Here is a 70,721-nt window from a genome sequence, read left to right as displayed (position 1 = left end):
AAATCTGTGAAAACCTCTCCTTTATTTCCAGAGTCTGATGATCCATGTCCTGATGCTCAAGAGGAAACAATTAGCAGCAACAGCTCCAGCACATCTGGTCTTGGCAGCAGCAAAGGTATTTTTTTTCGCTAACGAAATAATGGAATAGCAAACTCATAGCATCTCTATGGCTGACCATCAGTAAGGGTTTGTTCACCAAATTTTCAACTTAATTTCTGCAGAGAAAGCAAAATTAAAATGAGTGACGCGATATATAATCCTGACAGCAGTGTCATTTTGACATCATTGTGTGTGTGTGGTTTTTTTTGGTGGGGGGGGGGTTCTCCCCTTACAATCATTTTTGGGTTTGAGGCGAAAGGGGGATCACCCTAATTTCTTGCCTGTAAATTGCGAACAAATGATCAGCACCCACACATTAGCTTTCCATTGATTGAATCCTTGGGTGACAGCAGGCAAATAATGTCACATTTCCTGGTTTTTTTCCCCCCAGGGCATAGATTTAAAAACCATATCTCTGAAACATGGCAAGGAATGTGGATTCTTGGCAGTAGACAAATTTTTTTTTTTTTGAAGCAGGGGACCGCACATGAGATTCTGTTGATTGATCATTCAAGGGACAATAACTGTGTAGACAAGTCAATGTTATGCTCTGGATAATGTTTGTTTTTTGATGTTTTTTTGGATTTTTATCAATTCACAGAATCACCTTTGAAATCGGTGGCGGAGCTATCACCTGGCACACGCCTATCAGCCATTAGAACCAGGAAAAGAAGAAATGCTGGCCTGTTTGCTGTGGCGGACAAGATGATGAGTCAGTCGGGGGAAGAGCACAAGGCACAGATCAATGAGTGGCGCATTGACCGCGAGGATAGCAATAGATGGCATGAAGAGGAAAGGAGGTTGCAAATTGAATTCCTAGAGGAGACCAGGAAGGATAGAAATGATTTTAGGGAGGTGTGGATGCAGAATCTGCATGTAATGGAATCTGCAGTGACCACTCTGCAAACACTGGGAGAAATGTTGGTGAGTCAGCACCGTGGAAGGTCAGCAAATGCTTGTGAAAAGGGTGACAGCAACTCACAAAACATCCCACCTAAGTCTGCCACGGCAAAACGTGCATGTGTTGGAAGGGCTCGTGAAAGGCTGACTCTCTAGCATTCCAGGACTATGATGTTTTCCTGTTTGAATCAATGGTCCCCTTTCCCTATTTTCACTGGTACACTGTGGTTTGTATTTCATAGGTGTGTTTTTCAATTACAATACTTGTTTTACTCATGACTGCTGTTACATCAATAAACATGGAGACAAATGGTAACGTTAACAGTTCTTGGTTTATTGAAACTAAAGAGAAACTCAAGGGGGGAAAAGATTGATGCCTCATGCCAGGGCTACAATTACTGATTTTGTTGGCCATGAGTTTCCCTAGCTGACAAGCTGGATTCTTCTATCTCCCGTTGTCTCCTTTCGATGTTGTCCAGCCTCCGCCCAAAGCGCATCATACGACCCTCGTATGTGGCCATACGTCTCTGGATGCTGTTGACTAAACAGAACAAGAATTTGTTAGACGGTTGCACTGTTTCCTGTGGCTGCTTTCCAGAGCACATTTATAGAGATGAACCCACGTGATGCAGAGGTGCGCCCATCCATGCTCTCCACCAAGGCAAAGAGGTCATCAAGAGTTCTTCCTTGGCGGGGTGGGGCGGCCTCAGGCGCTGTACTGGTGGATGGAGCCGTTTGAGCAGAATCTGATGTAACCGGACGATCCCCAACCTCCTCTGTAACTATAGGAAAACATTACATTTTTAGAGGTGTTATCCAACCATCATCTAAACGCCCAATCAGAACTGCAACAATTTTTTCCAAATATGAAAAAAAATAATGTGGTAAAGTTTGAGTATATCAAGATTTGAGAACACAGTTTGAGACATGCACTCCAGTGTTGCTATGCATGTTTCCAACGCTGAGGGTCAGAAATTGGTTTAACATTTTGAGATAATCCCTATCTGGATAGGTGACCACATAGGTCTGGAGAGGCTTCCTTGAGGTGGGAGAAAAAAACTTAAACAAGAGGGATTAATTTGAAGGTGATCCACATTGAGAAAGATCTCAGCAGTGTATGTGTGGGAGCAACAAACGATAATTCTAGTAGCACCCTTTGGTCCAAGTAATAAAATTTGTGGCTTGCTCATTCAAGAATCACATTTCTCTTAGTTTGTTGCATGGTGGTAAAAAGAGAAAACACTTTGATATTGAGGTGGAGAGGTGATGGCAGAGTAGATGTACTCCCCTCTAATGTTCTGTATCATGCCCTTATCTTTTTGGCCCACCATGTATCCAACTAACAGAAGTGCGATTTGAGAAAACTTAGTACACAATGAAATTTCTCGGTCTTGAGGTTGCAGTAAAGTGTGGTCAAACAAATTTTTGCTGTAAGAAAAAGTTTTTTGAATCTATGAATGGTGGACGGTAAGCACTCATTGTTTGGACCACGGTGCTGTGATGCTTTGGATGAGGTTGCTTCTCAGACTACTAAGATGTCACCTTTTCCATGACTCATGTATTCTTGGGACTTTTTTTTCAATTGGAAAATGGTAACGTTGCAGTTGATGTTGGTCTGTGTTGAATTCAAAATTTAAAGAATCTGCCACCTGACATTATGCCAGGGCAGCCTTTGGCGCACAATGTGCTTAAAACTTGGATGACATCACCAAAGGGGGGGGGAAGGGAATGGCTATTTTCATGCTGCATAATGCAATAACACTCCTCATGACACCCACCTGTATGTGCCAACTCCTGGATCACCTGTTACCAGAACTGCTCTTTATTATAATGGGGAATTAGCTATAGCAGTCTGTAACTTAAAATTAAGCGCGGATCATAACCTATGTATACGGAGGTCCCGATCCCAGACACTCTAGTGAAAAAGAGGCAGACAACAAATAAGTTCCAAACACGTGTATTTAGTGTGGCGTAAGCCTAAACTTGCACAAGCATACAAGAGAACATACAAGGTCTAAGAAATACAGAGTAGGAAATACAGAGACGTTCGCATTAGCTGGTTCCCAACGATGATAGGGGGAATACTCACTTATCCTGGAGCGAAGCAGAGACACAGCAGCGAGGGTGGTGGTCCAATGCCAGCACTGGAACCACAGACGGACAGCAAGGAAGTCTGGATAGGATGGCACGCGCACCATGCGGTCTGAGAGGCCGGCTTAAATACCCCAAAACGTACCCTGGGGCTGGTGCTGTACTTGGTGGTTCTCACAGATTAAAACAAAGGGTCTAATGGGCTACTGAATGGCTTGGATGGGCCACTTTAGTAATCAGATTGTGATAAGTGACACCTCAGGAAGAGGGGACAAAAGAGGGAGGGGGGAAATCCAAGTGGGCTGAAAGGATGTTCCAGCGGACAGGGCTTGTCCTGATGTCATCAGCTCTGGAATGCGGAGGTTTCTTTGAGATGCATTCTCTAAGTGCTTGGGATGGTCAGCACTTAGTTCTTCTCCGGGGCGGCTCCTAAGATATGCAGAGCGGGGCGAGGGGCTCTCGCTGCGGACATGGTGTGCCCGCTTCGCCGAAATGGCTTCCCAAAGCAGTCTTCCTCTCAGGGTCTTCCGGCTGCCTAAGAACATGGATGCCGGCTGGGCATAGCTGGGGCTGGATAGCAGGCTGCCCGGTAGCGAGGGCAAGCTTGGGGACCGACCCGCGGGAGGCTCCAGGCGGGAACTGACCAGGGAGCGCCTAGCCAGGCTCGCTGGAGGTTTCCCCGGCAGGCGCCCGGCTGCTAGCAGCGGCTTGGGCCCATATGAGGCAGGCTTCCATGGAGGCAGGGGGAACAATACTTTAAAACACAGTCCAAGGCAAGGAACAGGCACGGTCCATGGCAGATGGCAATGCAGGCACGGGGCACACTTGTAACAGAGTCCAAACACACACTGGGAATTCCAGATACAGGTCAGGGCAGGGCTGCCCAGAAAGAGAGTCCTTTGTGCAGTTATCCAAACATGGAGTCAGTAAACTACACAGTCTATTACAGCAGCAGGGTAATTGACACGCAGGCAGGAAACTGACACGTGTATCAGAGCACACACGTGCAAAGCAATCTTTGTGCAGCAGTGAAACAGTAACGCAGGAAACTTTAACACAGTTCATGGCAGGCCTTAAAGCAGGGGAGGGGGCCTGCTTGGCAACAATTCCCCCCCTCGGAGACCCCGTGACGTCAGGCGCGCGGGTCTCCGAACTTGACTTCAAAGGCGAGGTGGTCGGCAATGTCCGGTGGTCGAGCTTCGAGCGGAAAAGGAGTGGGAAGGGAAGGGAGAGGAGGCGTCACTCAAAAATTTAGTTTGGAGAACCACCTAACCGAATAAGTGCAATTTAGATCAGCCAATGGGCTGCAGGTCTCTGGGTTCACACCAGGGGGTGTGCTAAGTGCAATCGTCAAAATAAATAGTGATACAGGCAGCAATGAGCAATTCATGCATATAAATAGCAATAATTCATATTTGTGTACATTGATTAATTCATGGATGAAGGTAGTTCATACGTAATTCATGGTGGATTAAAAGCACTAAAAACCAGGAGCAATTCATATACATGGATTAATTCATAGACATAGGATTAAAAGCAAAGGCAATTCATGGATACAATTCATGAATGCAAAAATAACTCATAGGTGAGGGAATAATTCATATAAGGTGAGAAAGTGCAAGTCAGGCATACATCAATTCATAGAGGGTGGAACAATTCATAGGCGATTAAAACCATAAATACGTATATAGGATTAAAACCATAATTCAGGAAGTTAAAACCAATTTCATAGATAAAAGCAGCAATAGTAAAAGCAAGTGCGGGGAAACAATTCATGAGGGGTAAGCGGCGGAGGGGCTCATAGGGGGCAGAAAAATAAACTTTGCAATTAAAAGACCAATGCATACAGTCAGATTAAAACCAAATTCATAAAATGATAAATAGGCTAGAATTCCCTCGGCGGAGGGAGTCAGGTTAAAAAGGCAATTCATAAGGTTAAAATCAAATTCATAGGGATAAAGTTAATAGGGGGTGATAAAAGGGTCCCAGTTCATGGGAAGATCATGGGCGCACTTGCAGCAAATAGAGGGAGGGACTAGTTCGGGGCTAAATTCATGGGAGTAAAATTCATAAAAAGCAATGGGAAGAAATTCATAAAACAATAGAGCTACAAAGATCACAGACGGCTCAGTCTGCAGTACAGCTGCTAGACTGGGTTGCATATTTACAGAAACAAGCAAACTTAGTCCATGTGTTCCAAAACACACTTCCACCCCCCCTTTCTGTCTGCGTCAATCCGCAGAGCAGGGTCGGTGGGTGGCGAGAAGGATTTCAGGTACACAGTTCTAGTCCTCATGGAAGAAGCGCTGCTGGCGTTTGTTCGTAGGCGGGCCGTGTGCTGGGAGGCAGAGAAACAGGTCCCCCCCCTAATCCACACGAGGGCCTTGGAGCGGGGTCCAGCAGCAAAGCGTCCATGGGGCTGGTGCAGGATCCGTACACATAGTAAAACATAATCATAGTTCATAACAACATAAGCAAATGAACAAGGGTTAAAGGAGGGCGCCAAGAACAACCCTTAAGGCAGAAGAAGGTCGGGGTTATAGTGATCCAAGCGGTAAGACAGCTGGAGTTGCTGGAGCTGTCGGCGGCTCCAACAGCCCAAATAAAGTAGTGAGGCACATAACAAAACTTGAAAGGCCAAAATAACAACGATCGGGTGCAAAGCCAAATTGTAAATTCCAGTGGCAGTGGGGCTCCAGCCAAAGAGGGTCTCCCACCACGAATGCTCGCCGGTGGTCTTAATCTGCTGGGCAAGATCCAAAATCTCCTTTCCGTTGTGGGACACAACCAAAGCAGTGGTGTCCCCGTCCCTCTGGATGCTCTGGAGGGTGCGGTGGAGCTGCGGGTGGGCCAGGAGCTCGTGGATTAGCTCCAGACCGATGCCAAGGGAGATGGGCTTCACATGTCGATAGATGGAGGGTGCCACCAGGATCTCTTCTTGGGTCCAGACCGGTACCGTGTAGGTGAAGTCGCAGGCTGCCACCGAAGACAGGTTGCAGAAGCAGCGGTTGACTCCCGGGATCACGGGCTTAAGCTGGAACGAGTTCAGGATCACAAAATCGCAGGCCGTTCGCACGCAGGAACATCCTTTCCCAAGGTAGACCACAGCGGAGCTGTTCTCCCGGATGACCTCGAAAGAGCATTCATTGAGGGCGTCGACTTGCGGGGCTACACAGGGGTGATGAGGTGCAAAGGCTTGGTCCTGGCAAATGAAGCCGGTCTGGTCTCGATGCTGGCACCCTTGGAGGCTGACGAGCTGCCATCCGGTCGGGGTGAAGCGGGCCCAATGGTCAGGGTGGCGGGCGTAGAGGACTTCGGTGTCGCTGACTTGGAGTCCCAGAGGCACGACTGGATACACATGGAATGACTCGTGCGCACTGGCCGTTAATAAAAATAATTTAAGCTCCTGGGTGGTCGGTGAGAAGGAGGAATTTACAAGAGACCACCAGGATTCAAGCTCCAGTTCTATGGGTGACAATTTGGGCATAATCAATCTTTTAATTTCCAGGGGCAAGTGCCCGTCTGTGGCTTGCCGAATTAGCCCCATGGCCACAGCCTGATTTAATTGTTGGGCTTGCATACATGCCATGGCTATTGACACGTTGCGTTCCAAAGACTGTGTTCCCTTGAGCAGCAGAGAAAAATCTCTTTCAATTTGACTCTCCCAGTTAACTAAAATGGAGCTGATCTCGTGTTGCCCATTCAAAATGGAATTTAGGGACTGCACCACCGGTTTACCTAAGTCGGAGATGCTAGTCGTGACATGGGCAAACTTATTAGCGAGAGTCTCAATATTGACCGAATCCATGATTGCTAAGCCTCCGGCTGCAGGAGCAGTCCAGTCGGCAATGCTTCGTCTGGCACGCGAGAGAGAGGGGGAGGGATCGATCCACAGTTGTAGCCATGCATTCCAACCCTTGCTACCGGCCTCCAGATAGGGAGCGCACTGCGGCAGCCTCTGGGTTACATTTAGCTCAGCTAAGTCTATGCGGATCTCTTTTAAAGACATTTGCGGGCGGACTAGAACTCTCTCTCGAATGTCATTTTTCAAAACATGGGAGCCCACTATATGCGTGCCGCCTTGGCTTAATTGTTCATTGCTAGCAATCAAAGGGTCAATTTGGATGGTGTGGGTCTCCTGGGTCCGGATCAGCAGGGAATAATTGCCTGGTTCATGAGTCAAATTTACAAAGAGCAGCCCAAGCCGGTGAAATTTCTCTACTAGGGGCTTGGTTTGGCATTCGGGCGTCTGTTGAACCAGTATCCAATCGGGTGGGCCATGTTTGGCTAGGTCTTCCTCCTTAACAATCCAGGTCAGGTTCTCCCAGCGTTCTATAGCAAAGGAGAGAACTGCACCTGAAGGGGGCGTGATAGTGACTGATGCAGATTCAGTGGTATTAGTGCCTAGTAGGATGGTCATTCTAAAGGGGTCCCCTGCCTTCCATACTGCGGCCGACACTAAAATAACTTCGCAGTATGGTCCGAAAGCCTCAGTGACAAATGGCGAGGTTTCGAAATTGGCAGGGGTGGTATATTTGTCTACCACCGGGACTGCGGTGGGGGCTGGCCTGATACGGGGAAGAAACATACAAGGAATCGGAGCGAGTGGTGAAACTGTATCGGTAGGCGAGTAACATACTAATTCTTGGGACATGGTTTTGACTCCCACACATAAAATAACAAGCTCTGGGGGTCGGATCCACTGCTCTTCACAACTGCGGAAGTTAGTGCGATCCATGGGGGTGGTCATATTAATCTGCTGCACAACTTTGCAGACCATCATTTCATTTTCTGCTAGGGTATTGATGCATCTCCAGTGGGGGTAGGGCATTAATTTGGACGGGCGTCCCTCTATTAGGGTGGCTGCCAGCACGAGCAAACACAGAGTAGCCAGGTGCCTCATCTCCTGGCCTTCCTTTTCCTTTTGTGGTGAAAATATCCTGGGGAGACCTGCGGATATAAGTACAGGTTCCCTGAGTTTGTTGCAGCAAAATAAATGAATGAAGTGAAGTGGGGAAAAAGGGAGGGCGTTTTTCTGCCAGCACTGTTTATTAGGCGGGGTTCGAACGAGAAGTCCCAGAGGCACTAAGCGAGCCTTCCAGCTTGTTGCTCTGGGGAACTCCTGTGCGGGGGCTTCTTCCTAAAGCATGTATATTTCAAAGGGGACGTCTTTTCGTCGAGCAAGGGTCGGCTGTACGTTGGGCGGGGTTATGCAAACTCGCCCCAGGGGTCCCTGGGTGCCTAGACTATGTGGCCTTCAGGTGCCCCTTGCTCGGTGGCGGGCTATTTTTATTTTGCGGGCTGAGAGCTATCGGTCCGGCTTGGCCTGGCCTTGCCGTTTTAAAAAGAAAAAAAACTAGAGAGCGGTTTCCATTAACTATAAGGGTTGCTGCTAAAGGAGACCTTCGTTCTATTTTTCTAAAATAATTTTTAAGTAGATGAGGTTAGGGTTGAAGGTATGTTTTATGATGGTTTGCTTTTGCTTTGCCTTTTTCCCTCTGCTTTTTTGCAGGACCTCATGTATGTATTTCAGCGGACCATTTTTTCCTAGGATCAATTTTTGGAGGGACTCCCTCGGGAGGCCCCATTTTCATGTTAAAAGAAAGAAACACACAAAGCAAAAGCACACGGGTGTGGGTTATTTTCAGGTTGCCCTCACTTGGAAGGCCTGGCAGGGCTTCATTATAACTTCAATATGTCTCCCCCCCTTCTTTTCCCTTATACGGTACGTGCAAGGGAAAAGATTACGTGGGGCGGGCGGCTGCTGGCGGAAAGGGCCGAAGTGGAGCCGAGGGCGCTCGGCGGCATTTATTGAAAAGTGGCGGAGGCGGCCGAGATCTGCCGGCGCCACTGGGTCTGGGTTATTTGGGGGTCATCTTGGCGCGGGGGATTCTGGCTATGTAAATGAGGCACGCTGCCCCTTGTGCGTAGCGAACGCACCTCAATAACACATTCCAGAGGGCACATATTTACAAAATACTGGCGGGTCTTTTACCTTTGCACTAAAGCGTACTAGATGGTGGCGCCGTATAGCAACTCACCATGACGAATATGAACATTAGTAAAAGAGGGATGTTGGGCTATCTGGGGGTCCTTTTCCAGGGGAGGCACGGCCCTCAAAGCCAAAGCCGACCATCATGCGAAAGCGTGGGTCTGGCAGGTGAGACCCCGAATCTACGTAGATGCGGGATCTTCACCAGCACGGCGGGTGAAATGTTTTCAAATACAGAGATCACCTTTATTGGTGTGTCTCCAATATTGGAAATGCATTCACTCTTGGGCTAAAGCCTCTCCAACCACTTTCACACACAGCAAATCCCTTTTGCCTGTGCAATTTTTTTCCGAACATGCGGCTTAAAATCCAATTAAGAATCACTTTCGGTGGTGGTCCTATTTGGCTTTGGTTGCCGTGTCTTCCCCAAGGGTCCCAACTGTGGGGCCCGCCTAATGAAGTTAAAGAATAGAACTGGAAAAACTTTTGACATTCACATCTACATCTACATATTCTGCTGTTTCTTTTATACTAGAGCTACAAAGGTCTGGTCTAAGGGGACACAGGGTATCTCTGGCCCAGGGTGAAGGGATGTCTGGCGAATCACTGGGCAGAGGGGGGCTGGGCTGGCGGCGGCTCCCCCAGGGTCATACACAGGAGGGGCGGTTTGGAGCGGCTTCCCTTTCCATTCCTTTAATTGAGAGGCATGAAAATATTTTAGCCAAGTGCCTCCTGTCTTCCTCTGGATAGCTACCTGATAGACGGCTGGGGAGACTCTTTTCGTGATGGGGACCGGGCCTTGCCATTTGGCTGCTAGTGAATGCGCTTTTTGCGAGAACTTCCTGTACAGAACGAGCTGTCCTTCCTCCCACTGCCTTGGGTTCCTGACCCATCCTAATTTGCGGTCCATATCTTTCTGAGCTGTGCCCAACTTCTGGGCCACTTGCATGTGGACGGCGTGTATGGATGAGAGCAGGTCCTGGACCCAAGCGTCATTAATCACTATGGGCTGCATATCAGAAGGGAGCTGCGTATCTAGCCAGAAGGCTTCCGGGAGCTGCATTCTTCGCCCTGTCATTACCATATGGGGTGTGAGCCCGTGCACTGCGGTGGTGCCTCTGATGGCCATTAGGATTATGGGGAGTTTTTCATCCCAATCTCTCCCGGAGGAGCGAACCATCTTGCGGAGAGCCTCCTTGAGGGTCCGGTTGGTTCTTTCTATGGCGCCTGAAGCTTGAGGTTGGCCGGCTATGTGGAAGCGTTGCTGGATGCCTAGCGCCTTGCAAAGCTCCTGGGTGACTTCTCCGATAAAGTGTGAGCCTAAATCAGAGTCCATGACTCTCACAATGCCCCATCTTGAAAAAACATTGTTAAACAGTAGTTTGGCTGTGGTGGCTGCATTGTTGCGCTTACAAGGAAACGCTTCGACCCATTTGCTAAAGGGGTCTATGACAGTGAGACAGTAGCGATTGCCGCAAGGAGTGGGGGGAAGGGGGCCGATAAAGTCAATCTGTATGCGAGCCCAGGGTCCATCAATTCTCTGATGCTGGAGGGGAGCTCTAGGTCCGGTGGGGTCTGCATTGACCATAGCGCAGGACAGACAGTTGTCTACCCATTGCGCTACTTCGGTGCGCATGCCGGGCCACCATCCAACCTCTTTTACCCTCTCCAGAGTCAGGTCCTTGCCTCGGTGTCCCTGCTCGTGGACAAACTGAATTAAGTCGGCCCTAACTTCCAATGGCACTACCCAGTGGCGTTCACCGGCTGTATCTACTGCCCAAACTATGCCTTCCTCCTCTCGGATCATTAGTCTTCCTGTCTGATCTCTACCTGCGGTTAGGAGGTCAGCTACTTCTGGGTCAGATAGCTGCAGTTGTGCTAGGTCTAGCGTTCCTGCGGTTCCCCGAGCCTGGCTGCGGGCTTGTGCGCGGGTGGTGACAGGGTGGAGAGGAAAATCAGTGGCTGGTTCCGGTAGGGGAGCATTTTCAGTAGCGGCTGCCTTGGCCGCGAGGTCTGCCTGGTCATTCCAATAAGCGGTCTCTGAGTTTGTCTTTTGGTGTCCTTTGACATGGGTAACCTGCGTTGGGCCTGAGCGGGACTGAAGGAGCGCTGCTACTTGCTGCCATAGCTGTAGGTGGGCTACGGGTTTCCCATCGCTAGCTCTCCACCCCTGATTCTGCCACACCGGGAGCCAGACTGTGGCGGCTTTGGCCGTCCAATCCGAGTCTGTGTAAATGGCAAGTGGGCTTTCTGGGGGCTCAAACTCAAGCACTGCCAGAAGCGCTTGCACCTCAGCCGCTTGGCTGGAATGGGGGCGGGCTGGACCCTTTAGAGTGCATGCGTCGCTCACTCGCACGGCGCCGTAGCCTGTCCGAGGGGAGCCTCCAACGTGAAAGGAGGAGCCGTCGCAGAACCAGCATGTGAAGCCGTTCAGTCGGGCTTCCTCTAGCGGGACTCCCCAAGTGACTGGCCAAACAACCTGCGGTGGCGGCTCCAGGGGGCACTCGTGCTCGGTCCCGGTCACTAATAGGCCATAGGGAGCTGGTGGCTCGGTGGTTTCCTTTTTAAACTCTACTCCGCGGTTGACCAGGGCCAGGGTCCACTGTGCTATGCGGGCGTTTGAGACTTGTCCATCTTGTATCTTGCCAGACAGAATATATTTGAGGGGCGTGTGAGTGGTTTGAACTATTGTGCGTGAGCCTCCTATGATAAATTCCCAATGGGTCAGACTCCAAACTAGAGCAAGGCACGTCTTCTCGCATGGGCTGAACTTGGTCTCTACTGCAGTTAGGTTGCGAGAGGCATAGGCTACTACTCTAGCGGTTCCCGCTTGCTGCTGGGTGAGCGTGGCTCCTATGCTCTTGTCTGACACGGCTAGCTGAATAAAGAATGGCTGGGTAACATCTGGATGGGCTAGGGCCGGGGCTGCGGCCAGGCTGTGCTTCAGCTCGGCTAAGGCTGTCTGTTGATCCGGTCCCCACTCCCAGGGAGTGTTCTTCTTGAGGAGAGCATAAAGGGGGCGAGCCTTGTCTGCAAAGGACTCGATGAAGTCTCGGGAAAAGTTAAAAGTTCCTAGAAGGGCTCTGAGGGAGGGGACATCGGTGGGTGCAGGCAGCTTGGAAATGACCTCCATTCGCTGGGCATCCGGGGTGCGACCCTCGGGTCCCAGGGTCAGACCCAGGTACTTGACGCTGGTCTGAACCAATTGGGCCTTTTCCCTGCTTGCCTTGAACCCAGTCTCGCGGAGGAGTTCCAGGACTTCCCTGGTGATTTGGCGGGCCAATTCTTCCGTAGGGGCGTGGACTAAAATGTCATCCACGTAGCTCAGTATGTGGGGCCTCGAGGAGGGTTGGAGGCGTTCCCACATCTGAACTACATGGGCATGACAAATACTGGGGCTGGAGTGGAATCCCTGGGGTGTCCGCTTGAATGCGTATTGCTGGCCGCGGAAAGTGAACGCGAACTTGTACCAGCAAGACTCATGCAACCGGATGGAGTGGAAAGCGTTGGCCAGGTCTATGACCGAGTAGAACCGGGACCCAGCGGCAATGGCCGTCAGGATCTCGTTGTACTTGGCCACAACCGGGGCAACTGGAGGGGTGGTGGCATTCAGGGCACGGAAGTCGACCGTCATTCTCCAGGTCACTCCATCTGCTTTTAGAACTGGCCACAATGGGGCGTTGCAGATGGACTGCATCGGGAGTATGACGTCCCACTCAAGGAGTCCTTCTATAGTCTTGGCTATCCCTGCCTCAGCTTCCGCTGGGTACTTGTACTGTCTTTGGGGAGGGGGGTCCTTTCCTTCAATCAGGACACAGGCGCCCTTCACTATCCCACACTTGGCTTTGTCTGTCACCCAAACTTCGGGAAAGTCCTGAACCCAGGGGTCTCCTGTGATGGGGGCGAGAGGCAAAGGGGCCTTAAGGGCTGCACATCGATGGACTGCATTGACGAAGTCTGGGCCTCCTGGGATGCGCCACAGGAGCCCATTCGCTAAGTCAATGGTCAGTCCCTCGGCTCGGAAGAACGGCATACCCAAAAGTCCATCATCTTCTCCCCGGTTTGCGCATGCCGAAATCCGGGTGGCCAGGTTCCCAACGGAGAGGGGGATATCCTGCCAGACCGGGGATTCCTGCATGCCGCCTCCGAAACCGGCAAGTTGCATGGTTGTGGGGGTCTGGGTGCCCTTCGTAACTAAGTTGGGCCGGAGTATATTAAGTGAAGCTCCGGTATCTATGAGGAGGGTGGCAGGCTTCTTCTTTTCCCCGGGAGTCCCGATCCCTGCCTTTACTGTCGGTCTCCCCCATGGGTCCGGCTTTGGTTTGGCAACTATGCCCACGGAAGGAGACTGGGACTCGGGGCGACCCTATTCTGATCCTGCACCCTGGTCTGTGAAAGTGGCACTTTCTCTAAAGGGGTTGTTGGGGCTCGGGCGCTCCCGGACCGCCGCTATCGGGGGACTCGAGAAGGGAGGGTCTGGCGGTAAAGGGGGCGCCGACGGGGGTACTGGGGGCTGCTGCTGGTCTTCCCACTCCATGATCGCCTTCATTAGAACGGACGTGGGCTTTCCATCGAATAGCTCCATGTTCGCTCCAATGTTTTTGAGGCGCATCCAAAGTTCCCAACGGAGGGAGTCCCTGGACTGGGGCGTGCTGCCACGGTCCCGGTAGCCCTCGTGGTCGCCCTGCGATGCTCCCCAAGCATTAGACTGATCTGGAGGCGGGTAGACCTGATGGTTGTACGGGTGTGATGCTCGAGAGTGAGAAGGGGCTAGGGGCGCATCCTGTGATCGGGGCTCGTGGGGTCCCTGCTGGGAGGAGGAACCGTAACTCGGGGTGAGTGCAAAGGAAACTCCCGGGCGGTAGTCCCTTGGCCCTCTCCCCCGGTTGAAACTGCTGCTCCTTCCCCTCAGGATTCCTCCCCTTGCCTCCGAGTACGGGCTGCGTCCCTGCGGTCGGTACTGAGAGTGGGGGCCATGATTGGCATAGGTGACTGCACTTATCGGCTCGCTCTCCTTCCTACGAGAGGCCGGGGACTTCACATGACGGATGGCTCCGGTCTCCCGCAACAGGCCAGCAATGCTCCTGATGCGGGATTCCAGCTCTCCCCATGTAATGCTCCCGGGCTCGACTCCTGCTAGGGCTAGGCGAGTGGTGCTGTTGAGTCCATCTATAACTGCCCTCCTAAACTCTAAGTCATCGAAGTCAGGCATGTCGCTCAAGTCTAAGTCTACCTCGTCTGCTAGTTCGGCTAGGAGCTGCTTCCTGGCTAAATATGCCTCTGGGTCCTCTCCGGGTTTTTGAGATTCTGCTATGTATAAGGCCTTCAAGCTCTTGGTAGGCCAGAGGAAGGCGCACAACTCCTTCATGGCACCATACTGACTGCGAGTGGCTAGTCTCCGGTTAGAAATATATGCGTTAAGAGAGGTGACTATTTCGGGGCTGGCACAATGGCGAGCCAGCTGGGCTACATCGGAGCCACTGGCAGAGGGCTGGGACATGGTCACGTGTGCGAACCATTGTATAGCTGAGTCTCGGTTCAGGGGTCCCATTCGGTCCGCTATGGCTTGGAGCTCATCGGGCCTCCAATTGCGGGTCTCTTTAACTATTCGGTCTGTCTTCCTGCCATCCTCGTCTGTGGAGACAATTTCCTTGGTAGCTATCGGATGGAGGGGCTGTGGAGCTTCCTCGGACTGGGGCGACTGAGATGTCCAGCTATCCTTACTATCTTCTGGGAGGGCCAAGAGGGCTGAGGGGTGCACGGCGGAAATTACGGCCTGTTGCATCCCCAAGTGTCGCTTCAGGGCCTCTAGCTCCCTCTTACAAGCTGAATGGTCCGCGGCTGCGGTTTTAGACTGGTTGTGGTCCACCATGAACCGGGCGGCATGGGTGAGTTTAGTAATCTCCTCTTGTCCCTCGGTTAATGCGTGCTCAGCCATGTCGGCACGAGCGGTGGCCGCTTCAGCCTTGTGCTGAGCGTCCTGGAGGGCGGTAGTTAGTCCTTGCTTTTCTAGTATGAAATTGACACGTTCAGCGCGCCACTCAACTGCCTTTTCCTCATGGTCTCTCTCTTGTTCGGCTAGTTTGGCCCTGAGACTCTGGATTTCTAGATGCAGGGCGTCCTGTTCTCGCTTGGCTTTTTCTTCTAGCTCCTTCCTCTCTTTGTCTTGGGCTAGTCTGAGCCTCTCTATTTCCTGCTCACTATCTTCCTGCGCTATCTGTAATTTATTTATCAGGGACACGCTGTCCTGTAAGGCAGTGAAAAGTGCCCAAGCTCCGTATCTGTCTTTTTTGCTCGACTTGGGTTTCTCCTTCTCACAAAAATCTTGGAAGGCACTTCTAACTATCTGGAGTGGGTCGGGTCCCTTGAAGGAACCGGCTTCCCAAGGGCAATCTCCCTTCTTAACTAGCCACTTCTCCAGGCGGGGCACGGTGGGGTTTGCCCGGTACATTTTACTTTTTATTTAAGGCTGATCTCGGGACGGTTAAAGAGTGGATCAGCGACACCAGGGGTGGGGCGATTAAAGCTGCTCAGGGGTTTTAACAACTTCTTCCTCTCTATGTTCCTTTTGGGAGGTTTATCCTTCCCTCAGGTCCTCAAGGGTTTTTACCAGGGGGTTTTAAGGTTCTACTTTTAGGTTCACAAGGGTATATCTAAGGGTCCTACACTCTGTTCTTCTCCACCGGGGGAGAAGGAAAATTCCTATTCCCGTTTCAAGCTTGCCTACAAGCCACAGGACCAGGAAAAGTTTACTGGTTCAGAGGGTGCTCTCAAGCTCTCTAAGCCCAAGAACAAAACGCTCAATGCTTCCAAGCCTCTGCCTAGAAGCCAAAGCTCAGGGGTCTCCCAAGCCTGTGCTCGGAAAACCAAAAAGTGTTCCCAAGCCTCTGCTCAGAAACTTGCAACTAAGGGGGTCTCCCAAGCCTCTGCTCAGGCAACCAGAAATGCTCCCAAGCCTCTGCTCGGAAACTGAAGTGCTCCCAAGCCTCTGCTCAGAAGCGAAAAATGCTCTCAAGCTCTCTGCCCAAGAACTAAACTCAAAGTGTCCCCAGGCCTCGTGCTCAGAGACAAACGGTTAAACTGTCTCCAAGCCTTGACCAAAAGACTAAATGCGCTCAAGGACTGCCTCTGCAAGGCCCCAAGCAAAAGTGCCCAGGAGTAAAACTTACTGTACTCCCAAGCGGAAAAAGCGCTCAAGAGTTCAAACAACTCCCAAGCAGGGTGCGCCCACGAGTCTGACTTAAAACTCGCAAGCGGAAAGGCGCCCAAGAGTCTACCTTAAAACTCTTAAGCACGGTGCGGCCGGCTGCCGTGGGGCTTCAGGAACCTGGCTTTAGATTCCCAAAGCTATACTGAAACGAACGGACTATCGATCCCTTCACGTTTCCTCCGGAGCGGGGATTGAAGCCTAAGTGCTGGCAGGAACGGGGTTTGGACGGACTTAGGAGAGACGGGGGAGGGCGGAAGAGAGTTTTATATGTGCTGCTTCAGGATATATATATAGAGAGAGCCTACTTCTGGGATCCCACCCACATAGACGCGTTTAGGCGGCCCGGAAGGTGGCCAGGAACTTCACCAGTTCAGAGGTCCTCACCCACAGTACACCGGTTATAACGGCTGGAGGGCCTCGCGGTGCACCACAAAAGGCAAGTAGTCCAAAGCTGGCTGAAGGAGGAAATGGGGAAAAGCCAACCCACAAGATAGAAATGCTCACTAGAGCCACACACACTCACACTTTTAATTCCCTGAGCTAAATTGCGCTCTTTACACTGAGGTCTGGAAAATTTTCCTCTAAGTCAGTTCGCCGAAGACACGCGTGTCGACTCACGTGCATTCACACGAACTGGGTTATGCCCGCATTCTCCACCAGTAAACTGTTACCAGAACTGCTCTTTATTATAATGGGGAATTAGCTATAGCAGTCTGTAACTTAAAATTAAGCGCGGATCATAACCTATGTATACGGAGGTCCCGATCCCAGACACTCTAGTGAAAAAGAGGCAGACAACAAATAAGTTCCAAACACGTGTATTTAGTGTGGCGTAAGCCTAAACTTGCACAAGCATACAAGAGAACATACAAGGTCTAAGAAATACAGAGTAGGAAATACAGAGACGTTCGCATTAGCTGGTTCCCAACGATGATAGGGGGAATACTCACTTATCCTGGAGCGAAGCAGAGACACAGCAGCGAGGGTGGTGGTCCAATGCCAGCACTGGAACCACAGACGGACAGCAAGGAAGTCTGGATAGGATGGCACGCGCACCATGCGGTCTGAGAGGCCGGCTTAAATACCCCAAAACGTACCCTGGGGCTGGTGCTGTACTTGGTGGTTCTCACAGATTAAAACAAAGGGTCTAATGGGCTACTGAATGGCTTGGATGGGCCACTTTAGTAATCAGATTGTGATAAGTGACACCTCAGGAAGAGGGGACAAAAGAGGGAGGGGGGAAATCCAAGTGGGCTGAAAGGATGTTCCAGCGGACAGGGCTTGTCCTGATGTCATCAGCTCTGGAATGCGGAGGTTTCTTTGAGATGCATTCTCTAAGTGCTTGGGATGGTCAGCACTTAGTTCTTCTCCGGGGCGGCTCCTAAGATATGCAGAGCGGGGCGAGGGGCTCTCGCTGCGGACGTGGTGTGCCCGCTTCGCCGAAATGGCTTCCCAAAGCAGTCTTCCTCTCAGGGTCTTCCGGCTGCCTAAGAACATGGATGCCGGCTGGGCATAGCTGGGGCTGGATAGCAGGCTGCCCGGTAGCGAGGGCAAGCTCGGGGACCGACCCGCGGGAGGCTCCAGGCGGGAACTGACCAGGGAGCGCCTAGCCAGGCTCGCTGGAGGTTTCCCCGGCAGGCGCCCGGCTGCTAGCAGCGGCTTGGGCCCATATGAGGCAGGCTTCCATGGAGGCAGGGGGAACAATACTTTAAAACACAGTCCAAGGCAAGGAACAGGCACGGTCCGTGGCAGATGGCAATGCAGGCACGGGGCACACTTGTAACAGAGTCCAAACACACACTGGGAATTCCAGATACAGGTTAGGGCAGGGCTGCCCAGAAAGAGAGTCCTTTGTGCAGTTATCCAAACATGGAGTCAGTAAACTACACAGTCTATTACAGCAGCAGGGTAATTGACACGCAGGCAGGAAACTGACACGTGTATCAGAGCACACACGTGCAAAGCAATCTTTGTGCAGCAGTGAAACAGTAACGCAGGAAACTTTAACACAGTTCATGGCAGGCCTTAAAGCAGGGGAGGGGGCCTGCTTGGCAACACACCACGTTGCTCACAGGAGAGGAACCTGACGCACTGGCGTGCTCCATCTCATTGGAGGCTTCCCCCTCTGGCTCCTCAGGTTGACTCGTCTGCTCATCTCTCCTCCTAAGAGCAGCTGCAAAAATCATGAAAACATCATTTTTTAGAAAATATCCTCTATAAAAACCTTGTAATCAAATTGTCAAAACTTTACTGACACCCCACCAAACGCTTTTCACCAATCCATGCATGCATGAGGTTATGCAGAGTGGTCTGCAAATGTGAATTCCATAGTATTAAAGTATGGAAGTATAGAAAAACAATTTTAGCTCGAACATCCTGTCCATGGGGAGCTGTCATGGGGCGGTTTGGCCATTCAAATAGGGTTTGGTATCATTAAAAAAACACAAGCATAAACCAGCTTCTAGGGTGGTCAGCCACAGGAGTGAACATTGTCCAAGATCTGGGGTTTTTTGACCACCACTCACCAAGTCCTCAGCTCAATGTCCTGGAAAAAAATTCAGAATCAAAACACAAGCATAATTGTCATAGGAATAATTTTCTCATCGAGACCTCTACTCACCACCATGATATCGGTCCCCCCAGCTGGGTTTCCCTGCTGCCTCCCAGAGCCTCATCATTTCGGCAAAAAAAGGGGGCTTCCCACTCTGCCTTGGAATCCCTTGCCAGGACTCCAAGGCATCGTAGAAAGCCCCCTTGATGCGCTTAAACTTAGACCGGCACTGTTCAGTGTTCCTATCAAAGCCGGCCTCACGCATATGAATGGCTATCTGACTGAAGTGCTGCCTGTTTGGAAGGTGGGTGCTCTTCATGAGGATTCCTCCCTTTCCCGAGCAGAGCACCAGGTTAAGCAGGGCACGGACCTCGTCGTCCTTCCAAAAGACACCTTTCCCGCCTGAGGCCATGATTTCAGTGAGACGGCATATCGACACAGTATCAAATCTTTACTGCGCATGTTCGGCGGCTAAACGCGCCCGTTGTTTGCGCGGGAGATTCTTCAAGACGGAGGATTAGAGGCGGTTTTTTATTTTGAAAAAGGAACCGTGTCCGCCCCGCGCTCTTTGCTTCTCGGCTGTACCCCCGAAACTATTCAGTGGTCCTTGGGAAATGAAATTTTCAATTGAAAGGGGTTTTTTTTCCACATGTTTGTGAGTGATGTGATGGTTGGGTGCTAACCTTTTTACGGTTCCCAGAGAAGTGACCACACAATACCCTGTAGACCATCACTAGGAAGGACCTCAACCAACACGGGGTGAACAGATTAGCTTTGTATCAATCCACGCTGCAAATTCCAGAGCGGAATTCGTTATTCAGAGACAGGGCCATCTGTGTGCCAGTAAGTGTGGTTTTGAGTGTCCGTGATCTCCAGGATGCACCTCCACGAACAACGATATCAACTGGGCAAGATTGCAATTTTTTTAAAAAAATAATTGAAAGGAACTGTGTGGAGCACTAAATTGTGTGCAAAAATAATATGCTGGTTTTCTGAGATGTTTTATTTATTGCTTGTTCACTGGTCTTGTGATGATGTGTGTTTTTTCTTTTAGATCTAGGGAAAGAAAACTGCCAACGTTCAATCATGAGATCCAAAATCAATTTTTTCGTTTATTTTTGAGGCAACACAGCAAGGACTCGTGACAGGATAATAATTAAAAATTATCTAAAGCACCACAACAATCGGAATTCTGAAACATCCAATGTTGGCACGGAAAGCTCTACTCTCTTGAATCTGTGGCGGCCATGAACCTTGCCAAGGCCTCCCGCACTACCTTTCCCGCCGCAAGATTATCACCGTTTGTGGCCATGTCATCATCCTCGTCAGCCTGTAGGCAAACGGGTTCAGGTGATTCCAGGGCACCCAACACTGGATGACCCTTTTCCTCACACAAGTTATGTAGGACAGCACAAGCGGTGACAACAGGGACCACATTTTGTTCTCGGACCTGCAGACGCCTGGACAAACAACGCCATCTCCCCTTAAAACAACCAAAACAACATTCCACCTTGTTGCGAGCCCTGCAAAGTCTCCTATCAAAGTCTCGGTGATGTCCCGCTTCTGCTGTCCGGCCGTATGGCTTCATCAGCCAGGGACGCAAGGGGTAGGCGCCATCCGCAATTATGATCGGTGGAACCACCACGCCATCCAAATCCAGGCAAGGGTTTCCGGGAACCAGCGAGCCGGCATCCATGGCAATACATAGGGCGGAGTGGGTAAAGATAAAGGCATCATGATTTTTCCCACTCCACCCTACTCCACGTCGATGAAGCGTCCTGATGAGTCAACAGTTCCTTGAAGAAGAATGGATGAATAGTTCTTCCTATTCCCATATTGATCTGGCCTTCCACCCGGAGCGCAAATGGGAATGTGGGTGCCATCTATAGCGCCTATGCAGTGCGGAAATCCAAGGCGATTGAAGCCATCCATAATCTGTTTCGAATAAGAAAAAAAAATTATCAGACATGTTTCAGGATAACTCAAACAGCACTCACAAAGGTTTAGGTGATTGTTATTCAAAATTATATCTGTGCTCATGGGCACCTGTCAGTGAAGGGCACATCAACACGCAATTGTGAGATTCCCAGTTGTCCAGTCAGGACCTCGACAGTTGTTGGAAGGGTGAAGAAAAGCAGAAGAAGTAATTTTGGCACAATGTTAAAGCGGAATGACGACATCACTTACAAAAAAAATATTTTTTTTTCCACAGCGCAACCCACCTTTCCAACATCGGGACCAATGCATATTGTTTTCGAGAGGAGTTCTAGTTCCACAGCAAAGCAGAACTCTATTACCGAGGATGCGACCGTGGAACGTCCGATGCCAAACAAGTCGCTCGCAACCTGATAGCTTGACCCGTTGGCAAGGTACCACACCGCTACGGCAACTCTCCTCTCCACGGACAATGGCGCACACATGGTGGTGGTTTGACGTTCGAGACGTGGCCGAAGAGCCTCCACCAACTCAATAAATGTTTGCTTGGACATTCGGAAACGCTCCATCCAACAATGATCATCCCAGTGGCGCAAAATGATGGCATCCCACCAGTGGAGGCTTCGTGGGAAAACCCATTGCTCCCTTGGCTCTTCAAGTTCTGCCAATGCATACCATCGCCAAAACCTATTTCTAGGTGGTACACAAAGATAGCGGCGGCAAGCGGAGCGCTGGTTTCTGAAAAAAAGCAATCTGGCAGCCGCGCGTCTCCTCCTGCGTATGTACCTTTTATAGGAAAGGCACATGAATGTCGAGCAGCGGAGCATAATCAGAAGGACATGAGCCATCAGAAAAATGATCGTTTCCCGGGGTGCCATCCTACCTCTCCAAGTCACCTCTAAGTTCCACAGAGACAGAAATGACCGTCAGTCCAATTTTAAAGCTGTTCAAATTTTGCCGCCTACACTGGGATCCAATAGCACGCCATTTAAGAGGCCGGTCCGAAAATTGACCAATGACAGGGAAGGAAGGGAACGCGGAATCGTTGATTCAAGATGATTACACGTCAATATAGCGTCAAATTGTCCTTTAAAACAAAAAAACCCGGGCCGTTCGGCTTTCCCCGCCCCTTTACCCGTATTTTTGAAAGGGGATGTGATCAACGGATTGCGCAGGATAAGCGCTATTCAAAAGGAAATGTGGACAAACGAGCAAAGAACGCGCAATAGCAGATGGAGCAATCATTGCACAAGAAAAGCGGGAGCTAAGGTAGTGTGGAATCGGCCAAAGACACCAATGTACAAGTTTACCAAAATCTTTCTACAGAAACAAAGCAGCCATTTCAAGCCCTTTTGAGTATGAGGACCCCTCTCTAGCATCCAAAAATTTCTCAGACCCGCCCCCCCTGATATTATTTGTCCTATTAGCATTCATTGATTGAGAAATACCTAATGACAAAAAGGTCAACATGACAATGCTTAGTAATGCATATGGTTTTGTGGACACCGTGCAATAACTCAGTGGCTCCTCAGGGGCCCCCACCTGCTGCTTAAAAAAAGAAGTAGCCTTGTCAGATATTCCATAGGTTTTCATTTAAAAGTGCAATTTTTTTAAAAAAAGGATTCTGTTGATGTGATTCACTCCTTTAAAGAAGGCTTAGAACAGTCACCCTCAACCTTCCACTGGGTTTCCTGGCACCCACTTCCTTCATCCCAAAGCAAAGGAGAGTCAGTATTGGGAATATTTATGGCTGGGTTGCTTGCATGTTCAGTTCAATGGGAAAGTGTTGGCCTACATGGCCTAGGACCTCAGAGTCTGTGCGGTGTACCCATTAAGAGCTAGGAGATCTGCGTTCAAATCCTCATGCATCCATAAAGTGACCCTGGGCCAGTCACTCTCGTTGAGCCTAATCTCACAAGGACCCCTTTTGCATGGCAGACATAACCCCTCACTATCTCAGAAGTCGAGCCAAAAGGCATGGAATCAGTTTGGCTGCAACCGTTTTGCACCTCTCATGTTTGGACAGCCTGGTGTTAGTTTTTTATTCCACCCTATACCAAGATACATCAATGAGTGCTTGTGCTGTCGTCACCAATGCTGTCATTGGTGTTGTCCAGGGGTCATTTCGTAGAAAAAGAGCTGGAGGAACTCATTAGTACAACTCACTAGCACAACTCATTAGCATATGCCACATCCCTTGACAACGCCAGAAGTGTGTCATTAGTATAACTGATTTGCATATGCCACACCCCCTGTCCACCTATCCTGGCTATTTTGGACCCAATCCTGGCCATTCAGGGCCACGATTGGGCCCAAAATGGCCAAAAAGGGGCTGAAAATGGCCAAAAGGGGACCAAATGGTCAGGATCGAGCCACTGCTGAGCAGGAGAGTGATCCAGCACCCGTCAGAGGCCCGATCCGGGCTGTTTCGGCCCTAATCCAGGCCAAAATGGGCCCAAAATGGCCGAGAGTCAGGTGGGTGGGGCCACCTGACATGTGACCTCTTCGGGGAACTGCTGGAACTGCGTTCCGGCGCGTTCCCCCTCGAAATGAGCCCTGGTGGTGTCACAGCACCAGCCCTTTCTTCTTCTTCTTTTTGCGCATGCACTGAATCGTTGCATCACTGGAATGCCGGATTGCTCTAGTTCCTGGATTTCTCCCTCTCCACTCCTCCCTTTGTTAACCATGATTGGCTGATTCAGCTGAACTCTTCTCTCATTTTAAAAAATGAACTCCACATGTGATTGGTTGTGATGTGGTTTTAAAAAACATTTTGGCAGTTGGCACCATGGTTCACTCATTCTCACGTTTCTTATTTTGAGAGAATCTCATATTTGATTTGCATTTTCCCTTTCAGTCTGTGGATCTTTGTGGGCTACCATGGATCCCAGGGTGACATGCAGTTTTGTAGCAAAGTTCTACTGCAGCTGTTGCATGTTCTTGTGCTGTGCCTCGAAAGTTGCCAAAATGCGTGTTCGCTTGGAGTCCCTCTACAGAAGACATCTTAGAGATGAGCCAAAGGCTCTGTCGAGTTCACCTCTCTACTGAGTGGCAAGATGGCTCCTCAGAGGGTTTGTTTTTGTTTGTCTCCTTTTTGCCTCCCTGAAGGAGAGGTGAAATTGACAGGGCCTTCAGGGAACTAAGAGGAAATGAACAAACTCTCTGAGGAGTGATCTTTTCTGGCTCTGTAGAGAGGTGAAATTGACAGAGCCTTTGGCTCTGTGTTTTTAAACTAGGCTTCCCGGCTAGCATTGCATCTCCCTATACTTGAACATTGTCATGTAAGATGTCTCTTGTAGAGAGACTCTTACACGAGTAGGATCAAGTGAAAGATCTTACACTTGTTCTCCCATTGAGGATACAAGTGCACTGCTAAGGAGACAGAGCACACTTGAATATAAGACCACACAAAGTCAGTCTCTTGAGCATCCCCGTGTAAGATGTCTTGTGTAGAGAGACTCTTTGTCTCTGGCAAATGAGGGAAAGAAGGCACACACTGTCAGTCAAGTGCAAGGGCACTTATCTTCTCTCTGGGGAGCCCATACCGCACCATTACTGGGTGTACCCATGGAGCAACGATTGGTGGGAGAACTTCATAATCCAAATATGGGATGACGAGCATTATGGGGAAAACTTCAGGTTGAGCTGTGCCACATTTATGGAGATTGTTTCAGCCCATAAAGGTCAGCGCCAGCAGGAGAGTACCATCATGGGGGAACCAATTCCTGTAGAGAAGAGGGCTGTCGTTGCACTTTGGTCCCTGGCGAGCCCCAACTCTTCTAGGGAAGTGGAGCTGTGGTTTGGAGTTGGCCGCTCTACAGTGGATGAAATCATCCTTGTGGTTTGCTTTGCTTTGGAGTTCGAGTTGCTGGGAAAGATGGTCTGAAACAAAGCAGGGAAACCCCGGATAGTCAAAAGCTACAAGAAACAATACCGGGAATATACAGTCAAAATTTTTGGATTTTTATAACAATATATTGGTGCAAAATGTGCAAAAGTGCAAAGTGTCAACAATAAATACAATCTATAATAAATACAATCTATAATAAATACAAGGTAACAATTATACAAGGTAACAGTTGTTTGTCCGTGTTTTTGTAATGTTCATAAAGAAACGTCTGGGTGAGAGCTGCAGTAGAGCCTTCTTAGGAATGTAGGCAGACAGTCCCACAGAGGAGGGTGACCACAATCCAAATCAAATGAAAATATTGATGTGCCGACGGGATTATGCTTGCATATTATACCATTCCCGTTTCGTATACACAACTTCTTCCTGGGCACAGTTATTGGACTGTGGACATAAAGTCAATGTGTATTAAATATATTATCACATATAAACAATCAGAAATTGCATCTCATATTAAAAATATATGACTCACTGTACACCTTCCTAATGGTCTTCAATTAGAACAGCTCACCACATGATATTTTCATTACTGGCATGAACCACCATTTCAGTGCAACGGACATTTATTACAACAAAAGGGGGACTCCAATATATACAAAAGCTGACTAGCTAATTGATTCCCTTTAGGACATAGCATCTCTTAAAGATACAGTTACATCCATCATCCAACAAGCATCAGAATACAAACATACAACAAGGGCTCAGTTTGAATGACTTGATACTCTCTGTGATACAGCCATTAGGAGAAAAGGCAAAACACTAATCTAACCACTAGGACTTACTATCTTAAAAAACAGAATAAACAGTCATATTATTGAATCAATTTGCATAGCTAAACACCCTCTGTACTATGGCCATAATGAAAAGAGGCAAAATACACTGATCTAACCACTAGGACTTATTACCCTAAGAAACAGGAATAATCAATCTCATTGTTGAGTCCATATGGTGCCAGACTCTTTAGTTTGAATATCCACTTTGTTTCTAATTGGAGCAGCTTTCTGGGGCTATCTAAAGTGTAAGGTTCCTGGATCATATCCACTACCGTGATCTTAGATTCATGAAATTTGTGCTGACATGCAGTGTAATGTTGTACCAGTGGCGCCTCACCTACCCTGTTCCTAATTCTCGAAATGTGTTCTTGAATTCTAATTTTGAGGGGGCGTGTGGTGCTGCCCACGTAAATGGAAGGACAGCTACATCTAATCACATAGACTACATATGGTGTTTTACATGTAGAGAAGCCTTTGGATTTGCCTAATCTACCCTCTACAACTTCTTCAAACTTAACCATGAGGCAGCATATATTGCAATCCCCACATTGGTGATGGCCCCAGGGAGCTAGTCTACTCAAACTGGTAACCTCACTCTCCTGTTTGAACTCCGACGTGGTCAATATCTCTTTAAGGCACCTAGTGCGGCGAAAACCAATGGCAGGGCTGTCTTCACAGCCCGCAATGTTATTAATTAAATGCCAATGTTTCCTAACAATTTTGCAAATTGGAGTGGCTAATGCTGTATATTCAATTGCCCACGTCATCTGTTTGTTACCCCTTTTAGTCCTAGGGATGAGTAGTTTGTCCCGTGAGGTCCTAGCAGCTCTTTCTCTAGCTGCAGAAATTGCAAGCATAGGGTAACCTCTATTTATAAATGCATTCTCAAGTTTAGTGCTGCTCTCACAAAAATCCCTCAGGTTAGAGGAGTTTCTTTTCAGTCTTAAAAATTGGCTAACAGGGATGTTAAATCTCAGTCGTTTAGGATGGAACGAAGTATAATGAAGGTAAGAACACCTGTCTGTAGTCTTTTTAAAGGGATGTACACCCAATTTATGATCATTGATCCTATATATAGTCACGTCCAAGTAGTTAACATTATCCACACTCCCCTGCCAGGTAAACTTAATATCTTCACTAATGGTATTAATCCACTGGCCAAAGTTCTTAGCTACATCTTGTGTATCCACAATTGTGATGATGTCATCAATGTAGCGCCGGTAATACAGAATATGATCCTTATAAGGATTAAAATCCCTATTCAGAATATGGTCTTTCTCCAATTGGGCCATATAGAGGTTAGCAATGCTAGGGTCGGCGGCACAGCCCATAGCCACCCCTTTGACCTGATAGTAATAGTCCCCATTGAATTTAAAGTAGTTACGTTCCAATATAGTATCAAGGATATTAAGGAGGAAGGGAGTAGATGGACATTGTGATCTCCTAGTTAATAAGGCTGATTGCACCACCATCCTCGCTCCCTCATGGGGAATCGAAGTATATAGTGAAGTTACGTCCAATGTCATCAGATATGCTGAGCGGGAAATAACCAATGGTTCTATCATGGAAATCAAGTGCATGGTATCTCTTAGGTAAGCCTCGGTTTGGACCACAAGAGACTGGAGAAAGTAATCTAGATAATTAGACAGGGGTTCCAGTATCGAATTGGAGCCTGAAATGATGGGTCTCCCTGGGGGTGGGAAGCCTGCTTTATGTATCTTTGGCAGCAGATAAAGTACTGGGGTGCGTGGGCTCCTATTTTGCAAGCCCTCATGGGTTTTTTTATCTATTTCGTTGTCCATTAAGCCCTCATCCAGAACGATCTTAATTATTCTCTGGATATGGGGCAAGGGATTAATAGCAATCTTCTTGTAATCTGAGGAGACAGAAAGCTGTCTATTAGCCTCCTGGATATAGTGAATGGTATCCAGTATAACTATGCCCCCGCCCTTATCAGCTGCCTTTATCACAATATTCTTATCCATTCTGAGTGAATTCAGTGCTTCCCATTCACACCTGTCCAAATTGTTGGTCCTGAACCTGCTTTCTTTTTCCAGCAAGTCAATATCACATAATACCACCCTCTCAAAACAATCAATAGACGCGTCTGAAATAGATGGACAAAAGGTAGATTTAGATCTAACCCCTCTACTAGGGAGAACCTCAGGGGTATTCCCAAAAAATCTTTTCAATTTTATAAGTCTTATAAGTTTATAAATGTCCAATCGGGTGTTAAAGGCATCATATTTTGGTGTTGGCACAAAACCCAGCCCCTTATTTAACACCGCTCTCTCTGTAGATGTAAGGGTTCGAGAGGAAAGATTAAAGACTAAATCCTCGGTTTGTATTGCCTCCTGGGACACTGAGGCCTCCCTAAAAAATTGCCCCTAGATGGATAGGACACACTACGATTTCTCAGGCTTCTGGTGCTGGTGCCCTCATCTCCAGAACTGTCAATTTCTGAGGGCTCTGTTGTCTCAGAACCTGATTGAAGATTTTTGGCCCAAGTGACCCTCTTGCGAGGTTTAACATTGACTTCCTCCCTCCATGTGTATATTCTGCCTGTCGTGTAATCCCTTCTGTCTCGCTCAAATTTCTTAACCTTTAGTTCCTTCAGTTTCTCTCTGCTTTCAGTGATGGTGCGATCTAATTCTGCCTTCCTTGCCTCAAACTCCTCTATAGTCTGTTTAGCCTTCAATTGTTCCTCCACTTTAGTAATCTCTACAGTGATCTTATCTGCTTCTGCATTAGATGTTTTTATACTTCGATTCCCCATGAGGGAGCGAGGATGGTGGTGCAATCAGCCTTATTAACTAGGAGATCACAATGTCCATCTACTCCCTTCCTCCTTAATATCCTTGATACTATATTGGAACGTAACTACTTTAAATTCAATGGGGACTATTACTATCAGGTCAAAGGGGTGGCTATGGGCTGTGCCGCCGCCCCTAGCATTGCTAACCTCTATATGGCCCAATTGGAGAAAGACCATATTCTATTAGGTTTTATGCATGATTAGGTTCTATTAGGTTTTATGCATGATTGGGGCATGAAGTGTGGCAAGGAGGGGTGGAGGCAAGAAGTTTAGCCAAGAGCAAGGAACACATCTTTAAACCAATGCTTTCTAGAAGCGCCCCCCCCCCCAGTTTCCCTTTGTATGTCTCCAATGCAGGACACCTGGCATGGCTGGCAAAAGGGGGGCGGATCATGGCAAGTCGCCTGAGCAGAAAGTACACCTGGTGCCGGGGAAAGCATCAACCCCTGGCAGTACAGGATACCTGCCATGGCTGAAAGGGGAAAGGAAATTGCTACAAGTCCCCTCTGCAACCACTCCCATTATGCAATGAATGTGTTCCACTCTGTCTGGGACCCTAAAGGGGGGGGCATGGTTTTTCCCTCTCCCCCAAAGATGTGCCTGCATTGCTTGGAAGCTGCCACATTGGGAGGGAGTGCACACAAACAGGGAGTCTGCACTCTCAAACAGGGTCTTTTCAGTAGTGGTACCTGTACTTTGGAACGTCCCCCCCTCCCCTTGCAGAGCCTTGCCTGGCACCAAGATTACATTATTTTTCCGTTTAGAACTGATTTTAAGCTATGTTGCTATGCATCTTTCAAGCTGAGATTTTTCGCCTCATTTTAAAATTAATTGTACGATATTTAGGACCTTATTCTTTTAATCTGAGGTGTTTTATTTTTTGATGGTTTTAGAAAGCAATCTTAAGGTCTGGCTACTCAGTGGGGCTTACTACTAGGAATGTGTTCTTAGGATGGCACATTTTTAGTTTATGGTATGTTGTGTTACTGCTGTATGGTTGATGGATTCTAATTTTAATGATTTTTTTTGGCTGTTTTTCATTGTGTTGTAAACTGTATCTTGCAATCTTGCAGAGGGGCAGGATGTCAATGTTTTTAATTAAAAAATAATTCTCATGAAGAAATGGGACTGGTAAAAGCTCTGTAACACCTCTGCAAAAACCAGGGGAAAATAACCCAAACAAAAAAGATAGGGTAAACCTTTGAGAAAACTGGAAATAAAAAGCACTGTGTGGTGCAATATGCAATAAAAATGGGTCCAAAAGAGTGCACAAAACATAACCACAATACTTTTATGTAACACTTTAAGAACCAAATGTAGTTGTACACATACAATAAGAACAAACACAATTTCAAATGTGTTTCAGTGCAATGTTTTCATCAATGGCTGACAGTATAAACAAGATTAGCATAACTATATCTCACTCACATGAGATCAACATAAAACATCACAAGAGCCAGGGAGATAATGAAATTGAAACACAAAAAATAAGTAAAAAAACATTAACACCAAAAATTTAAAACAACTATATTAAAAAAAAATTCTCATACTTGGAAAATAACAACAACGATGATGATGATAACAATAATAGCTGCACTTACATGCCGTTCTTCTAAACAGATTCATGCCCTACTTAGAGCAGTGAACAAAGTCACTGTTGTAATTTTCCCTACGATACAGCTCAGGAGCTGGGGCTGACAGGAGTCACCTACCCAAGGCTACCTGCTGAGCTCATGGCAGTTGTGGGATTTGAACCGCCAGAGTGCTGACTCACAACCCAACCTCTTAACAACTGTGGTACAGCAGTTCATATAGGATGAACTTCTTACGACAAAGATCCAAGCATTATTTAGCATATTCACGTCTGGATTCACTATAAACTATAATGAATAAAATCACAACTTAAAATAAACAAGACTTCGTAATGTTTGGTGTAGTGGTTAAGAGTGCAGGACTCTAATCTGGAGAGCCGGATTTGATTCCCCACTCCTCCACTTGAATCCAGCTGGGTGACCTTGGGCTAATCACGGCTCTCTGGAGCTCTCTCAGCCCCACCCACCTCACAGGGTGTTTGTAGTGGGGATAATGACAACGACATACTTTGTAAACCACTCTGAGTGGGCATTAAGTTGTCATGAAAGGCAGTATATAAATCGAATGTTGTTGTTATATTCCAGGGGTGGCCAAACTGCAGCTCGGGAGCCACATGTGGCTCTTCTAGTCATATTGTGTGGCTCCCGGAGGTCTCTGAGTATCACTGTGGCCATACATTTGATTATAGTCTAGTTTATTTCCCTCCCTTTCCTCCTTTCTTTCCATGTCTTTCCTCCCTTTTCCTTTTTTCCTTCCTTCCTTCTTTCCATGTCTTTCATATTTTCAGTAAAAATGTTGAGGTTGCCAGGTCTGACTCAGAAAATATCTGGGGACTTTGGGGGTGAAGCCTAGCAAGGATGTGACGACACTTTTGTGATGTCACTTCCAAGTCAAAGGTCAGGTAATGGCTCTCCCCCAAGCGCCACCCCTTCCAATGATGTCATTTCCAGCATATTGCACAAAACCCCCACCCCTTTCTGTGATGTCACTTTCAGGACACTCCCCCAAACCCACCTCCTCATCTGAAGTCACTTCAATGCATCATGTCTTTCGGCTCTCAAACATCTGACGTTTATTCTATGTGGCTCTTACATCAAGCAAGTTTGGCCACCCCCGTTATATTCTTTGAATAGATGCATGGATGAGGGAATTTGGTCAGGGGCAGCTTTTTTTATCCTCCTCTGTGCAAGAAGTTGCACATGACAGACTTCTCTTTTTTACACAACCATTACATGTATGGGAGCTGCGCGCACACACACACCCTTCTCCTTCGCATGTGCTCATCCACAGAAACATATAGCTTAGCAGCAGTAGACAAAAATGATGCAAACATGGAGGATGGGATATGGATCAGAGAGGGAGCTTGTAGGGCTTGGTGCTGTTCCATTCTCATTTGACTCTTGTTCATCTTGACAGTTCTGCTTGGGGGCATTTGCAATAATTTGACAACCTTTGCCCAAGACTGATGCTCAGAGACTTTGAGCTTGAGGGCATGAAATGCAATGCTGTTACTGTCTGCCTGTTTTGATGTTCATATACTGCTTTTCTCCCCAATAGAAACCCAAAGCTGCTTACAACTTCATTCTCCCCTCCTCCATTTTATCTTCACAACAACAACCCTGTAAAGTAGGTTGGGCTGAGAGTGTGACTAGCCCAGCAAGCTTCCAAGGTAGAATGGGGGTTCAAACTTAACTCTCCCAGATCCTAGACCTGCATTCTAACAATCACCCTGGCTCTCTGTCCTAGACCTGTCCGCTGCTTTTCACCATGATACCATCAACAATTGCTGGTACCCAGGGTTGCCTGTTATGGCCCTGATAGGATACTCTGGCTGAGGAGGTCAGGAAAGCTCCCATACATCTATAATATAGGGTTGCCAACTCCATCCTAGAAAATTTCTGGAGATTTGGGAGTTAGTGCCTGTGGAGAGGGGAATTTGGGGAGGGATTTCACCTAGAATCTGTGGTATACTATACAGTCTACCCTTTAAAGCTCCAGGGGCACTGATCTCTGTAGGCTAGAGATCAGTTGTAATTCTGGGAGAACTCCAGGCCACACTCGAGGCTGGCAATCCTGTGCTGATAAGGCAGAATGTGCAAAACTGAATTGTTCAAGAGGACATTTTTATAAAAGGAACAGGCTTGTAGTTTTTGCCTTGAAAATTTAGGAAATTTTCATTGTATTGCTTCTTATAATCATACTATTTTCGTTGCATTGCTCTCCAGTTTTGTAATACCAGTATATTGTATGTCTTATACAGTTTTTCCCCTAGCACTTTCTCTAATTTGTAATACATTTTTTATTTCCTGTAGATTGCTTTTTGTTACATTATTTATATTGTTCTTGTTGCATGGTTTTTAATTACATGATCCTCTTTGAGTCTCAGCAAGAGAGAAAGGTAGGCTACAAATGAAGTAAATAAGATAAATATCCTGGTCCATCTCCATGATTTTGTATCTGGAGACCCTGCTCTGTGGTGGCCTGGCTCCGAACTGATGAAAGAAATGTTCCAGGAAATTCCTGTTCCTCTCTATTGGGATTGTCCTCCTGTGGGCCTCAAGATTCACTCTCGCCTCCCACACCTTTTTTCATCTACATGAAACCACTGAAGGAGGTCATCTGGGTAGTATCATCAGAATGTTGTGGGCACCCAGTTTTATTGCTCCTTTTTATGAGATCAAGGCCTGGCAGTGACCTGGTGAAAAAATGTCTGAGATCTACAATGGACAAGAAGAGACAAATTTAAGCTTAAGGGACAGAGGTGATGATGTTTGGGGCTGAGTAAGAAGATACTTATTCTAGCCAAGTGACATTTGGAAAATATCCTTAAACCTCTTCTCTAGCTGACCATAATCTTTTCCATGGGGTAGGTGGTCAACTCAGAACTTGGGAGTCCCAGATAAAAATGTCAAAAACTGAGAACCCCTCTGAACATAATGGCAAATGTTTTGCGAGCATTATGGTCTGTTGCCTTACAAATGCATGGTGCATCTTTTAGAGTATAGTATTTTTAAAGAAAATCAAAAATTGAGTGCATTTTTAAAAATCTGCCCACTGCATTAACATCCTGCCCTTTCCTTCAAGGAGCTTGGGACGGTGTATGCAGTTGCCCGATGAACAAGATGCTCATGCTAACTTTATGATAGCAACTGTCCACATCACACCTTGCTATTACAAAACAAATTATAGGGGAGATTGTGATCAGAACTGAGTTTATCCAAGTGGAATCCAGAATGTCTCTGGATTACCCCACAAAAGAAAGAAGTGAGGCCAGAATTTGGCTGTAGCCTCATAGGAATCAGGAGTTACCAGATACATACTAAATAAGATTTTGAGATCAGAATCTAGCATGGAATTGTTGCCGTTATCCACTGCACCCCCCCCCCCCCAAGAAACAGAACGCAACACATTGCGATCAAGAGGGCTCTGGATTGACTCCAGTGGGAGGTGACTAGACTCTGTCAAGGTTCCACAGCAGAGAAGAAAACACACTTTGTTTAACAATTAGGAGTGCAATTAGGAGTGACACAGAATTACTCCTAAAGGAAGGATTGCTCTTATTTCACAAACAATGGAGAGTCAGTTTCTCTGAGTCAAGAAATCACTCCTGTCAAATTTCCCCACATCAAGGTATGAAAAATGCAGTTCATGCTCCCATGTGCTCTCTGGTCTGTCCATTCTCCTGGTGTGGGAAGTTTTCTGATCTCCTTCCAACATGTCAACACACCCTTAAACTGTAGCAGCCTCCCCATTTAACACCCACAGGACTGAGTCAACCAATTGCATATCCTTAGAGAAAGTCTTGGAACAGTAACAACTCCAGGGAATCTGCTAGAGGAACACTTGTCTGCAATCCAGGTGAGTGGAGATGTCCAGGTCTGTGTGATGGGCGAAGGCTGCTTGAGGCGAGACAGAGAAGGGAAGGATCATCTGCCACTAGTAAAGCTCATAAACGCGCGGATCTTGGGAGGAAGCCCCGCTGCCCGGTAGAAGAGATCAAATAGGTACTCATTGTAAGATGTTTTAGGAAAGCGTGGGTGGTGTATTGTGACTTGGTGGGGGGGGGAGGGAGAGATTTATTAGATTGGGGTGTATCGTATCCAGGGTTGGAACAAAAGAGTGTATGTTCTGGCACAAGGCGACGGGTGGAGTGGCACATTAGTGGTGTTTTTGGCTCTCCTGACCAGTCCAGCTTTTAAATTGTAGCGTGTACAAGGAGAGTTTGGAAGGCTACTAGATAGTTGGTTGAATCCAGACAGTTTTTTCCATTCAATCTTGCCTAATCCTCCCCCTTTCTACTGGCTGTTGTCCACGCAGGTCCCATGACCCCCACCATAGCCTTGTTGGGTGGCCAAAGGGAGTGACCCCTCCTCCCATTTCCCCCAGCAGAAAAGCTGGTTGAATCTAACATAGCGAGCTGGGGGAATGGAGAATTGTAGAGCAAGAGGGAGGGCAGAGAGAGACAAAACAGATATCGTTAAGAACAGGAAACTCCAAGGAAGACCAAAGAATGGAGGTGGAGGAGAAAAAAGGAAAGAGAAGCCCAAACGAAGACAGATGGATGAAAGTACAAACAGAATGGGAGAAAAAGAGAGAGATTGAAAGAAGGATTGAAAGAATAATATGGGAGGGGTGGGTGGAAAGGATGCGTGAATTGTGCAGAGAAATTGGGACAGTGGATAGTCTGGTCAGCTGAACAAAGGAAGAGAAGGAAGGATGCATGGGAGAGTGGATTTGAAAGAGTAACTAGAAGAACCATGGCTATCTAGAGTCTAACTCATATCAATAGCAAAAGAACGGGAGGAAGTTGGGGACTTCATTCTCAAGTCATTGGGTGGAACACTCCCTATTTCCAAACATCTCTTCTGTGCAATCTCTTTAGGTTGATTTGTTTGGACAGGGGGTGTTTGTGTTTCACTGGGTACACATTTTGGTTTTTTGTTCTGGAGTGGTTAGAGTGTCAGACTAGGTTCTGAGAGACCCAGGTTCAAATCCCTAGTCTGGAAGCTTGCTGGGTGACCTTAGACCAGTTGCACACTGTCAACCTAACCTACTTTACAAGCTTGTTGTGAGGATAAAGTGAAGGAGAAACAAATGATAAATGGTGCTTTTATTCCCGACTGGGGTGAACGGCAGGGTATAAATGAAACAAATGCATAAATTAAACCTCATATCTGTTCAACCTAAGCAGTGACAAGGCTTTTGATTGTGGAATCTAAAAGATCATGGCATCATCTCAAGTTAAATGACATTTTCCCCTCAAGCCAGCAGGTTCAAGAAATGCTATACAGCCCTCTGCTTGGGAGCAGCAGGGACAAAAATAGATCTGGTGTGTTTATTTTGACTACTGTAGGTTAGCTCCTAATTTCTCCAGGGAACCATATGCAGGAGGCAATGTTGCTTAGCTGCTTTAGATGTGCAGGGGTTTATAATTGGAGAGGTGGATTGTTCTGGGTTGAGAAACTTGCCATTTCCCCTTAGGAATTTTGTGCAAATCCCCAAATCCACAGCAAAAGAAAACCAAGATCAGTTGCTTTGGAGTATTCAATATTCTTCCAAGTTCACGGCTTATTCCTTGTTTCTAATGCTGTGAACGACCTCGGTTTCCTTAGGCAATCTATGCTCTTATTCTCACCCTACTATCTGCAGCGTGTAGTTAACACTGACCTACCTGATAGTGTTATTGTTAGGATTAAAAGAGGAAATACAATGAACAGATGAAAAAAGTTGGCAAATGCTAAATATTATTATTTCTCAAAGTTCAGATAGCCAAGAGACATTTTTTTATTAATTCTTAAACCCCAAATGGTTTACTTTTAGTATGTGAAAGCATTTTTAAAAAATTGCCCTTCAGCAGAGCCAGTTCCCCTCTGTTAAATGTATCTTCAGCAGTAAATCATTCAGAGACACAACAGACAGCCTCCTCTATGAGCATGTGGTTCAGCTGCATGATTACAATGGGAGTGAATGACTGACCCAATCACTTCCGCCCCATTATGGGATGTGGAATCAACTTGGAGGCTCTTTCCAAAGAAGATAATGCCAAAGCTACATGCCACGCAAAGACAGAGCAGGGCAGCTTCCTCTGTGGGTGTGTGCTTTTGGCTTTAATTTGGCTTTATTTCTTACAACATCGTAGCAGTTATTTCATGGCACATTAAAGCAGCCCGGCGTATAGTTTGTGAAGTCCTTGTTTATACCATCAGTGGGTGAATAAAAGGGTAACGTATTCAAAGCTAATCAACATCCACTGGCAAGATCAATGGCTCTTGGCTCACCCATTTTTCATTCCAGAAGAAGTTGATCATTAGGGAGGTGGTTATCTTTGGTGACTGGAGTCTGCCGTTCCATATATTACCTTATGAATGACCCTAGAGAGGGAGCTGCCTATGGTTGAAACATCTGGTTTGTGAAGATAGATGAGGTTCTTGCCTTGAGGATGGTACTATAGGTTACACGTTGGGTCCTTTTCTCCACAGTTTTATTTCTGTACAGAATTGAGATACAGGGGTAAAAAACATGAAAGAATTGTGTATATTTGGAGAACTCTAATCCTTTCTCCTTCCTTTTCCTGCTCAGAATTCTACCCTCACCCCCACCTGGCAAGCTACTTTTGGATCCACTGGGAGACATTTACACAGAAACATACATTTTCCTCAGTTGTGCTAAAAGCTGTGAGCAGGGGATATAGGGGGAAGGGAATGAATAAATAAACTTTCTCTTCTCCCTTCCCCTTTAAATCACAGCCCCACTGCTAGTATTTAGTAAAAAGAGTAGTTCCACCGTCAACCATGATGAAATAACTAACTTGAAATCCTGATAACCAACATGAAAGCTCACTCTTGGGACTCCCACTGAAAGGCCACTATAAACAAGGTGGCCAACTTTTAATGTAGCCACTGTCGTGATGTGCTTCAACAGTAGCCTGAAGAGACAATATTAGTAGAGGCAAATGTCTCTATCTCCATGCTAAAGAAAGTTTCAGGTTGCCCTTACAGTCACAGGAGCGGGCCAGTGGGTGGTTTTTCTGATCAGTTTGGCAATGCTCTCCTGGACAAGTACCCATGGCGTAGCCTAGTTGTGCCTTTCACACTGGACTGAAAATGATTAGTTGTGATGCTTCCTCCATTTAGACTGTGAAGTCTTGAGGCCGAACAAGACATGACGGCATCCTTATGTCCATCATGGTGACCAGGGCTTTTTTTCAGCAGGAACGCGGTGGAACGGAGTTCTGGCACCTCTTGAAAATGGTCACATGGCTGGTGGCCCCGCCCCCTGATCTCCAGACAGAGGGGAGTTTAGATTGCCCTCCGCGCCACTGAGGGCAATCTAAACTCCCCTCTGTCTGGAGATCAGGGGGCGGGGCCACCAGCCATGTGACCATTTTCACCAAGGGCAACCCACTGAGTTCCACCACCTCTTTTCCCAGAAAAAAAGCCCTGATGGTGACACTGCCACCACTTTTAAAGTGACTTAAAAATATTGCAAGGGTTCGATCCTGATGGGTCCTGCAGTGGTACAGGCTGAGGTGCTCTTGTTTCCCCCACCCCAGCCCCATGACTTTTAAAGTGTCAGAACAGCTGCACCCTCCCCACAGCTGCTCTGGCACTTGAAAAGACACAGAAGGAAACAAGACCACCTCAGCCCACTGAGCTGTGGGCCAAGTCAGAATCATGGCATTTTTAAGCAGTAAAATAGCTGCAGTGTTCCCATGCTGGTGAACACCAGGACATCATCACATCTAGTTTGGTCCTTGGCTTTTTGGTATACAGAGGATGAAGCGCACACACATTCCTTGCATTAATCATCCAGTTGAGGTAAATTTTAAAAAACCTGCTGAATATACTTTGTATAGAATTTATGTGAACAACCTGGGCAAAAGCCAAAGAGCTGGTAGGGTGCAGTGGCTGATTTCTCCCTCAGCCACAATGCTTACTGGGGGCACTCACTTGCTCCCAACCTAATATACCTCACAGGGCTGTTGTGAGGAAAACAAGTGGGAATATGTACACTACCTGGAGGAAGGGTAAGATTGAGGGTTGCCAGGTCCAGGTTGGGAAATTCCTGGAGATTTTGGGAGTGAGGCCTGGAGAAGGCAGGGGATGGGGAGGGAAAGGACCTCAGTAAGGTGTAACGCCATACAGTCCACGCTCCAAAGTAGCCATTTTCTCCAAGGCAACTGAGCTCTATGGCCTGGAGATCAGTTATAATTCCGGGGGATCTCCAGCTACTACCTGGAGGCTGACAACCCTAGTAAGATTGAAGTGTGGTAATAAATAAAATTGAAAAGTAAAGGGACAGCTCTCTAAAGGGGGGCAGAAAAAAACCAGCAACACTGTTCATAAGACAAATGAGGATTATGCACTTGGGGCAAGATGACCTTCAAGGCCTGGATGCAGTTATTCTATTCACTCTGGTTCAAAGCCACAAAACAGATAGGAGAAAGTTACACTTGCTTGTTACACTGAGACCTTGTCCCTCCACAGAGAACAAGAGAGCCCTTTTGGAACACCAGTGTTAGTCTCTGACCTTTAAATTCAGGCCCCTGAGAGAAAATTATGCTGTCTTTTATTTGAAACTCCTCCCCTCCCCTAATAATCTTTACAAAGGTCACACTTCCAAATAACCACCCACCTCAGGTTTGGTGAATGCAGCTACCAACGTGAATCAAAAATGTGTTAAGCAAATGCAAAAATTCTCTGTATTTACCACACTTGAACATACAAAGACTATCAACATACAGAATACCTAAAAGGTAACTTTTCTGTGTTAGATGATTTTGTCCTCCCAGTGTTAAATTTATTAGATGGCCTTGGACAGGTTGTTATATCAGCCTCAGTTCCTAAGCTGTAAAATGGGAATAATATTTAATATATTTATGAATGTATTTTTAAAAATACTCTTGCTTTGCAAGCTCTCAGAAGTAGCTAATAAACAAAACAAACAAACAAGACAGTCATGTTCAATATTAAAAAAAGAAATTATAAAAATCAGATAGTTGTTGTGGATTTTCCGGGCTGTATAGCGTGGTCTTGGCATTGTAGTTCCTGACGTTTCACCAGCAGCTGTGACTGGCATCTTCAGAGGTGTAGCACCAAAAGACAGTCTTTTGGTGCTACACCTCTGAAGATGCCAGTCACAGCTGCTGGTGAAACGTCAGGAACTACAATGCCAAGACCACGCTATACAGCCCGGAAAATCCACAACAACCATCATTCTCCGGCTGTGAAAGCCTTCAACAATACATAAAAATCAGATGTTTTCAAAAAGCCTCTATATGTGCTTAGAAACATGAACAAACAATGTGGATTTTTCCTTAGTGTAGATGCCAAATTAATCTGACTAAGGAGGGGATTTCACAACTGGGGTCCTATTTATTTCCAATAGTTTGATTTGAGAAGGCAGAAGCACTGGAAGAAAGATGTCTGATGCTTAACTGACTGGCAGATTAATACGGGTCTTTAAGATACTCCCTTAAAATAATAGAGACACACCTGACAGGATTATTTTGAAGAAGCCACTGGGAAGGTTAAGCAGTTGCTATGTAATGTGCCATTGCTAGAAGTAGGCCTAATTAGCCTGTGTAGTTTCCCTCCATCAAGCCCTTGCAGTATCAGACTAATATATCCCAAATAGTTTATCCCAGTGAAGATTTTTTTTCTCCTGAATTAAAATTAGAAGCATACTTTGCTCTTCTACCTGAAAATGTTTTCTTTTAGAGTGTAAGAATTTTGTCTCCCTCAAATGGAGATGGTATCCCTCTGTTTCTGCATTTTTATTTATTTATTTTACTTATACCCCACTTATTCCCCTCATGGGGACGTAAAGAGGCTTACATTGTTCTCTTCCTTCATTTTATCCTCACAAAAACCCTGCGAGGGAGGTTAGGCTGACCGTACGTGACTGGTCCAAGATCACTCAGTGTGCTTCAAAGGCAGAGTGGGGATTTGAACCCGGGTCCTAGTCTGACATTCTAACCTCTACATACACCGGCTCTCCCACTAGTCTGGCTGTGGCTTCTGAGTAGAAGGAGACACATATAACGCTCTAATTCACACAGATATGTAATAGGCAGTTTCCTCTGAGGGCAGGCAATTCTGCTGCATCTCTGCATTGTGAGAGATTGCATTAGCCAATCTCATTCACTACAGAGATAAACTGAAGCTGACCAAAGCTGTTTTAATCATACAGAGATTACACACTGTCAGGTTCACTGCCTCCTGTAAAAGTTGGCACTTTGGGCTTGTAAGAGGTGTCTACTGAATTCATTTATTGTGGTACATGAGCAACTATCTGCTGGAACTTAGTGTTCCCTTTGCATAGTTGGGGAATTACTGAGGTGCCATTCATCACTGAGGTATTGTTTATGACAGCTTGGGAGGTGTCTGGTCAAGTCAAACTGGCATGGCTGGTTTCTTTGAACCCTGAAGTATTAACTCGTGATGTTACCAATGTACCTGAATGTCTTATCCAAGACAAAATGGGCTAAGAGCCTCCCTTGAAGTATAAATGGATCCTTCTTTGACTGCTAGAGTGGGAAGGCACATGACAGTAGAAACCTCTCTGGTGCAATGCTTCACACACAGTTGGCATGAAACGAAGCTTAGGCAGAGGGATGTTTTTCATCCCTTTCCAACATACTGGAATGTCAAGAGAGGGGAGGAACTCAATAAAACTGATAGGCAATAAAGTCACGACAGGCAAAATAAAAGTGCAGTGTAAAGAATTACTAACTTCTGGAACTCATTTGGTTAGATGGCTTTTTAAAAGAAAAGATGAACGAAATTCATGGTGGATATAAGTCTATCATTGGTAGCCAAACGAGGATGAGCCTCCTTATTCTGAAGCAGTGTACCTCTGAATAACAGACACTAATGAGCACGGTTTCAGGTTTTGTTTGCAAATTTCGAGGAAGGATGGTCCACTAGATAAGACTTTTGGTCTGATCTACTTTGGCTCTTTTCTTGTTCCTTTAAAACATAAAAATGCATACTATGCTATGCTAAGTGCTAAAGGGATCAAGGAGGTTTCTGTTCTTGGGGACGGTAATGAAATTTTAGTGCACTGTATAGCTTCTTGTAATCACCTCTTCCCTGCCACACCCCCCACCGACCCCCCCCCACACACATTCACCTGGGCTAGCAAAAGCAGAATATATTATTTTAGTACAAACCAGGCACATCTGAGTTCAAATCCCTACTTACCTGTTTTAAGTCCAGCACTCTAAGTCTGGGAGCTGCAATCTTGTTGAGCTGTGCGCATTCTTGGAATGTTGAGAATGGGGTGCCATCACACAAAATGGCTGCCATAGGAGTTTGCGGCCAACGACAACATATCAGGAACTTACAAGTGAAGCACCCTCCTCTGTTGGAGGCAGCTGGATCTGAACAGGTTCTGAAGACTCTTCTTCTTCAATGAGGTGGGGAAAGCCAAGGCTCTCTCTTTGCTTTGGGGAAGGGATGCTTTGCTTAAAAAGCAAACGGGTGCCAGGAAAACCCATCATTAGATATCATGCTAGGGATTCCTGCTCCAGGCATTACTGTGCCATACTGTCTCTGCACTATGTCCTCATGAATTTATCTGATATTTCATTAAATGTTTTTTACAGGATCCTCCTACATCTCCCATCTAAGAAGCTCTGCATTTGGATACAACATTATTGCAAACTTCCCCGGTAATTAAAGTCCTGCATGGTATCTTCCTGACCCTTAGAAGAATGTTCAAGGAATATTTCCAATACAAGGGGATCAACTTTCCTCATATCATCTATTCAGAACAAGTGCTGCAGTTGGTGGAAAACAGTTTCCAAGTTCGAGATGATGACATTTTCAATGTCACCTACCAGAAGTCAGGTACTGAGCTTCCGGGGAAGGGAAGGGGTATTTTTAAGCAAGATGCAAGGGGGTGGTGGTGGTGGTACAGGGGTTAGAATTCAGTGCAGAGCAAAAGTTTTAACAATATAACAGAAGAATTTCATCAAATGCAGCGTCTCTCATAGAGTTTTCACTCTGTTCTTTAAACTGCAGTTACCCACCTTGAGTTTTGTAAGGAGCAGGAAAGAGAATGGAAATTAACAAAGAAAAAAAGACTGCCAACCTGGTGGGAGTATCTGCAGCTGCCAAAACTTCTCCCTCTTAACTTAATATTTAAGACTGCACAAGACTTTATGCCAAAGAAAATTGGACAGCACAGGACTCTAGAAATGACTCTTTTGAGTTGTGTTGGAAATTCTTATCTAGCGCCAAGAATGACACTGGGGTGTATGTGCGTTTAAAAACGGTCCTAGCATCCATAGTCCTATGTACTTCTTGACTGATTCACACATTACAAAGGCCAACCAGTGGGCATCTTGCTTTTGGAATTCTGTGCTGCTAATGCAATTCTCAGGCATATAGGTGCCCAATTTGGACTGGTGATAAGAAGTTTATGACTTTCCTCCTACACTGTTTTTCCAGCCTGAAATGTCTCCAGGGAACAACTATTTGTTCCATTGCAGGAGCTTATGTGTACTGATGGCTACCTATAAGTTTCCCAAACTGGGCAAATCCTGGTTCCTGGGGCCATTTCAGGTCAGGAAAACAACACAGGAGGAGGCCCAAGACCCGTCTTCCCATACACCATGGCCCTGATCCAAATTGAACTTCTGCATATCTGGGGAAGAGTTACCTGCACAGAATTCCCAGGTGAACATCTGTTAATAGTCCCCTTGTCTCCCATGTGGCCTTTGTAACATATGAATCCCCTCAATCTTGGCAATTCCCCCTTCTCCCTTTTCCTGCAGTTTCAGGACCTGAGATATTTAGCAGTCAAACAATCAAAAAGAACATTTTTAAATGTTTAAATCCAATCCAAAAGAGAAAACAGTAGCCAAACGATCAACTACCCAAACATGGCTAGTGGAAACTCATAGACTTCAGGCAACCAGACATGAGTAAATAAAGTAGTAAAGTGGGAACCTGACTGTTGTGCCTGGGAAGTGCATCCGTAATGGCGACAGGCTGGGGCTATGTGGTGGAGTATCATCTTTGCATGCAGATGGTCCCAGGTTTAGTCTGTGGCATCTCCAGTTAAAAGGATTGTGTGGCAAGTGATAAGACAGCTTCCTGCATTCATTTAAAGTCATAATCTGGGTGCCAGAACTGAAAAAGGCCTTGGGTTGCACTCAGCCATCTTTTTCACTCAGTCTAACCCAATTCTCCTCCTTGCTATAGCCCCAAACCAAAGTGGTTTTTGTCCATGGATGTGTCACATGATCCCCAGCATAGCCTGTTGGGTGGCCAAAGGGAACCTTCCTCCCTTCTTCATCAGCAGATAAGCTGGTTGGATCCAACCCCTTCTTCCTAATAGTCAGGGCTTTTTTTCAGATGGAACACGGTGGAACGGAGTTCCAGAACCTCTTGAAAATGGTCACATGACTTGTTGCCCCGCCCCCTGATCTCCAGACAGAGGGGAGTTTAGATTGTCCTCTGTGCCATGCAGCGCGAAGGGCAATCTAAACTCCCCTCTGTCTGGAGATCAGGGGGCGGGGCCACCAGCCATGTGACTATTTTCTCCGAGGGCAACCCACTGAGTTCCACCACCTCTTTTCCCAGAAAAAACCCCTGCTAATAGTCATACTCATTAGGGTTGCCAGGTCCTCTTATCCTCCTGGCAGAGGGTGGATCTGGCACTCACCTTTTCGTTGCTCCTCACTCGGGCACAAATCATGCCTGCATGATGATGTCACTTCTGGGAAGTGATGTCATCGCTGAGGCACAGTCACAGGCACACTTTGCAGTAGGCCAATTTGGGCCTCAAATGGGCCCAGTTCACCCTGAGGCCAAAATCAAGCCACTGCAAAGTGCAGGAGCACTCTCAGGGTGGTGCAATGACATCACTCCCAGGAGTGATATATTCGCACTGCCCCAGGACTGCACCTGAGAGGCCTGTTCCCCACCTTTCTCTCCGCTGGCTAAGTGAGTGGGGGGACAGAGGGTGGGAGCAGGGGATCCTCTGCCCCCACTGAGGGACCTGGAATCCCTAATAGTCACCCTCCCCACTCTGGAAGGTAGGAGTACCTGGAGCAAGCCCTGATCCAAACCAGACCCCTACACACCTGAGAACGGAGTGACTAGCACCAGAGAATCTTCAGACAGAGGTAGTCTCATGTGAGTGCAAGCAGCCCCTATAATAGCTTTTCCAAGACCACTTAGGCCAAGCCTTATTATTGGAGAACCAGAGTGGTGCATGATTAGGGTGTTGGACTAGGATCTGAGACTCGGGGACAAATCATGCTAGGTGACCTTGGTCCAGTCATTTCCTCTCGGCCTAGCACACCTTATGCCACAAGGTTGTTGCACAAATAAAATGGAGAAGGGAAAAGCGTATATGGCACATTGTGCTCCTCAGAGGAAGCATGGAATAAAAATATACTATGCACAGATATCATGATATATTTCTGTAATACACGCAGCTAGCGGCTGACAATTATGAAGTATTATTCCAAATGATATTTTTTATTCAAAGGACCACTTAAAATGAAATCTTAATATTTCATTGATTTCAATGGCCTTAGACTGGAGTAACTCTTCTTAGGATTGCAGTGTTAGTCCCACATGAACCATCCTTGCGGTGAAATCCACCTTAATGGACCTATTTTGTGTGTCCCACTTTCAAAATTTATGTGATTGGCTGCTAGGGACTGGGTCTTTTGCGTGGTAGATCCTCAGCTCTGGCACCAAGATTTAACCAGTTTTAAGTACTAGCTACAGACCTTTCTCTTTACTCAGGCCTTTGGTTGTTTTTATTTGGTATTATCTAACTTTCCCCCCTCTCATTTGTTTGGTTGCTAGCATTGTATTTGTGTTTGAACTGATGTTATTTTTGTTCTATTGCTGCGCTGACCTTCTTAGGGACCTTGCTTTTACAGCTGCTGTATCACTGGGTTATTTTAAATGTTGGTCTTATTGTATTGTGGGATTGTTTGGATTGCTCTAACACCTCTGGAAATACTGGTTGAGAGTTGTGGTTTATAAATCTTTTAAATCACTGAACAGGTACGCCATTATAAAATGATAAACCAACGGCAACATAACCTACAAAGATAAAACAGATAGAAGTAGCAACAGCGCTTGCTTCTCAGCCTTCCCAAATAAAAATGTGTTAACTGAGCTTTAGAAGAAAACGAGTGAAGAGGACAGGCAGGTGGGCTTTTTGGAGCAAGGAACACATTTAGGGGCACAATGTCTGAGGAAACCCTGTCCCACACACCCATCACTCTTGCCTCTGTTGATAATGGGTCTGCAGAGCTGGGCAAGCATTGGGGAAGACCTCGGATCATGGGTTGGTAGATTCTCGTGACCCTGAAAGCTGAGGGCAAGAAAGGGGCCGTTTCCACATGTCTTACCTGCCTGCGGAACATTGCGCAAAAGACCCAGAAGACACCATCTTCTCGCGCGAAATCGCGCCAGGAAGATGCTGTTATTCACCGGGAGAACAGTTGTAATTCTGGAAGAGCTCCTCCAGACTTCACCTGGAGGTTGGCAAATCTAATTCTGAAACAGTAGCCCACCAAATATCAGTGAAGGGGAAGTCTTGGCCTCTATGCCAAGTTTGTAGGCCTTCTAGAGGTCATCTGGTTGGCCACTGTGTGATACAGATTTCGCGCAAAACTCCTGGATAACAGCGTCTTCCTGGCGCGATTTTGCACGAGAAGATGGTGTCTTCCAGGCCTTTTGCGCGATTTTCCGCAGGCAGGTAAGATGTGTGGAAATGGCCAAGGTCTCCGTGTCACATTAAGAGTGATTCCGCGCATGTTGGATAATGTACTTCCAATCCTCTTTATAGATCATTTGGAACGGATTTTTTTGTGTGCGGAACAAAAAATCCACCTCAAACGAATGATAAAGTGCGTTGAAAGTGCATTATTCAACAAGTGCGGAATCAGCTTCTATAGCCAAACTAAGGTACTTCCACGCACCACTAAGAATCGCACCATATGTATTCCTCTGAATGTGTATGACAAAGAGTCTCTCTACACAAGATATCTTACATGATGTTCTCCCATTGTAAATACTAGGGAGACAGAGTGCACTTGAATGTAAGACCACACAGAAAGTGTCACTTGAGCATCTGCATGTAAGATGTCTTGTGTACAGAGACTTAAACATATCCTTTTGAAGAGAGACTACTTCTCACGCTACCTTTTCCTATTCCATCTATCTGACAAAGGGAGCTTTGGCTCTTGAAAGCTCATACCCTGGAAATCTAGTTGGTCTTGAAGGGGCTACTGGACCCAAATCTTGCTCTTCTACTACTGACCACCTGAAACAAATAGCAAGGATGCACTAGATGTAAAACTAGCGGTTAGTGCCAGATTACTGCTGCCCATCTTCCTTTACATGTGCAGTAGCTACCACTGAAGCCGTAGAAGAAACCATCAAAAGGCTAGGTTGAATGGCAGCCCTGAGGTTTCAACCTGTCACCCTGAAACCAAGTCCAAGAACCTGAGACCTAGCAACTCTCATTCAGTCAGACAACCCTCCATAGGGCTGGCTGAAGCCTAAACGGAGTCCCTCTTCCTCCATCAATGGGGCAATAAGAGGGAGGGGAAGAAGCAATCAAACTCTGCTTCCTTATGCTTGGATCCAGCTCAGCTGGGAGACCACCTCTCCAAGCGCTATTTTGAATTAAACTTGAATTGTATTGCTGCCATTTGTATTTACAGCTTATCCCTCTTTTGAGTAACTGCCAATTCCAGGTTGGGAAATCCGTGGAGATTTGAGGGTAGAGCTTGGGGAGGACACAGTTTGGATAGGGGAGGGACCTCACTGGGACCACGCTCCAGAGCAGCCATTTTCTACAGTGAGACTGATCTCTGTCACTGGGAGAACAGTTGTAATTCTGGAAGAGCTCCTCCAGACTTCACCTGGAGGTTGGCAAATCTAATTCTGAAACAGTAGCCCACCTAATTTCAGTGAGGGGGAGGTCTTGGGCTCTATGCCAAGTTTGTAGGCCTTCTAGAGGTCATCTGGTTGGCCACTGTGTGATACAGACTGTGAAGCAAGATGGTAGACTAGGAGGACCACTGGTCTGATTCCACTAGGGCTAGCCGTCAAAAGGCCCGGAGAAAAATGTCCCTCCCTAAAGACTGCCCTCTCCAGGCTCCACCCAAAATCTCCAGGAATTCCCCAACCCAGAGGTGGCAACCCTATTTTCCATGTCGTTCAAGGCAGCTCACAGTAATAGTTTTAAAAATTCCATTTTAAACCAAAACAAAATAACAAACCCCCAAGTATTTTTGAAATGTTCTTGCTATAAACTGTTTTGCAAGAATACTTTGAAAAGTGGGCATATAAATGGCAATTTGTACGTTCTTACAAATGGTATATGTTCTTAAATAAAATAAGCAGGGCATAAAAGTTGGGGCCCTGCTGCTTCTCCTTTAACATATGAAACACTGCTGTTGTTGAAGCAGGGCTCTACGTATTCGTTTTCTAAATTAAAAAAATGGTTTGGGGGGGCTCCCTTTTTTTAGGGACAGTGTGGATGTTGGAGATCTTAAGTCTCATCCTTAGCAATGGGGACCCCAACTGGTGCCGAACTGTCCCCAACTGGAACCGGGCCCCTTGGTATGAGACAGTGATGGGCTACCGGAAGGCTTTAACAAGCAAGTCACCCCGCCTCATCAGCTCCCATCTGCCGGCACAGCTCTTTGCACAGGCCTTCTTCAAGTCCAAAGCCAAGGTAAGAACAAACAGTATTACTTAGCATTTGTATAGCGCTACTGTCATCCTCATATGGCAGATGAGACTGCCTAAAACTGCCTAATGCATTAATGGCAGAAACCAGCTTCAGTGACCTCTTTCTCTTACGGTGGCAATCCTCAATAGCATTACACCTTTCTATTAAAGTAAATGGACTTAAAAGGGCATTACTCAGCGTACACTGTTAGCCATTACGCCACGCCAGCTGATAGGTGAAGGCATCGTCAAGATATCCCCTTATAGCTAAATTTCAGTCAAGTCACGGAAGCTAGTTTTAATGCCAGCACTCAGCGAGGTAAACCAGTAAGAGAGAAAAAAGGAGTACCTTGGAGCATGTACAGATGTCCCAAGGCTGCCAACTTTTCAACTGGCCTTCCTGTGCCTTTCAAAAAGCTTTGGTCTGCTGCCATTGGATGGTGGAATGGCTCACGCCCATGACTTGAAAAGTTTCACCAGCTAATTCTTCCATGTCAAGCTGCTGGAAAGGGCACAGCTACAGAAGTCCTTTGAAAAGGTCTAGTGGATTTCCCTTTTTCTCGACCTCTAAGAAATGGCTACTAGCCTCAGAAACGCTAAAAAACTAAGCTCACTTTCACACACACACACACACAGCCTGAACATCTGGGATTAAAACATAAAGTTGCCGCTGGTCCATGGTTCTTTCTGGATGCAGAGAAGGATGTTATTCGATCTTTGCATTGCTCTCGGGTAAAAGCCTTGCCTTTATGCATGTATGTATTTAAATAGCATCATCAGTATTCATTCCACTTTGCAGAGTAATGAGATAAGTCTTTCCCAAAGAGCTTAGATTCTAAAGTGTGGAACAGGGGAGGTAACAGAAGAAGGGGAGGACAATGGAGGTGTGTATATTTATTTGTAGTGTATATATACAACTTGCATATTTATTTATTATTTATTTATTTTTGATTTTTATTCCGCCCTCCCCACATTTCCAGCAGGCTCAGAGCGGATATTTATGTAGTAGAGATTAGGGCTATGGGGTTGTACCAAAAAGCATGAAAAGGAGGATTTTGAGAAGGGATTGGAAGGAAGAGCGAGGAGAGCCCACAAAGGTGTTCTGGCAGTAAGCATGCCAATTCCAGGTTGTGAAATTCCTGGAGATTTGGGAGTAGAGTTTGGGGAGGGCAGAGTTTGGGGAGGGGAGGGGCCTCAGCTGGGATGTGTTGCTTGAGGGTTCACCCTCTGAAGGTGCCATTTACTCCAGGGAAACTGATCTCTGTAGCCTGGTGATCAGTTATAATTCCAGGACACCTCCAGGCTCCTGGATGTTGGCAAAGCTACCTGGGAGGAAAGAAATGCCAGCAGGAAAGAAATGTATTGGGAATCAGTGGAGAAACAGATGGAACTGTTTGGTTGAGAATTAGTGCATTGTTATGGCTTAAAGGGATGCTTAATGAACAGGGAAGTCCCTAATTCTAGTGTTGTCAGTGATGGGTATTAAATAGAGAGGCAGTCTTGAATCTGTGCTCATTCCTTTTAGGACAGGTGTAGAAACTCCCAAACAGAATCAAGGCCAGGAGCAACTTGAATCCCTTCTGCATGAGCCAATTCTGCCAGTTCCCATACTGCAGCATTTTTTTCATGACCATCTGCACCCAATTTGCAGCCACAGTAGTCATTTCAACTACTATATGGCTTTTTGTTGGTAGTTGCAGCAGCAACGAGATATAATAATAATAATAATAATAATAATAATAATAATAATAATAATAATAATAATAATAATAATAATTTTGCAGAGTAGCAGAGTTTGATGATAGCACAGCGGAAATAAGTAGACAGACTTCTGTGATTCTAGCTCTATAAAAATACTTTACTACATAATAGGGTAAAAAGGGTACAATTGATAGGAAAAAGAACAAACAGTTTCTGACTACATCTTGATAGTCTCAACTAAGTACTAGAGAGAGAAAAGCTTAGACTGCATGGTCTAGTGAAGTAGTAGTAGTGTAGTAGCAGACTGAACAAAGAGCAATAAAACCTTAGTATATGTTGCTAGCTAATCGCCCCCCAATAAACTGGCTCATCCAATAGACAATCCTGGATTCCCTCATTAAGACTAAAGACTCCCACTTTCTCTGGCAGGAACTTCTCTGGAGGCCTAAGTGGTCCTATGCTAACTAGCTATCTGATTAAACAAACAGAACAACAATTTAACTCTTTCATGGCTGAGCGTAGGATATTTGCACAGATTCCAACACTTTTCCGCAGCTTTCCTGGGAGCACTTATATTCCAACTTTTTTTTTAAAAAAAATCTGCTTTCCAGCCTGCTATTTCTTCATGCACATTCTTTATCCCATGTTTTAGCATTCCACCCTCTACTGCCCCCCTCCCTCCCTCTACCAGCCCACTTCATTAAGATTGGCCGCTGTTATCTATGCAGCCACTCCCTCCCCCCTTCCATTCCTCCCCCTCTCCCTTTCTTCTCCCACTCATTTTTATTTTTTTTGTTTTAATCCAGTGTAGGATAGATGCACCAATGGTTTAAAAGGGAGAAATCGAGGAAACAGATTGATCTGGCATTCCAGCAATGCATCGATTTGTCGTGTGTGCAAAAAAGAAGAAAGGAAAGGAAAGGGCAGGGTGTGACATCACTGATGATGGCATCAGTGACAAAAGCGCCAACACTCATAAATTCCGATGCATTTTGACATGGTACAGACTAAAAAGAACAGCACCACCCTGACCAAATTGGGGAGGTGCGAAAGGGCCCAGACAAGCAGATTCCCTGCCTTTCGGCTTGACTTCTGGGATAGTGAGGGGTCATGTTCCCGGTACAGAAGGGGCTTTGGAGTCAAGTTAGACATGATGGCATACTTGTGGTTGCCATTTTAAAGTTATTTAAATGCCACAAGGGCCCAGTTTTCATTGGACCTGCAGTGCAGCAGGTTGAGGCACTCTTGTCCCTCCCTACATGCCTTATCAAGTGTTGAAACATCCTCATGCACAAGGCTCATTTTGAGGGGGAACACGCAGAAACGCAGTTCCGGCAGTTCCCCAAAGAGGTCACATGACAGCTGGCCCCACCCACCTGACTCTCAGCCATTTGGGTCCCATTTCAGCCTGGACTGGGGCCAAAACGGCCCAAATCGGGCCTCTGGCAGGTGATGGATCACTCTCCTGCTCAGCAGCGGCCCGATTCTGACAATTTTAGGTCCCTTTTTGGCCATTTTCAGCCCCTTTTTTCCATTTTGGGCCCAATTTTGGCCCTTAATGACCAGGATTGGGTGCAAAACAGCCAGGATAGGTGATGTCAGGGGGTGCGGCATATGCAAATCAGTTATGCTAATGACACACTTCTGGTGATGGCAAGGGGTGTGACATATGCTAATGAGTTATGCTAATGAGTTCCTCCAGCTCTTTTTCTATGAAATGACCCCTGCTCATGCATGTATGCACATGTGCACTCACACGCACTGGGGCTCCTTTGGTTCTTGAAAGGGCATGAGGGGAGGGGATGGACAAGAGCGCTATCAGAATTTTTAAATGACTTTAAAATGGCCTCAGCCTCCTCATGGAAGGCTTTAGGATGGTGTCACATCTGGTTTGGCCCTGATTCTTCCTGTTTCCAGCAGAAGTTGTCTGGCTGTACTGACTGACTAATTCTTGTGAGAATCGCAAAGCCGCTCCCATCACTTGCCCAGAGCAGTGTTTTAAATAAAAAAAATATGCAGCTCTTTGTCTTAAAGGTGCCCAAGAAAATAGTGAAATGACTAAATAAGATGCGCACCTGAAAACTGTTTTCAAAAAGGCTGGCAGCTATTCAGAGCATGGGAGAAGAGGCGAAGCTGTCTCCTGGAATCGGAGCCAAGCAGGCAGCAGTAGAGGAGGAAAGGTGCCTGCCGTGGGCAGCAGAGTACCTGCTCCTGAATGGAAGTCACATCTGTCTCCTCACTTTGGGATTACAGAGCAGGAGAGCAAGAATATTGTACCACATTCATTAACGGGCTTAGGGTTCCAGGGGACTGAAAGGCATTCCACTTTCACTGGTGCATGTATAAACAGTCTAACCTAGTTTCCGTACAGGTGGAGTCTGATTGCATTCATTGATATTGCGACATTCCATTTTGTACGCTCAACCCACTCCCCTCTCCCAACAGATAATCTATACAGTTAGGAATCCAAAAGATGTCTTGGTATCTCTCTACCATTTTGCCTCCATGTTTCGACCCTACAAAGACCCTGGAACCTTGGACCAATTCCTGGAAGATTTTCTAAAGGGGGATGGTGAGTGACTGGGTGAGAAACGGGGACCTCCCTCCCTCCTCCCTTCCCTGTGGTTTAAAGAGTACTCCTGCTTCTCCCCAAGTGCATGCACCAAGAGGCCCGTCTAATTCTTGCTTCTTGCTGCAGTGCCCTTTGGATCCTGGTTTGACCACGTTAAAGGCTGGATGAACTTGAAGGACAAGGAGAACTTCTTCTTCATAACATATGAGGAGCTGCAAGAGGTTGTTGTTATGTTGTTTTAGCTGTACACTCCACAAGAGTGTATCTGCAAAAGCAGATACATTTTGCCTGCCGTAACTGCTGGAATGTATCTATAATAACTGCACTTACATACCGCTCTTCTAGAGAAATTAGCATCCCACCCAGAACAGTGAACAAGTTAGTGTTATTATTATCCCCACAATACAGCTGGAGAGCTAACTCGTGGTAGTAGTGGGATTCAAACCAGCAGAGTGCTGATTTGCAGTTCAACCACTTAACCACTGTGCTACAGCAGCTCTTTACCAGCTGTGAAAGTCAGGTTTTGAAGGACATTGAAGTGTGTGAAGAGGAGAATAATGTTCAGACAGGTGCGCACCTGGGATTCTACGGCAAGGGTTCACATATATAGTCCTGGTTGCATGTCCCCTTGTTCCCAATCCAGAGCTAGTTCTTCAAATGTTAATGGAAGGCTTTTTCTGTCTGTGTTGTTCAGCTTGGTTTATAGTAAGATAGATGAGATTATGTACTTGATTCCAGCTGCAATTGCTTCAAGTGAGATATATCATTTTCAGTTATTAGAACTTGGGAAAAAATGTAATTAGGTTGCCTTTGACTGTGTGTAAACGAAAGCAGCTTTCTATCTGTTGCGGAAGTATATTAGCACTGATGGTTAACAATTTCCATAGCACTTTGTTAGTGAAGTGCTTAATTATCGATTAGTCTGTGTAGAGGAAGCTCTGAAAAACTATCTTGCCAAAAGCTGGAAGACAAGAGAACAAAGGGCTGGAATCTCCAATGGCTGAACTTCTCCGGGAGGGAATTGTGGCCTACTGGACTTGAGAGGGAGAGGGCGAGCAGGGAGCTAAGGCTTTTGCGTTATTTTAGAGGAGGAAATGGAGGCTTAGGGAAATATAGATTTAATCCCATTTGAAACCTACTAAATTACTAATGGCACCCAAATAAGGGCCGTTTCCACACGGCTTACCTCATTCTGCAAAATAGCGAAATCTCGCGAGAAGATGCTGTTATCGCACGAGAAGACACGATAACAGCGTCTTCTTGCGAGATTTCATGCCAGATTTCGCTATTTTGCAGAATAAGGTAAGCTGTGTGGAAACGGCCATGGAAAGAACTTTGAAAATTTATAGTTTTACAAAGAAGTAAGGAATGTTCGACAAAAGATTTTTGGCATGCACCCCAATGCCAACTCCCAAGTTTCTCTAGAGGCATCTTTAAGGCATCTCTTGCTTGGGGAGATCTATGGTATAAATGTGTTGTGCTTTAAAAGCGCATGTGTCAAAAGTACAGTCTTTGTAACGAGACCATCTCCCTTCTCCAGGATTTGAGGGGAAGCGTCGCCCGTATCAGCCAATTCTTGGGCAAGGATCTAGATGATGCAGCCATTGATGCCGTGGTGGCAAACGCCTCCTTCGAAGCCATGAAAAGTAATAAGATGTCAAACTTCTCGTGTGCACCACGTTTCTTCATGGACCATAAGAAAAGTGCTTTTCTTCGCAAAGGTGATAGCCGAATGGGGTGGGGGAGACGACCTACCCACCAGGGGTGAGGGATGACAGCTGTGGGTATTCTGCTAAGGACCAGACCACACACCTTGCTGGGAATCTGCACTTGGATCCCTTGATCTGGCAGCTTCAGCTGCTCATTTAAATGTCTATTAAAGGAACAGGACACTGTTCTCCAGGCCTGTTAGCAACCCTACCTGTATCTCACCCTCTTGCCTCCCTCCCCCTTGTTTGGGGACAGTGGCACTATATGCGCATAGTGCTAGGGAACCAAGAGCACCTTTCCTCTGTTGCAGAAGTTCTGCTTTTTGCAGATTGGCCTGCTGGCCAATTATTAATTTCCATTGACCTTTCTCTAATATCGCTCATTTATTCTCTGCAGCCAGGAATTCCTACGTGTAGGTGATGGTTTCCCTTTTTTAACAAAAATTGTTCTGGTGTCATTTACTGGCCAGGGCAGCCACTGGCCTCACAGCGCTGCAGAAACCCTGGGCTGATCTAGCAGCTGAGCTAAGCTTCTGCTGCCCACCTGCTATAGCAGCAGACTTTTCCAAATGGGAAGGATTAGTCTGCTTCTCACTTAAGCCTTGAAAAACTGGACTTCGTTGCTGTTACTTGTTAATGAGGTCCTTTGAACCAAGCTGGAGACACCAACTCAGGCTGATCTGGGGCAAAACCAGACTGGATTCATTTTGTTTGCTTTGGAGTGTCAATGCAATGGTCAGTAGTGTCAGACTGGGAGGCCTAGATTCAAATCCCTGTTCTGCCTTGGAGCTCATTGGGTGACTCTGGGACAGTCACCCTCTCATGGCATAATCAACCTTACTGGATTGTTGTGAAGGTAAAACAGAGAAAGGAAGGAAAATGCTCTAGGGAAGTGGGGAAGAAGCTTGACTGGCCCTTGTGTTCCAGGGTAAAAGCCAAAGACACGAACTGACCAGTGAATCATCGTTCACATTAATAGAAGAACTCTTTTCTGGTATAAATTGGTGTTATATTCCTCCCTTCGTGGATGATAATCCCAGAAGGTTCTGTTGCCCTCCTGTAATTTATGCAGGGTCAAATAAAAATTCACCTAGCCCAACAATATGCCCAATCAGCCAGATATCCTTGGTAAGCTCATCAGCATGGCTTGGTAGAGAAAGGCAACCTCAGTTGATCTCGCCTATATCTGACAATCAGAAATAGATTGCCTCTGAATAAGGAGGTTCCATTTTTAGCTGATTTTGAGCACGGGCAGACCTGTCGTGCCTGGATGTGTCTGTTACTCTGGGACAGCAGCCATTGTCACAGCTTGTGGCAGAACAATCTGGCAGGTTAGTCATGAGTTGCATGAAGAAATACTTCCCTCTGGCTGCTCTGAATCTATTTGTGTATTAATTTTGCTGTCTATTTGCAGGGATCTCTGGTGACTGGAAGAACCATCTGACGGCTGCACAGAGTGAATGTTTTGACCGGATCTACCAAGAGCGTGTGCGAGATTTAGATGTCACATTTCCTTGGGACAAAAAATGAAGCCAGCTTCTCCCTCTGCTCTTCTCCCTCATTGGACTGAATCGTAACTGAATGGGACACCAACAGTTAGAGTAACGTGCAGTAGATTCATGGGAACAACTGGGGTGGGAGAAGCAGAAGCTGGGACTCCTGGATGGCATGAAAGAAAATGGGATTTAGTGGGTAAGAACAGGGAGGTAAGGTTCTAGAAGATGAGCAGGATGTAGTGGAATAGATTCCAGAGCAGGCCTGGCTGACACAGAAGGCCCCATTCAATGGTTTAAGGCATTGGTTTTTGGCTAGTGGGTAGGAATCTGTCAGCAGGTCACATCCTGACACCCTAATGGCAGCGTGTTCACTTTTTTTTTAAAAGAGAAAAGTAGACAGCTGGAGAGGAGAAAAGTGTGAGAGTGTTTCTGCACTACTAGTTTATATGGATTCTATGCTAGTTTTAACTGGCATGGCTCCTTCTCTCAAACGCCATTTGTTCGATCCAGGGGCTGAGGGCCAAACTCGCATTTTTCTTCCAGGGCACATCACATTTGGTATCAGAGATGGACTGGGAGAAAAATGCTTAAGACACTGGCACTCGAACTCCTCTTGCTTTACTCATGAAAGGACAACGTGAATAAATGCGTGTAGATTGTCCTCCCCTTATCATGTCTAGTTTAACGGTAAGAATTATATTGGAGATCTGTCTCTACCTTCCCCCTCAATGAACTACAATTCCCAGGGTTCTCTAGGGAGAAGGCATTAATTAAATCAGAGTGTGTCAGCAGTTGGAGATGTACCCTGGAGAAGCAGAACACATGTATGTTAAAAAATTTAAAGTGCGTCTATGTTGCAGGTTGGGGTTAATAGTGGGTTCAGTGTCTGAAAGGGATTGGAGATGACGAGAGGCCTAAGGAGAGAAACAGAACTTTAGCGAACGTCTATAATTCTGTGGCACAGTAGGAAGCCCACATACCACGGCAGGGCAGGCCCCCTTGACTTCCACCTCTCCCACCACACCTCATGTTCTGTTTACCCTCAATAGGACTTTCAGCACTTTTCTGTGTTGCCTCTGCTATGGCTGACAATGCCAACCACTCTGTGTATCTCGTTCACAGAATTCCTCTCCTTCCAGAGGAGAGGAATTCCAATTTGGTTAGGGAGAACCAAATTGATTTTGAGACTTTTTTTCCCCACCAGAGGGCAGTAATACCTCCATTTTTGACAACCTTCTCCCAATTAGATCCAGGTTCCATTCACACAAATCCCACTCAGTTTATTACATCCACACAGCTTTGAACATTGTAATGATTTCTACCGAAACCTGGGGAACCCTTGGCCATATTCTTCCCTTGAGAAGACCTGCTGAAGCTTGAGAACAAGAAGTGTGGTTGGTCTTCCATATCAAATTGCCTTTGACTACTAAGGTCACTGCTCTCTATGGCCACTGCTAGTGGCTCTCCAAGGTAGACCAAATCATTTTAAACTTTTGGACCATTAGGATGCCAAACATGTGCTCCAAATATGAGCTACCCTCCGGCCCTTATATCTGTATCAAACATTCCCAAATAAACCCAGTTTTCCCTTGGAACTCCGATGCAGTTGATTCTCTGTTGGGATGGAGGGAATATGGCTGGACAAGTGTTGATCAGTGTATGAACCTTTTATTGATGGCTTCACTGCCCGCTGAAGGCAAAATTGCGAGGGGGAAGCAAGGGGTTTTTATGCGAGGGGGAAGTGCAGGTGAGGGAAAGATTCAGGTACCCTCTTCTTAGTGCTGTGTTTTTAATTGTCCCTCCCACACCTCTGCTTTACCTGAATTCAGTAGGATCAGTTTACTGCATTAAAGTCCAGTTTGGCCCTGAATGAGTTAAAGAAATACTCCAAGCAACTCAAAACTCGTTTTGAAAATTATCTTTTTAATTAATAATATTCATCCTTATTCAAAAGTTGGATTATTTTGGCAACAAAATTCTTCCCTCCCCTGCTTCCCAGTTAAGGTTTCTGAAGGCCTTTCAGAAATTATGGTCAAATTCCTGTGTATCTCTGTCCTTTCACCCTGCCCCCAAACGTCTCAGGCTATGCTGTGATGAGAATTTAGGGTGGGTTTCTGTTTGTCTTTTCTACGCTACACTCTCCTAAGTTCACACATAAAGTGGGTGAAGTTTCAAGTATTCTCCCAAGAAGTCGTGAGAGAGGATGAGAATTTGTGGGGTCATTCCTGGGTGTCTTTCATATGTTTTCCTTCTCCCCCATCTCTGCCACTAAACTTTCTGCAGTCCTTATGTTATTTGGGCCATTTACCTTTTGAGGTGCAGCCTTGTGCTCCATGGCTTCCGAGATTCACATAACATCCTACAAATACCTTGGTATGCATTCAGACACCATGAAGACAGAACTCTGTTTCTTTGTCCCACCAAATACACTGAAGTTTGGGGGGAAGGTACAGGCCTGCATGTATCCCACTGACAAATATGACCTAGTTGACCTGTGCAACATTTGGGGCACTTTCTCTCACCATAACATTTGGGGTGTGCAGAGATTTAGGGTATATCTGATGTCCAAACAGAAGTATTTGCTTTGGGGATTACAGGGAAGCAATGTCAAAGGGCAAAATTCTCCATTCACAAGCTCCTGGAGGCCCTATTCCCTTTTAAAGGTGGCCTTTAAATTGGGTTACACTATATTCTGCTATTAAATAGAGCTTGCCTCAATTTTTTAAAAAAAAATCTCTGGAAGCAAAATAGGGGAAGAAGGGATATTCCAAACCCTTCTAATGCAAACAGTCCAATGTGGTTTGCAGGCATGTCATATTATTCCCCTTCACGTGCTACCCAATGGTAGGAGACTGTAGCTTCCCCAGTAAGAGACTGAATCTGGAGGGAGCGACAGACACCCTTGAACATTCAATAGGACAAAACTGGCTCCAATGGGGCCTCTCTACATGATGGTTTTGGAGGACCGTGCACCATCAACTGCAAGAGAGAAGAAAAACACAAGTTAGGGAACGGCTTTTTTCATATCTATATTAAATCCCCTCCAGGTATTTGCACACACACACACACACAGTTTGAAGTTCTTTGCAATGTTGGGTCAAGGTCCAAAGACCTGTGCAAATGGGTTCTGAATGCAGGGCCCCCTAAGCAGATCTTCACTGCAATGGTGCTTCCTACTAGGAGAGGTGTTTTCCACAGGGAGGGTGAAACCTAGCAGATCAGAGCACAGCCTTCTGGTTTCCATACCGTGTAGCTTGTAGTTAGCTCCTTTGCAACGTCGTGTGGGGCGCCGCAGGTCTCGGTTGCTCCGAAGGCTTCGTTGTAAGAGAGGTTGGAGGGGTCTCGAGTTATCGCTCATGCTTCGGAAAATTTGGGAAGGGAGGTTCTGGCTCAGAAGGCGAAGGGAGTGTATCTGGCAAAAGAAGTTCAGGAACTACAAATTGCATCAGGACTCTTAGGTTTTCAGACAGGATGGAAAGATCTTAGGGGCTCAGAAAGAGAAAATCTGGACTTCTTAAGAATATAAGAACCACCATGCCGAAATCAGGCCAGGGAGTCCACTTGTCCAGTATTGAACAGATCCGCCTGAAAGGCCTACAAGCAAGGCATAGAAGTAAAGTCCTCCCCATTGTTAGCCTCCTCATTCTGAAAATGAAGTGTCCATTTAGTCCCTGTGGTTTACAACCCCTGACTGTCAATTCCCCTTTTAAATCCAACTATACTAGAGCCCATTGCCACATCCTCTGGCAGCAATTTCCATAACTCTCTTAGTAAAGAAGCACTTCATCTTCCTCCCCCTGCCCCTCCATCCTGATTTCCAGAGGCATCTAAGCAGGTTAGAAAAGTTACGGGAACACTCTGATTTGTCTGGAACTAGGAGTCACTGCCACTCTGACCCACCTGGACAGAGGTAATGTTGATGGGTCGGTCAATGAGGATCCAGGTGACAGTTTCATAACATGGTGGGGTCGACATGGATCCCTGGTAGGTGATGAAACCAAACGTCTCGGGGTACAGATCTTCAAGACTCAGATCATGTAGAAGATAAGCATCATCTATAACATTAGAATGGATGTACTAGACCGGACAACCATCTTGTGTAGCTCTGGTAGATTCTAGATTACAGTTTCTTAACAAGAGTGGTCAGCTAGATGCTTCTGAGAAATTCATAAGCAGGGCTGAAGTAAACAGCCTTCCCTTCTTGGCTGTCCACAGCCTCTCATGTTCAAAGTTAGACCACCTCTGAATATGGGGATGCCAGTTGGCTATCATGGCAAGTGGATCTACTTACAGCTGTAGCCAGGGCAGGGCCCCATTCCTCCTATGGCTCTGATTGCCCTAACCATTTTTTTCCCAAAATGGGTTTTAAAAATCTGTGATGGTCCCTTTAAAGAATACAAATTTCTTTTTAGAGAAGGACAATTTCTAGTTCTCCCAATTGTTTAGTTTAAGATCAGTATCAAGTGAAAATGATTCTGACAATTCCACTTTCGGTCCTGTGACTGAGCACAGCATGGTGTTCAGAGGGAAAGGGAGGGGGTAACAGGGTACTTTAAGAAAGGTACAGAGCGATCCTAAGTAGAATTACCCCCTTGAAGATTACCCAGCAAGCTCTCATGGCAGAGCGATTCAAACCTGGGTCCCCCAGATCCTAGTCCAACACTCTAACCACTGCACTCTCACAGATTTTCCAACCATTTCTTGCTCCACCTAGAGAGGAAAGCTGGCTATGGCCCAGAGTCTACTCCCCAGTGGTCATCATCCCATCTCATGGTCGTGAATTCTAGACATTTCATTATGCACTGTATATTTTCTTTTGTCTTTCCTGAACTTATAGCCTATCAGTTCCCATTGGGGAGCTACAAATTCAACTACCATGAGAGAGGGGCAAAAATTTCTCTTTAAATCTAAATTCCCTTTCATCTTCAGCTTTTCCAGTCCCGCTCATCTTTGCCAATGAAACTCTATCATGATCTGCATTCCCCAAAGCTGTCCCCACTTACTTTTATAGGAGATCCGGGTAATGGTCTCTCTGTTTAATAGTCTGGTTAGGAATGGATTAGGACTTGGCCCGATCTGCAAGCAGAGAATTAATCATAAGCCTTGTATCTCGGTCCTTGATTTCCAGCCCACCTTGAGCCCTTCAAAGGGACTGACAGATGCCCAAAGGTGGAGGGAGGGCACTCACATTAGCAAAGATTGAAATAACAGCCAAGCCATTGGGGTTGCGTGAAGCCTCTGAGATGTTGGGATATAGCTCTTGGTTGTAGTGTATCAACTGCACCTAGATGTGAGCGGAAAAAGGAAAAGAATATCTACACATATACTTAGAGAGAATAGTAAATGAAGCTTATATCCTGCAAGCAGAGAACTATGGTTCCAGTTGCTACTTGAAGAGCAACTTTCTCACAAATCCAGTCATGAAGGAGTAGTAGTTCCACATCCCTGCCTACATCTAATGTGCAGTTCAGCTTGGGTTTCTCCTAGAATGCTGGCTTGCATTTTGAAAGTACATTTAATTCCTCAAATGTGGGAGGAACATATTCAGACTTTTCTAACAATAAGTCTCTGGGCCTCCAGTATATCAAATTTCAGTTTTCTAAGATGACCTAGGAATACAATAACCATTGGATGTGTGTGCAATGCTCTCTCTCTCTCTCTCCTGTTTGTAAGGGGAGACAAAAGTAATTCTTTCCTGGTAATCAAAGGGTTGTAGAATGCCGGATCTCTTTTCCTACCAGGGTATGTTTTAAATGTGTAACAGTTCACCCATTCCTGTTAACTTGAATGATGCCGGATTCTGCATGTATAAAACAGCCCTCTGAACTTAAGAGAATCCGTAAAATACATCCGTCTATTTCCATTGCTGTAAAGGGTGGACTGGGAAGGGTTTGGGACCACCTCGGCAGAAAAGCTCTCGCCGTCTATCCAATGCTCGGAGCCATATCCATCTTCGCTGCCAAAATGCAGGCGTATCTCCTGGAGCCGGTGGCTGTACAGCAGAGGCCCTCCAGAAACATTAACCAGCTGCAGTGGGTCTGGACGAAAGGAAACGTGCCGTCCTGTGTTGTACATGGTACCGCTGACCTGCAGGGTGAGACACCAAGATGGGAAAGCAGCAGGAGACTGGGGCAGAAGGAGAGGCATATCATTTTATCAGCCATTAGGTGGCCTTGTATAAGGTGTCATACTTTGAAGGATGGCTATCACAAATACTGAGATAATAAATATGGGTATACTACCTCTGTATATGGAAGCTACATTTCACAATCACAGTTACTCTGAAGTAAGTTCTATAGATCTTACACACCTTCTTCCCACCTGTGCTGAGTCGAAGAGGAAGAAGGAAGGGGTCGAACACCATTTGGCTTGTGTTCACATCCAGGGGCGACTGGCGTTTGCCAATAGCGCAAAGACTCCAAGCTGAATTCACCAGACCCCAGAATGGGGGACCTGGAAGAGAATGGGAGCAAACATTCAGTTCTGGAACAGAGTTCTTCCATGTCCGCCATTGAATTCTGATGGTGGCAGTAGTAAAAAACCAGAAGTGGGAAGAGTGTCTGGGGAAGATTTCACCCAGGAGATAGCAGAAGCCAGAACTAGGTCTGCATGAGCTTGTATAGAGAGTGCTAGGCAGCGTACACAACAGCATTTACGACACCAGCATCCTTCGTTTCTTTTGAAATCCCTGGATGTAGCCACTAGAGATCGTTTTCACACTTGAGGCTTAAGAGCGCCTTTGTGTGTGCATCTCCCAGATCTGGTGTGAAGACTGTTAATAGAGAATAGAATGGGGGAAAGAAATTAAATTTTCTTTCTTGCCAATGAAGGTTTCGCTCCTGCAGGAAAATTAGTTCAGTGAGGAGAGGGGCTGCTTCCACACGGAGAACTTGCTCCATCCTGGCTCTCAAACCCAAGCAGGGTTTTTCAGAGCATTCAAACAACATCTTTCACTTCCTTTCTATGGTTTGTGCTGATCTTTCTGGAAACATTGAAATCAAAGCAGATTTTCCTGCTGTGTCAATGAGAAGGTGCTATAGCGATATACTTACTACCATTTTTTTTAAAAAAGCTCTTGGGTGGCAGTGGAGGGAAATGTCAGGTACAAGGGAATCAGAGGGAAGAAAAGAGAATCACCCCGTGCGTATGCTCTGTTGCCTCTATGAATGCTTCTCCATTTGTAGTAGCAATCCTACTATATAAAAGGCAAGCCATATTGGTGACAACTCCCTTTTTATCCTCATGCCGGCACATTGCTGATGACTTGCCAACATCTTCTGGGCATGGAGCAGTGGTCACTGCGGGGTGGGGTGGGGAGATAGTTGTGAATTTCCTGCATTGTGCAGGGGATTGGTCTAGATGACCCTAGAGGTCCCTTCCAACCTTATGATTCTATGGTTCTGTGATTCTATGACTCTGGCCTTGAGGCCGCTGCAAAACACCTGCTTGCCGCCAGGAGGGGGGCTGCTGAATTGACAGCCTAAGCACTCCTCCCCACGCCTCCCCTCAGCACCTTTCCACTCTGGCCCCCAGGCTGCTGCGAAGTGTCCACTTGCCACTGAGAGGGGGCCCACCAAATCAGTTTTCTAAAGCCCGTTGTATTTTTTCACACAATAGGCATTGTTTCTAGTAAGTGAATAATGTGGAATCATCCCCATGCGGAAGCTCCCCCAGATTTAAACACATTCGTAACATTCCACGGTGCCTTGAGATGGATGCTAAAAATGACCAGGGCTGAATCAGCCCTTTGACTTACTGGGAAGGTTCTGGGTGGGCTGCTGCAGCAATGATGGCATCACCAAAGAGGCTGCGCCCAACTTGGACCCAAGCAGGGAGAGTGAAGATGGGCATAGATGGGCTCACCCATTGTCTCTTGTCACCAGGTCTGAGCCAAAGGGTCCCTGGGGCCCAGGCATTGCTGTAAGGGCAGCTCAGCTCAGCTGGCTCCAGGGCCCTTTTAATTTCCCTCTCCACCCCTGCACATGGCTTTGAAAAGGCAAGATGTCCTTCTCCAATTCCCAGCCTTTTCTGGATCAGCTTCTGGAAATTTGCTGAAATCTTATCTGTGGCTGCTTCTGCACAGAGATAATTCACCACTGTGGACTCATTGCAGCTGTGAAGGCAGAGGTGTTCACAGCCGCAACAAAGCACCTACCTGGGGACATATTCCTTGTTTTCCTGGGTATCCCCCATGCCAGCCATTCCCTGCCCCTGAACCACTGGAGGGCTGGGTGCTGATTTTTTAAACAGTAGTAGCTGTATCAGTGTAGTGTTATAGTGATGCATAGCAACTACCGATTTTTAAAAAGCCAGCAAGAAGACCACCAGTGGAGAAGGGTGATGGTGGCAGGCAGAGGGGGACGCATGAGGGAAATGGCCAGTGGGAAGGAAGATACAGAAATGTGCACTTTCTTGTCCACATCACGGACTCTGATCTTTTGGAAAGATTAAAGCAAAGCAGATTTGGAGAATAATGTACCAAAGATGGGGGGAAAGCTGATCAGAGCAGAACTGAGGAAATGACATTGTTTTGGATGACCAGCCCCTCCCCCCCATCCTACTGTATCACAAAAACTCTGTTTGGATTGTGTGTGTGTGTTTGTATGAGAGAGAGAGAGGTTCAATTTTACAGATCAATCCTACATATATTCACTTGGAAATAAACCCCACTGAGCCAAATGGGGCCTTTTGTGCATGTTGCATGCAAGGGAGCTTTAACTAAACTCTTCATGAGAGGAAGAGAGTGAGAGTAGAAATGCTTTATAAGGGTTGTATGTTTTCATTTTTGACTCTGGGCATCCGCGTGCCTGTGAATACACAGAGTCTATGTGGTGTGTATTTGTGTGCCTAAAAGTTTTAGCCAAGCAAGATATTTGCTTTCATAAGAAAGAGCTATGAGAACCCAATTTCTTCTCTTTATTGTTAAGTATTAAAAAAACCTTGGGGAGATGTTGAAATAAGCAATACATTTTTATAAAAGAACCAAAAGAGTGGTGTATGAAAATAGATTCGCACTATTTGTGTATGTGTGTGTGCGTGTGTGCGTGTGTGTGTTTAACTGGAGAAGGAAGTTTGGGTTTGTACATATGCGACATGTTCCTATTGTGCATGAGAAAGCCAATTTTAGCCAGCTTGTGTGTTTGTTAGAACACATTTGTCTCATGTGAATTCACGTCTAAGCTGGTTTCTCTCAGCTAAGCCATCTCTGTGTGTTTGAAGAAGGTAAAGAAATAGTTTTCTCCTAGGTGGTGTATGTGTGTGTTTTCACGACACAAAATGTCTGGCCTCTACCCCTGGGCTCATTTCATTCCTCATTCCCTCTGTGGTTCTGTGTTTCTCTCTATTCTCATCTATGTGTACATTTCTTATTTCTTCCCCTCCATCCCACTTTCTCTCAGCATGGGAATGTATTCTGTCCCTTCTCTTCTCATGCTCCCCAGACCTGTGGGGCCACTGAGGGTTCAATCCCATCACACCCAGTTCTCCCCCCCCACACACACACACAGATGCTGTGGCCCTGTTTCTCGCTGCCTTCCGTTCGCTGCATCGCTGGAGCGAGCGAGGGAGATATTAAATATTAATGCAGCCTCTTGCAGTCACCGAGCCCAGCCCCCACCTCGCCTCAGCACTGCGTACAGCCACGGCGCACCAGTCTCTCCCAAATCAGCGTTCCCTTTCTCACAGCAAGGCGAAGGAGGCCTCCCCCACCCCACTGGGGACTCCACAAGTCATCCCCAACCTTCGACGCAGGGGGTCAGGAGCGAGGCACAGAGTCCCATCTGGCTCCGAAACCTCTCTGGCGATCTGGAACCGGTGCCAACATTCTGCGCCAAGGAAAAGCCCGTTCCTGAGCTCAGAATTAATCATGCAAATGGAGCTCTTTTGCATGCATCCTTTGAACTGAGTCCAAGGTGATTCTAATTGCAACATAGGAAGGGGTAATCTGTTTTATTTGGAAATTTTGAAGGGGGTCAAGGCTTGGGAAAGGAAGGAAGGAGGATGGGGGGGACATTTGCTGGAGAAGAAAAGAGGGGAACATCTCTGATTTCAGAGTGGAAGAAAGTAAAAAAAAAAACGGAGAAGGCTGGGCGATTTAGGGGCCAAGTGAAGTTTTGAAATCAGACAGGAGAATCCCGAGGTCTCTGAGTGAAATCTAGGCCGAGAACCACTCTGCCTTCTCAGCTTTTATCAGACACTGTCAGTATGTATCCCAGCATTTCTTTGCCATCACGAGGACTAGAACCATGTCAGTCTTTTAAATGATGGATGTAAAAATTCTATCACCCAGCATGCAGAAAGCAATCAAGCATGAGATGTCACCGCTCTCAAGCAGAAGAATATAAACATGTCATCACAGGAGCGGCACAATGCTCTATATAGTTTATTGTCCTCTCTCCAAAATGATTTCTCCATTCATTCTCTTCCACTCCCCGCTTATCTTTCTTCCATTCCTCGCATATCCCTTTACTTTCCATTTCCATTCCGCTTTCTCTCCTGGAGTTCCAGTTCTGCTTGCCTCATGCTTCCATCCCAATACTCACCCCATCTATTCACCTTTTAAGAATCACGCTGTGGGATCAGACCGAGGCTACATGTAGTTTGGCATTCTGCCTCCAACCATGACCAGCTCAATGCTCCCCGGTCAGCTCAGAAGCAAGGCTATGATGTAATAACCATGTCCTGACATTTCTTCCCTCCCTTCTTCATCCATAGGTACGCTGCTTCCAATCAGACAGTTTCAGGTGGGTAGCTGTGTTGGTCTGCAGTGGAACAGTAAGATTTCCGTAGCACCTTAAAGACCAACAAGATTTCCAGGGTATAAGCTTTCACGAGTCAAGCTTGTCAGATACCCTGGCTCTCAAAAGCATAAACCCTGAAAATCGTATCAGTCTTTAAGGTGCTACAGGACTCGAATCTTGCTGTTTCCCATCACAGAGGCTCTATTTTTCTTGCTATGGCCAATATTTATTGAAAGATTTACCTTCCCTGTATTTGTCTAGTCCCTTTTTAACAAGAACATTCATCTTCAATATGGCTTTATGATCCTTTCTCCCAGTGTATTTTCTTCCTATTTTAATAGTGTGTCTTCCGTAAAAAGGCCAAACCAGATTCAGCTGCTCTGCTGATCTTTATGACCTCCTGTGGCTGTGAGTTCCACAGGGCATTGGCCAACATAGTATTGTGTGAAGAAGAAGGAAAAAGGGTTGCCTTAACAGCTATACAGCCTTTTTTCATGCCATCAAGTCACAGGTGACTTATGGCAACCCTGGAAGGTTTCCAAGGCAAGAGATGTTCAGAGGTGGTTTGCCATTGCCCGCCTCTGTGTAGCAACCCAAGAGTTCCTTGGTCAGTTTCCCATCCAAGTACTAACTAGGGTTGACCCCTGCTTAGTTTCCAAGAGATGGTTACATTGGGCTATCATGTTCTATCCAGATTAGGGCCCACGGCCCAATACCTGGGGCTGTACAGGTTCTGTTCCTGGGAATAATTGTTGCACGGTGGATTTTCAGACCACACTTTGCCCCATTGGAGGCCATGGCCTTGGGGATAATCATCTAGGATGAGCAAATTAAACAGGGAAGAATAAAGAAGGGGATAAGCCACTACTAAGGTTCCCTTTCTCCGTTGAGCAAGGGCTCATACCTGGCACAAAGCTACCATGAAGAGTCTCCTTGTACGCCCACCAGTCCTCATAGGTCTTTGCAGGAACAAACTGCACTGGAGGAAAAGAGAAACAGAGAGGAAAGGATTAATTAGTGGAGTGGGGGAGACCGAAACATGGAACTTTAAGGGCACCATACCTCTGTTTGAAAACCCTATACACATGTGAGTGTTATCGGCTTCCCTCGAAGGCACTCAGGTGGTCCCCTGCCCTCTGTTATCCTCGCAATAACCCTGTGAGGCAGATTAGTTGGAATGATGGTGACCGGCCTAAGGTCAGCCAGTGTACTTTAGGGCCGAGCACAGATTTGAACCTGGTTCTCCTCAGTCTCCACTGTACACCATAATATCTCTCCTGACAATATTAATCTATCCTTCCTTTCATGATTGATATTGAAGGATTGTAAAAAAAGACCAACAGATGGACAATAGACAGGAAAAGAAGTTCTGTGACTTGAGAGCCAAAAGTTATACCCCTAGCAGAAGAAATCCCAGACATAAAAGTGGACCTGCCTGCAATGGGGCTCACTGGTGAGGGGAACACATACTGCACATGCTCAGAGGCACTTTTGACTTTGTTATATCACTTCATTAGTGTTCCGGGGTCGAGTACTCTGGTACAAATGAAACCTTGCGTTATCCACGTATAGAAAAATAGGGGTGAAAGGTGGACAAACACGTACCCAGAAAAAGAGATTAGAAGAGGATGACTCCATAGATTAGATATGCAGAAAGATGCAAAAGAAAGCAAGGCAGGTGGGTTTTATATGGATATACTGGCCATTGTGGGTAAAATAGGATGTTAGCAAACAGATTAACAAAAAGGGGCAAGAAAGCAAAGATAGATAGATAGATAGATAGATAGATAGATAGATAGATAGATAGATAGATAGATAGATAGATAGATAGATAGATAGATAGATAGATAGATAGATAGATAGATAGATAGATAGATAGATAGATAGATGCACCTCTCTGCTTGGCTGCTGCCCCATCGCCTCCTGCCCAGCTTACCCTTAGTCTTCCACGGGATCCCCCCTTCCTTGCCTCCAGCAACCGCCGCCCCCCCCCACCATCCCAGGCTGACCTCCCCCTCCCGTCTCTCTCCCCAGAGCCGACTCTTACCAGCCATACAAGTTGCTGCCAGGACTCCCAGCAGGTAAAGCCCCCCCAGGCTGGTCCCCATCGCGGTGTGGAGGGTTGGGGGGGTGCTTCAGAGCCGGAGGTGCCCCCTCCTCAGCATCCCGGTTCGCAGCCTCTGGAGACGCCGATCCACGCGTGCTCCGCCGAAACCTACCGATGCCCCCCCCCGTGCCCCCTATGGCCCTTGCCAGCCCGGCGCCCTCTCCATCGCGTCCGATCGCCCCCTCCCGCCCGCCTAAGTCTCCTTGCAGCCCTCCATCTCGCTCCCGCCCCCTCTCCAGGGGATACCCCGCGCCCCTCCTCTCGCACGATCGGGAAGACGGAGGGGGGAGAGCGCGGGGCCGAGGGGGCAGCCAGGTGGGAGGTCACTGCTCGGGGCTGGGCATCCTCCGGCCCCTCCTTCTGCCCGGGGGAGGGCTGAGGAGCGGCGGGACTCCCTGCCGCGTGGGTTGTGTGGCAGGACGCCGGGGGAGGGGAGAGGCGGCCGGCGATCGGAGGGGGAGAGCTGGGGAGTGCCTGGCTCAACTTCTTGCCCGTCCGCTTGCTCTGCCCCGTCGCCCCTGCTCCTCGGCTCACTGCCCCCTTTTCTCTCTCCGCTCCCTATTTCTCCTCCAGCGGGGCTTCCGCCTTCTCTCTGTCCTTCCCTGCTTCACCTGGCTGTCCCCCCTTCCCTGCCCACCTTCTCTGGCTGTCCTATTTCACCCCCCGTGCTCCTCTACTCTCCCTCTCTTTCTTTCACTCTTTCCCCGACTCTTCCACCTTCCCTCTCGCCCGGTCCCTCCCTCCTTCTCCCTCCCTCCCGCTCTCACTCTTCCCTTGACGGCTTTCCCTATCCCTTCTTCTTCCCTGCGTCTCTCGCACAGCCTTCCCTTTCCCCCTCCTTCCTCCCCCCTTCTAAAATGCACAGATCTCTCTCACTCTCTCTCTCTTTCCCTTCCCCACTCCCAAGGGACCCAGAGAGATGCAATTGAGGGAGGGGGGGGGGATGTTTTAAGGTGGATTGGCAGCAATGGTATTTTCAGGTGGGTAGCGGTGCTGGTCTGCAGTGGAAGAGCAAGATCCGGGTCCAAGAGCACCTTAAACCCCAACTAGATTTCCAAAAGCAAGATTAGGGTCCAGTAGTATCTTAAAGACTGGACCGACCTGAATCCTGCTTTTCTACTACAGGCCAATACGTCTATGCACCTGGAACTAGATTTCCAAGGTATGAGCTTTTGAGAGCCAAAGCTTTGACTTTTGAAAGCTCATACCTAGGAAATCTAGCTGGTCTTTAGGGTGCAATTGGACCTGGATCTTGCTCTTTGGCAGCAATGGCAGCAGTCTCCAAATCTGCTGCTGAGAGAGACTCTCCCCAAAAAGGGAGCTTCAGGTGGGTAGCTGTGTCAGTCTACAGTAGAAAAGCAAGATTCGAGTCCAGTTGCACCTGAGACCAACTAGATTTCCAGGGTATGGAGGGAGCTTTGATGCTCAAAAGCTCATAGCCTGGAAATCTAGTTGGACTCTCTAAGGCGCCACTGAACTTGATTCTTGCTCTTCCCCCAAAAGGATTTACCTCTGGCTCATCACAGGATGCCTTGTATCAAAAGATCAGTTCATAGACTTGCCAGGTGACCTTTGCTAAGCCTCTTCCGCCATAGGCATTTGCCCACAATTGCTGGGCATGGAGGAAGTATGGACTAGGCTTTTATACGTACAAATTCTCCCAGAAGAATTTCAAAGATTGCAAAAGCACTGCCCTTCCTCAGCCGCTGTGGTCACAGGAATTGATCTCTCTGTATCATCTAATTCACACTAACAGGGATCAGTGACTAGAGGTCAGATTCAATCCTGAGAAAGGGCGCTTCCCCCAGTTAACAGCTTGGAGGTGGGGGGAAAGTGTGGTGAATGGGGTCTGCAGCCACAGAAATTGCCTGAGGCCATTTAAGGAGATCCTTGTTAAAAGTCCCTGCTTGCTGTTTCTCGAAGTGGCTCTTTCAGAATTCAAAAAGATGAATTTTTAGAATATCTTACTGTGAGGTGTAGTGGTTAAACTAGGATCTGGGAGATCCAGGTTCAGATCCTCCCACTTCAATGAAACTGGCTGGATGACCTAAGTGGGTCTGTCACACACTCTCAGCCTAACCTACCTCACAGGATTGTTTTGTGGATAAAATGAGGAAGGAAGAGTCAGGGATGTCATTCTAAGCTCTATGGAGGAAAGGTGCAATAAAAATCTCTTAGATAGAAAACTAGTTGCTAACCAGGGCACTGATGTTCCTCAAGGTGGTCGTACACCCGTGTATACAATCATGCTGGGGCAAAAATAAGATTTCTTGTGTGAACTTTCCTTGACAGACTATTGTTTCCAAAAGAACATCCATGGCCTTGGTCAGAGGACCAAGCATAAGAAGAAGCAGGTGCAAATATTATGTTTGGTGACTAACACAGTCCCAGATTATTCTATTAGCAATTAGATCAGTGGTAACATCAGGGGGAGAAAATGGGCTTGTGGAAGGCAAAGCCTTTTCTGAGAGGCCATACTGTGCCTTAACAACAACAACAACAACAACAACATTCAATTTATATACTACCCTTCAGGACAACTTCATGCCACACTCAGAGCAGTTTACAAAGTGTGTTATTATTATTCTCACAACAATCACCCTGTGAGGTTGGTGGGGCTGAGAGCTCCGAGAAGCTGTGACTGACCTATGGGTCACCCTGCTGGCTTCAAGCGGTAGAGTGGGGAATCAAACCCAGTTCTCCAAATTAGAGTTCTTCTGCTCTTAACCATTACACCAAACTGGCTCTTCTGGTTAAGGAGGGGGGGGGGACAAACAGCTCATCTGGAATAAGAGAACTGCCCATGTTTCC

The 70,721-nt window shown here is 46.7% G+C and overlaps 3 protein-coding genes across 4 annotated transcripts in view; 2 read left to right on the top strand and 1 right to left on the bottom strand.

Moving 5' to 3' along the window:
* Positions 1 to 1,301, top strand: part of LOC129340327 (uncharacterized) — a 5,907-nt gene extending 4,606 nt beyond the window's left edge. Inside the window, exons 5-6 of the mRNA XM_054995050.1 lie at positions 32 to 115; positions 701 to 1,301. Coding sequence (XP_054851025.1) covers positions 32 to 115; positions 701 to 1,155 — 539 coding nt within the window. The 3' untranslated portion in view covers positions 1,156 to 1,301. The remainder of the gene's footprint in view (positions 1 to 31; positions 116 to 700) is intronic.
* A 32,396-nt stretch (positions 1,302 to 33,697) lies between these two features.
* SULT2B1 (sulfotransferase family 2B member 1) lies at positions 33,698 to 56,659 on the top strand. 2 transcript variants are annotated; one of them, XM_054993482.1, is made up of 7 exons: positions 33,698 to 33,724; positions 41,475 to 41,718; positions 47,382 to 47,590; positions 51,733 to 51,859; positions 51,986 to 52,080; positions 53,400 to 53,580; positions 54,983 to 56,659. In XM_054993482.1, the coding sequence occupies exons 2-7, from the start codon at positions 41,583 to 41,585 to the stop codon at positions 55,096 to 55,098; spliced, it is 864 nt and encodes a 287-aa protein (XP_054849457.1). In that variant the 5' UTR covers positions 33,698 to 33,724; positions 41,475 to 41,582; the 3' UTR covers positions 55,099 to 56,659. The 2 variants fall into 2 exon arrangements, with proteins under 2 accessions (XP_054849457.1, XP_054849456.1); XM_054993481.1 differs by lacking the exon at positions 33,698 to 33,724 and adding an exon at positions 33,745 to 33,870.
* Positions 56,660 to 56,967: 308 nt separating this feature from the next.
* CA11 (carbonic anhydrase 11) lies at positions 56,968 to 68,543 on the bottom strand. Its single transcript, XM_054993498.1, has 9 exons — positions 67,851 to 68,543; positions 66,708 to 66,782; positions 61,375 to 61,517; positions 60,966 to 61,151; positions 60,253 to 60,348; positions 60,068 to 60,140; positions 58,965 to 59,119; positions 58,311 to 58,476; positions 56,968 to 58,043 (listed from the first exon to the last, which is right to left on the bottom strand). Exons 1-9 carry the CDS (start codon positions 67,909 to 67,911, stop codon positions 58,009 to 58,011), a joined length of 990 nt encoding a protein of 329 aa, XP_054849473.1. The 5' UTR covers positions 67,912 to 68,543; the 3' UTR covers positions 56,968 to 58,008.
* Between the last annotated feature and the right edge of the window lie 2,178 nt (positions 68,544 to 70,721).

The sequence above is a fragment of the Eublepharis macularius genome, chromosome 12, assembly GCF_028583425.1.
Source record: "Eublepharis macularius isolate TG4126 chromosome 12, MPM_Emac_v1.0, whole genome shotgun sequence".
Classification (NCBI taxonomy): Eukaryota; Metazoa; Chordata; class Lepidosauria; order Squamata; family Eublepharidae; genus Eublepharis; species Eublepharis macularius.
Note: the sequence above shows the minus strand (reverse complement) of the source record. Positions and strands in the feature narration are given on the sequence as shown.

Bases quoted from the DNA above. Each gene is read 5' to 3' on its own strand.
- SULT2B1 (XM_054993482.1), top strand. From the start codon at position 41,583: ATGTTCAAGGAATATTTCCAATACAAGGGGATCAACTTTCCTCATATC. The intron at 47,591-51,732 runs GTAAGAACAAAC...CTCTCCCAACAG, and splicing joins TCTTCAAGTCCAAAGCCAAG to ATAATCTATACAGTTAGGAA. The intron at 52,081-53,399 runs GTTGTTGTTATG...TCCCTTCTCCAG, and splicing joins CATATGAGGAGCTGCAAGAG to GATTTGAGGGGAAGCGTCGC.
- CA11 (XM_054993498.1), bottom strand. From the start codon at position 67,911: ATGGGGACCAGCCTGGGGGGGCTTTACCTGCTGGGAGTCCTGGCAGCA. The intron at 61,152-61,374 runs GTGTGTAAGATC...CTCACCCTGCAG, and splicing joins TCAGCACAGGTGGGAAGAAG to GTCAGCGGTACCATGTACAA. The intron at 59,120-60,067 runs GTAAGTGGGGAC...CTAATGTTATAG, and splicing joins TACCCGGATCTCCTATAAAA to ATGATGCTTATCTTCTACAT.